The 72,089-nt window shown below is 42.5% G+C and overlaps 2 long non-coding RNA genes across 2 annotated transcripts; one reads left to right on the top strand and one right to left on the bottom strand.

Moving 5' to 3' along the window:
- Positions 1 to 31,408: 31,408 nt before the first annotated feature.
- On the top strand, positions 31,409 to 64,228 carry LOC307219011. Its single transcript, XR_013840254.1, has 3 exons — positions 31,409 to 31,465; positions 42,072 to 42,176; positions 64,137 to 64,228. It is a non-coding gene; the product is annotated as an uncharacterized lncRNA (long non-coding RNA).
- Positions 64,229 to 64,547: 319 nt separating this feature from the next.
- LOC307219201 lies at positions 64,548 to 66,675 on the bottom strand. Its single transcript, XR_013840322.1, has 2 exons — positions 66,447 to 66,675; positions 64,548 to 64,667 (listed from the first exon to the last, which is right to left on the bottom strand). It is a non-coding gene; the product is annotated as an uncharacterized lncRNA (long non-coding RNA).
- Positions 66,676 to 72,089: the final 5,414 nt, after the last annotated feature.

Raw genomic sequence — 72,089 nt, 5'->3', positions numbered from 1 at the left:
AAAACAAAAAAGACAGAAAAACAGATATGCATGACAAAAACCATTTCGAACATACAAGCTGACTTCCTTCCCTGCTGGATTCGGTTTTCTTAATTAAAAAACTCCGTTTTCTGCAGCTGGTATTGTTACTGGATTGTACATCGTAAGTTTTATAACAGACCTGCTATAGTTGTTAAGTTTCTATGATTTCCTTCTATATATGCCATAAATTTATTCCAGTCACCAATAAACTTTGTATTTTTTTGGTTTCTAATTTTTTGTGTCATTTTTGCTAATTCAACAAATTCAAATAATTTAGATTGCCACTCCCTCACCGTTGGAATATTTGTACTTTTCCAATTTTGTGCAATTAGTATTCTGGCCGCTGCTGTCGAATATTGAAACAAGGTTTTGTCTTCTTTTCTGATTTCATCCACAATAATTCCTAATAGAAAGGCTTCTGGTCTTTTAGGAAAGGTGTATTTAAATATTTTTTTTTAACTCATTATAAATTAAGTCCCAAAATTTCTTCACTTCCTCACACGTCCACCACATATGAAGGAAGTTACCCTCTTTTATTCTACATTTCCAGCAGGCCTTGTTTCCTGTTTTGTACATCTTTCCTAATTTTACTGGCGTTATATACCACCTATATATCATCTTTTCTAAATTTTCTCTAATTGCAACACTCGCCGTAAATTTTATCCCATTATTCCATCATTTTGACCATTTTTCATATTCTATATTATATCCCAGGTCCATCGCCCATTTTATCATAACATCCTTAACTTCCTCATCTTTAGTGTCCCATTCCAATATGTCATACATTTTAGATAGTAACTTAATTTTGCTTTCAATTATTTCTATTTGAAATTTGGATTACAAATTTAACACAAATTTAATTTCTTGAATTGTTTATACTCTCCCCTAGAGGGCGCACAATCTTAACCATTTCTGGTTATCAGAGGGTAAATACTTAAGTTTCCACTTAATCTATTAGATCGAGATTTTGCTAATTGAAACACTTTTACAAATTCAATCAGTCAGATTTCCCCTAATTTTTTAAATTTCTCTTAATATATACAAGTATTATTTACACTTTACAATTATTAAAAAAAAAAAAATATGTTAATTTTTAAGGTGCCAGAAGACTATTTATTGTATAGAGGTAGTATCATTTCAGTGGCAAGCTACATTAAAATGAGTATCAATTGTTGAGATAGTCTTTTCTTTCTTTTTTAAAAATATTTTTTATTAAAGATTTCTTAGTTTACAAAAATATGTACATTGTCTCTTTTTTCAAGCTTAGACTGTGGTAATAGTTGGAATAGCAATTTGAGAGTCTGCTTATGTAATGAGGAGAGGCAAATGACTCACAAATTATTGCATGACTTCAATCTGCATTAACAAGTGTTTTCTGTGGCCTCCAGCTAAGGAAGCACATATATTCCCTTCATTTTATTTCATATTTTGCTTATTAAATAAAAGACAAGTGGCAAATTAAAAAAAAACCAACCAAGCTAATACAAATAAGCAAACATGGACAATGCAAGCACAGGAAACACAGTGAATGGTGTCTTAAAATTTTCCATTAACCCACAGCATAGGAATATTTAAAAATCTGGAAATAAATATAATTAAACCAAATCCAACTGAGCTGTATTAGTCTGTTATTGGCAGTGAATTCGTTATACACATTATGTGATAATGAAATGAATAATGTGTGTGATAATGAAATGCTATCACTTTAGATAATATTCAGTGGCAACTGGCAAGGTCCCAGTGCTAGAGCAAATGCTCAATGCTAGAGCAATGCTTTGTTCAATGCACAGTCTCAACTTGAAAGACCTCAGGTAGCAGGAACTAACTGCTTCCTAGCACCTTGTGAAATGGCTGTTATTTGGAGTAGATGGCTTAGTTGTGATTCTGGAGTAGATAAATACTGGCTTCTGTGTGATACTGAATATGGTAGCTTCCTCTACATAGTGCTGGAATCTATATAGAATGACAACCCAGATTGTAAAATATTCTACTGCATCAATGCTATTTTCCATCTGGGCATCATCATGACATTATCATAGTAGTATAATTCAACTCCTCACTCCTATTGATTCACATATTTTACAGGCTAAACTGGGGAGAGGGAGAGCAAATGTCAGTTAGTCATGATCTAAACATGTCAGTGATTTTTGTTACCTAGCAGCTGCTTACATTGGCGTTCTCTAATGTATTTATTTCTTTGTGTGTGTCCTCTTCTGTTTGAAAAAGAAAGGATGAACATGACGCAAAAGAGGAAAAAATATAATAACAGTTGGTGGTAATACTAGAAGCATTTATCATGCTGTTTAGTGTTTTAAATAATTTGAAATAATAAAAAAAAAACTGCATAAAAGAGTGATTTCTTTCATGTTTATCATAGCCGAGTTCTTGGCAGTGAAATCCTCAGTCATCATTACAAAAGCTTTCTACTCTTTACACTAATTTCATGACTGCGCTGATAGAACATGACAGAGTGTTCAAAAGAATGCCAGAAATTGACAGCAAAAATTACCCTTCTTGATTCTAGTCTCATATGGAACTAGAAATCTGTTAGTCACAAAAGACTGGCTTGCACCTTCACAAAAGAGTCTGTAAGCCAGCCGACTTTTCTGCAGCTAATGCTTTGTAGATTAACTCATGAATCCTTTGGTGTGAAAGGTATCGCCTGTCTATTCATATGATTATAATAATTATTAATGCTGAAGAGTGGATGTGACATAAGAATCACAATGCTCTTAAACAGAAATTACAAATTAAAAAAGGTATATTTTTTTGGGAGGGGGGGGGACTAATAATAAAAAACCCCAAATATTCTTGCAGCATGGGAGCAGGAGCAGCTACACCACTCATCTGACCTCCCTGTGAGGTCCCTTGCATACCAGGATGGAGAAAGGGAAGGAAAAGGTGGAAGTGATGTCAGTGCAGTGTAATTGTATTATCAGGAACACTGGATTGGCTATGCTGATGTGTTTACACCACACCAACCTTGCTACCACCTCATCTGCTTCATCTCTGTCCTGGTATGCAGCAGCAACTCAGCCACAGGGACGTCAGTTGAGAAGTGCATCCCCTGTATACCAACCATTATTGCCAAAATTTAGAGTTGTGGAAGGGAACTCAATTGTGAACATCTAGAATGGGTGACCATTCCACTCATGCAATGACTTCTTTGGATTCAACACTTGCCATTTTATTTTATATTATAAGAATCGCCCTGAGAATTGTACATGCATTCTTCAAGAATTGTTCTTTTAAGTTAATTCTCCAGTCTCTTGTCTTGCAGATGCTGTCTGGGAAATAGAAATGGCCCCCCTTTCACACACTCCCAATTTGGAGCCAAGTGTTATCAGCTGGGAATTCTCTTCTCAGCTTTAACTTTTCTCATCAAGACTTATCTATCCTGTATTCCTTAAACTCCATCTTACAACCATCTTCCTCTCCTGTTAACACTTTGCGCTAGTGCACAGTTACAGTAGCCCCCATGCAAGTATCTTGATAGTGTATGGAAACCTCCCAAGTTTGTAGTCAAGTGCGAAATCATGTATATCTCCTCACATTGCAAAACTGGTTCTCAGAAACATCAGCATTGCCTAGGTTCTGCCTAGTTGGTCATCCCAACAAACTCACATGATGTCCATGTTGAGGTCCTTGTAGTTACAAAAAGCCTTGGTAGATATCATGTTTTCCCTCCATCCCTTGACTGCTTAGCATTCTCTTCTTTGATGGTCCGGGGCAGTGTCCAATGCCCTCATTCCATGAGAGCAAGGATATACTCTTTTGCAAAGTAACTTTCTCCTCCCCCTGTGTGTACCCAAAATTTGCTCTGGATGGTTGGAGAAAACCCCAGAACAGATACATGGTGGGCGGGCAGGGGAGAAGTGGGGATGAATCGAACTCCTGTCACACAAAGGTAAATCCTTATGCTAATGGAATACGGGACTTGGTGCTGTTTTGATTGCAAGGTCTTGTGACTGATAATACTCCTATTCCAAACTTTGTATCCTATTTCCTATAGATTTACTAGGGATAGGCAGATCAGTCAATTTTTGGTCAATACATAAGACCAAAAATAAGTTTTAAAAATAAAGTTTTTTTAAAAAAGGTTTAAATATTCATATTTTGATACATATTTTATCCCGACCTATGAATTTATAAATGTATTTTCTCCTAAAACACATGTCTTTTAACACGTAAATTTTTTTTTAAAACATTTTTTGAGCCGAGAACAGTATTGTAAAATTCAGAGAAGTGTGAAATCCCAATGGATTTTTGCATACCAGTCCAGGAGGTGCAAATTGCCTTGCTTAAAAAATGTGGACCAAATGAAAATCTCCTCCAAGTCTAGGATTTCTTCTCCTGGGTGTAGTCTTTGTGGGGAGGAATTCATTCCAACTTCAGCAATGTCATATTTCAGAACAAACATGCCTTGTGTTTATTTAAGGAACCAACATTTTGAGTGACTTGATTCTTGAGGACCATCTGGCCACCACACCTTCAGACGTTTGAAATGTACTCCCCACATTCCCGTTATCATGCAACTCACATTCTGCTTTTCATTTGCCTTCTTTATTTATATCGTAGGCTTTTGTGGCAGAATAAAGACACCATTTGCACAAGAGAAATTGAAAGAGATAGCAGAGGAATCCCCTGCATTCCTTCATCTGGGTCTGCAGATATGCTAAGGTAGGTGCAGTTGTTCTCAGAGGAAGCACTGAGGGGGCACAAGGCTGGTGTGAGGAGCCTTCTTGGTCCAGTAGGACAGATATTTATCTCTCCTCACCTCTTTGGACCAACCTAGACCGGCGGGCAGCACCACCCGCTGGTCAATCATCTGGTGTCCTAATGATGTTGGGTGCTTGGTCCCTGTTAAGGCACAGTATTTCCCCAATGCCTGATGATTAGTTAGTTGTCAGGCACTTGTGGAATGCTGTGCAAGGGGCTTTGGAAGCCCTATGCTTGTCGTTTGCTAAATGCTCAACCACAAGCTCGATAGCTGGGCATTTGGGAAGCACAGTGCAAGGGGCTTTGCAATTGTTGTGCTTGGTGCTTCCCAAGAACAAACCACAAGACCTGAAAGCACAGGTAAGGGACAAAAGGGATTTGTGGGAAGCCCTTGCACAGCTCTTCCCAAGCTGATTGCCAGGTGCTTAGGAAGTTCTGACAAAATCCCCTATAAGCCAAATTCTGCCCTTGCCGTTACCCCAACTGCTGTAGATTAGGGTTACTGCAATAGACACAAGATAATATCACCAACTATCTCTAAACAAACAATAAATGCCCATAAAATGGCAAAAGTAGTTTCTTTCCAAAATAGGATTTATCCATGTAATATATAAGTGGTTCAGTGCTGGGGGTTTTTCTTTCAAAAATAGGTTTTATCTTGAACGATTGCAAACACAGTAATAAAGAGTCCACTTGTGATATATCAATTGTTCAGTGCTCAGATGTTGCTCTGGTAATCAGACGCTTCATCCCCAAAGGACTTAGTCATCGAGCTTGGTAGGAAACAATATACAAATGAAGACAATATATAGACGACTTCAAGCAGGGGTATTTCTGTCTCCATCAGCATGTTTCCATTGGGAGGAACATAGAAAGAGGACGATGTCCTTCAGTTTGTTAACCTGTTTTGGAAAGACACTACTTTTGCCATTTATGGGTGTTTATAGTTCGTTTACAGATAGCTGCCTTGGTGATATTATCTTGTGCCTATTGCAGTAGCCATTGTAACACCACCCTGTTTATTGTTTTATTGTAGATTAGGGTTGCCATATTTCAAAAAGTGAAAATCTGGACACAAAGGTTGCTGAGCTTTATTTGGCAAAGTTGTTGAGCTTTTTCAAAACAAAATTTCCGTTTTTGAGCTATATGGAGCTATTTTTGCCATGTGTCTGGATTTCCCCAGACATTTTTGGAGAGAGGGGGCAGATTTCCATCTGGACACTGCTTTGGACTACAGTATTCCATGTATGTCTGGGAAATTCCAGGTGTATGGCAATCCTACCATAGAACAAGTGCATTTCAGGTAGGCATGTCCTGTCCAAACTAGGCTCATATGAGGAGATATAGTAGGCCAACTTTTACGCATGGGTCAGAGATTCCCTACTCCTGCACTAGGCACAAGGAGTTGGGGATGTGGGAAATAGTGGGGGGAAAGAAATTGAGAGTGCAGTTGGTAAGCAATGGCTTTGTCGTTTGAGAAAAATATATTTCCCTCTGGGTGCCCCCAGACTGTCAGTATTTTGCAGGTGACATTCCAGTGCATACAAAATATGTGGTTTTGCACAATCAAAGTGGATGAACATACTCTGTTGGGTAACAAGCACACTTAAATAAAAGTACTTTTTGTGGTTAGAACAGAGGCAGAGAAATGTGTTGAAAAATGTGAGTTGTAAATTAGTAACTATACAACCTTTTGAAGACATCTGAAGACAGCCCTGTACAGGAAAGTTTTCAATGTTTGATGTTTCATTATGTTTTTGGAAGCCGCTCAGGGTGGCTTGGGCAACCCAGTCAGATAGGCTACTACTACTACTACTACTACTACTACTACTAAGCAAGCAAATAAGGATGAATGCTTACTGTCATGTAATCTCCCTGCAAACAAATCAGAACAGATATTCAAAAAATAGGTTGTCTGGAAATTTCTACAGAATTTCTCCTGGTGTGACTCTGGCATTTCATGCTTAACCAAAGCACCCAAGAATATGTAAGGGTATTTTAAAATAATTTTTATTTGGCAATATTATTTGGGGGGACTTTTGCACATATATATTGAAGTGTTCCTAAGCAAAAAATCTAAAGCTTTATTGAGGCAAAACCTCTAAAAACTTTCAAGGACAACTTAAGGCTGTTTCCAATGGTAGTGAGGAGTTGTAGGAAAAGACCAGGAGGCAGCGGAAGGATTAAGGATTAAGGATTTGTCCCAAAGTAAGAAGACAAGAAGAGCCTGCTGGATCTGACCAATGGCCCATCTAGTCCAGCATCATGTTCTCACGGTGACCAACCCATTGCTTGTGGGGAAACTTGCAAGCAGGACCTCAGCAAGTGCTGTAAATTGTACCTTCCTAGTTCTGATTTGCACAGGAAAAGCAGTTCCTGGTCTTTAAAGACACAAGGCTGTGATTAAATATATATTTTCAATATGAATAATTCTGATGAGCTTAGTGGAATTCCTCAGCTGTCACCGAAGCTCTTAACATTCCTAGATAAAAGGACCTTTTATTAGGAATAAATAAGACCAATATGATCCCACATTGACCTGTTTGGTCACTCACTGCTTTCATTCCTACCAGGCATTAGAGGTGGCTACACTGAAAAAACAAAGGGTTGATCTAGGTGAAGTTAGTCATGCTTAATAGCTAGTCACGAGAAGCTTAAGCTCCACTGTTTTCAACTGGCCTAAAGCATGACTTACTTACATCTGGATCCAGCCCCAAAACTTAGTGTTACACCAGGGTTTCCCAAATTTGGGTCTCCAGCTGTTTTTGGACTACAACTCCCATCATCTGTAGCTAGCAGGACCAGTGGTCTGGGATGATGGGATTTGTAGTCCAAAAACCCTGTGCTACACTGTCATTGTGGTGACCAGAGGTGCCATTTTCTCAAGTTGATCGAGGGGGCCTGATAGGACATCCTGACATTGCTTGCGTGACACTGTGAGGAGCCGGGGGGGTGCTGCTGAATGCCCTCTGAACCTTGAGGGGGACTAGCCCCCTCAGAAAGAAATCAGGGGGATCGAAAATGCCTCAGCCCCTAGGAGCTGGCACTTATGGGTGCTGATACTACCATCAAATCATGAGCCCATATTGAAACACAGGATTGTATGCTCGTCAACACTTATCTTCATGCAAGTGACGTATATCCAATAGTCTACAACTATAATCATATCTAGGCATTGATATTATCCCACACAGTTATATTATCTCAGTGGGTCTAGGATACTCTGCACTGCAAAATTACAATGTCCCCAAGGAGGGGCTGATGGGGCACAACACTATATCTAGTCTTGGGGTATCACAGGTCAACTATGCAAAAAATGTATGTTTTAGTGTGCCACAGTTTTCAAAACAGTGGGACACTAATGAACAAACTTTGTCTTTTTTTTTTTTTGCTGGAAGCTTAGAGAGCATCATAACTCTTTAGTATGAAGTGGGGACCAAATAAAGCAAAGCGAGACCAAATGCAAGGCAGGCAAGTGTGGGAAGATGATTTAACCTGAACCTGACCTGCTGACATTTTTGGAGCACGAAAAATTAGTAGAGTGCTGACTTGTGCTCAAGGTGATCCTCTATGGGAGAAGCAAGGAATACAAATGGCAAAGTTGCAAGAAGAGGAAAACTAAAAAGGAAGGTTGATCAAAACAGGAATAAAAAGGTTTCTGACAGGGAGACAACTTTAACCTCAGTCTCGCAGACACGTAGATCATCTGTACCTACTTTGCCTTCAGAGGAAGAAGCTGCTTCTCTGCCAAGGGCAGGAGAGGGAGAAACTGAACAGTTACAATTGGAAGATATGGCCTCAGGAGCAACTGCTTCTATTCTAGAGAAAATCTATGAAAAATTGGAATCTCTGGACAAGAGAGTGGAATCTCTGGACAAGAAAGCCGATGAACAAACAGCCAAAATTGATCAAAACACAGAATGTCTAAATAGATTAACTGGACAAGTATCACAGAACGCACAGGCAATTGGGCAGTTGACGGAGGCCACAGTAGAAAATCAGAAATTGGCTGAGGACACTAGTCAAAAATTAGAAAATTTTGAACAAGAGGTAAGACCACTCTGCAAACAAGTAGGTGAACATCAGACCTATCTATCTATGATAGAACTGCGGAACCGGGAGAGTAACTTAAGGATAAGGTCGATACCAGAAGTGGAAGAAGGCAACTTAGCTGAGCTTCTGACTAAAGAATTTTCCAAGTTCTGGAATTTAGAGGAAAAGGACTTTAAAATTGTGTCTGCTTTCAGGCTTGGAAGACTTGTAAAGAAAGAAAAGCCCAGAGACTGTTTGATAACATTGAGATCAAAGGAGGAAAGGGATAAGATTTTGGGCTTACATTACGAAAAGTCACTGGACATTTTGGATAGAAGAATTGAAATTTATAAAGATATCCCTAAACAACTGTTGGACCTTAGATCCGCCTATCTTGAATTGGTTAAACTGCTTAGGAGCAATTCAATTATCTTTAGGTGGGAATTTCCCCAAAGACTATCTTTCACCTTCAGAGGGAAGAAGGTTAAAATTAGAACACTGGAAGATAGAGACAAATTTCTGACCACATACGGAGAGGACCTTCAAAAAGGAATTGAACTACCCTTTGGGCCTGGAGCACCGGCGGTACCGGCACCCTTGGAACCTGAAGATTCAGCGAATAAGATACCACCCCTGGAAAAATAACCAGATTATTTCAGGATGTCTCTGCAACTTCTGAGCTGGAATATAAATGGCTGTAACATCCCGGAAAAAAGGAGGAAAATATTTCATATACTAAAAAAAGAACAATTGGACATTATTTGCCTGCAAGAAACACATGTGACTAGGCTCCACAGAAAAGTGTTAATAAACAAAAGACTGGGCCAGGAATTTATATCTTCGGACAGAGTAAAGAAGAGAGGTGTGGTCATATATGCAAAAGAGAGCCTGTCACCCAAATTCCTATTTAAAGACAAACATGGAAGAATTTTGGCAATTGAGATACAACATTGTCAGGGAACTGCCATCGGAAGGACAGGTGGTGAGAAGGCTTCAGCAGAATAGGAGAGCCTCTTCTTCAGGAGAAGAGGGAACCAGTAGGGGGAGTGCGGGAGCTCCAAAGGAAAGGGAGTCGGAGGGGAGGCTCTGGGATACTTCCAGTGAGAACAGCGAGGAGGTATCAGAACAGCCCATAAGGACTCCCACCCCCCGCCGGAAGCTGTCACGCAGGGAATCCAGGAGGCGCATGTCTGTGAAACAGCTCTTATGTTGGAAACGTTTCCGCAAACGCCCACTGTCAGATTCTACCAGCGACTGAGGGAGCCATGCTCAAGGGCTCTTCTCAAGGCAGGGTTTCACTACACAGAGTGAGCTCTGAGGGATCCAGCTTTAACGCACAAGCTGCTCATTATCCCACCACAGCAATCTGACAGTCCCTGAAAGCAGCTTGTGCAAAGAGAGGCATCATGAGCAACCCAGCCGGAGGCGGAGATGGGGGAGCAGCTGCAGCCGGTCCTAGCCTGGAAGAAAGGTACAGGATGTTGGAGGTACAGTTAGCTCTGCAAACGGCGAGGCTGGAGGAGAGGAGGGCTCATGATGCAGAAAAGGGGAAAGCCGCCCAGCTCTCGAGGAAAGTGCCAGGACTGGTGCAGAAGTTTGGGGGTGATCCCAGGAATTATCAAGCCTTCAGGACAGAGATGCAATATGCCCTCAATCTGCAGTTTGATGATTTTCCTGATGAGGATTCGAGGGTTGGTTTTGTGATTGGGCATCTCGAAGGCACAGCCCGAGATTGGGTGAGGCCACTAATGGCAGCCAATAATGAAGCCCTAAGGGACACAAGGAAGTTTTTTCGCGCCATGGATCTGATGTTTTCCAGCGAGATTGAGCAGGGAGTGGCGCGCAGGCAGTTAATGGCGTGTAAACAAGGGAACCGATCTGTCCGTGAGTACTGGACTGAGTTCACCATGTTGATCCATAAATTAGGATGGGATTTGTCAGCGGAACCGATACAAATGCTGTTCGAAGAAGGACTATCTTCGGCAGTGAAAGACGAACTTTCCCGGGGGCCCAGGGCGGAGTCTATGGACCTTCTGACTAAATCAGCGCTGGCCATAGGCTCACGCCAGGAGGCCAGAGCCTTGGAGAAGCGGGAAGGGAAAGGGGAGCGTTGGAGGGATTTCCGCATTCCAGAGATGCCAGAGCAGCCTTCTCTGCCAGCAGAGCCGATGGAAATCGGAACAGCGCGCGCGCGCGCGCAATTTCAAACCCCAGTGAAGGGCGGAAGAAGGAGGGGAAAGGCGCCAAGAAATGTTTTCTCTGCCAACAGCCAGGTCATTTTGCCAGAGTTTGTCCGCAAAGAAAGGAATGGCAAGGAATGGCGGGAGCTGTTGGGGAGGAGGGAGAAGGAGCTAAGGAGCAAGTAAAAGCCAACGCCTGGCTGCCACCGACGGGGCACAGCAGCCAGGCCAAGGAACAGTAAATGTGCCCACGCCAGAACCCCCAAGACCAGCTCTTGTAATAGAGGTATTGCTGGAGCTGGCAAACGGACACCCACTAAAAGTGAAGGCGCTATTAGACTCAGGCAGCTCCTGCAACTTTATGAGTAAGGAGTTTGCAGCCGCCCATCAGATACAAACCATTCCTTTAAAAAATCCCCTGCAGGTGACCACGATTGATGGGAGGGCGCTGTTGGGGGGAGAAGTAGACCAGCAGACGGTCCCCATGACAATGAGGGTGGCAAGACACACGGAACGGATAGCGTTTAATATAGCCACGTTGGGAGGAGCGCCCATCATTTTGGGGATGAGCTGGCTAGCGCTGCATGATCCGCTTGTGGGATGGCATCAGAGAGTGGTTTCCTTTGGGTCAGCACATTGTATGGGACACTGCACAGAAAAAGGGGGCCAAGCAGGCACTCAGGCCACGTTAGCAAAGATAGAAGCAATGGAACAAGGTAGGGTACCACGACAATATGCAGATTTTGCCGACGTCTTCAGCGAAAGGGAAGCAGATAAACTACCCCCGCACAGAGCCTTTGACTGCCAAATCAACTTACTTCCAGGAGCGCAATTGCCAGTGGGCAAGGTGTATGCAATGTCTGACAGAGAGATGCAGGAGCTAAGGGAGTTTATTGACAAAAACCTCAAGCGTGGGTTCATCAGGGAGTCACGAGCGGTGGGGGGTAGCCCAGTGTTCTTTGTAGACAAAAAAAACTCGGACAAACCGAGATTAATTGTGGATTTCAGGGCCCTAAACGCAGTGTCCGAACCCGTGACCTTCCCTATGCCCAGAATCGATGACATTCTGACCCGGGTGAGAAAAGGGAAGATTTTTACCAAGCTGGACCTGAGGGGGGCGTATAACCTGATACGTATGAGAAAGGGAGATGAGTGGAAAACCACTATGTTCACCCCCTTGGGGGCATTTGAGTACTGCGTTATGCCTTTCGGCCTCCAGGCGGGTTCCGCAGTATTTCAATCATTTATTAATCACGTACTAGGACCATTGCTGTACAAGAACTGCGCTGCGTTCTTGGACGATGTGCTGGTGTACTCAGAGGATGAAGAGCAGCATGTGCGAGATGTAAGAGAAGTACTGAGCAAACTGCAAGAAAACCAGCTGTGGGTGAAACTGGAGAAGTGTCAGTTTCACGCCAGGGAGGTGGAATTCCTTGGGTACCGGTTGTCGGACAAGGGGCTGGCCATGGATCCTAGCAAGGTGCAAGCAGTGCTGGAATGGAGGCCACCGAAAACTAAGAAAGATGTGCAGAGGTTTTTGGGGTTCGGAAACTTCTATCGGAAGTTCATCAAGAACTTCGCCCATTTAACAGCCCCCATCACGGATTGTCTCAGCAGTAAGAAGAAATTTGTCTGGACGGAAGAAGCGCAGCGAGCTTTCGAAAGTTTAAAGAGGGCGTTTGCTTCGGAAGAACAACTTTTACACGTGGATCTGCAGCAGCCGATGAGGGTGGAAACCGACGCGTCTGACAGAGCGGTGGGGGCCGTGCTTCTGCAGCCAGGAGCGAATACGTCGGAATGGAAGCCGTGTGCCTTCTTCTCGAGGAAATTGAACAAATCCGAGAGGAATTATACAGTGTACGACAGAGAATTACTCGCTGTCCACGAAGCGTTCAAGAGATGGAGACACCTGTTGATTGGAGCGCAACACAAGGTTCAAGTACGGACAGACCACAAAAATCTAGAATACTGGAGAACAGCCCGAGTGTTGAACCAGAGACAAGTAAGATGGGCGCAAGAGTTCTCCAAGTTCAATTTTGAGATTCGCTACGTGCCAGGGGCTGAGAATGTCAGGGCGGACGCTCTCTCCAGAAAACCTGAGTACTTGGAGGGGGAAGGAGGGGCGGAAGAAAGACATATCATCTCAGAGGACCACTGGGTTTGTGGGGCGGCATTGGTGGGGCAAAGAGAACTGGTAGAGGGTATTGAAAACGATGAATATGCCCAAGAGAAACTTAGGGAACTCAGGGAGACAGGTGAAAACGCAGGGGGGTTTGAGGAAAAGAACGGAAAACTATATTACAAAGGGGCGCTCTACATACCAGGTGGGGAACTAAGAGGGCGAGTGCTTAAGCAGTTGCATGACAGCCCCACGGCCGGGCACTTCGGGCAGCACAAAACCATGTGGTTGGTTACCAGGGAGTTTTGGTGGCCCAAGGTGCGGGAGGACGTGCGGGAGTATGTCAGGGGATGCGACAGGTGCCAAAGAGCAAAGGGAGAGAGGTTGGCGCCAGCGGGGTTATTGGAACCCTTACCCACCCCAGAAAGGCCATGGGAGATGGTATCCATAGACTTCATGACCGATCTACCGAGATCCAAAGGGAAAACCGCGGTCATGGTGGTGGTAGATCTACTAACTAAGATGTACCACTTTATAGCTTGTTCACATGCAGTGACAGCGGAAGAAACCGCAAGGTTGTTTGTGGAGCACATTTTTAGGTTGCATGGCGCCCCCTTGAGGGTTTTGAGCGACAGAGGAAAACAATTTACTTCTAGGTTCTGGAGGAAACTAATGAGCATGTTGCATGTGGAGGTAAGTTTTTCCACCGCCAGGCACCCAGAAACAAATGGGCAAGCAGAAAGGGCAAACGGGGTTTTGCAACAATATCTGAGGTGTTATGTAAAGGACAGAGAAACTGATTGGGTGGACTGGTTACCTCTGGCAGAATTTGCCTACAACAACGCGGAGAACGCGTCCACAGGGATGAGTCCCTTTCTAGCCAATTATGGGTGTCATCCTCGGGCGTTTCCAGGAGAGGGCGGGGGAAGGTGGAGTGTACCTGCAGCGGAAAATTTTGTTGAAGAGATGGAAGCGATCCACCGTCAGCTCCAACTCAACTTAGAGAAAGCCAAAGAAGAATATAAGAAGCAAGCTGACAGAAATAGGAGGGAAGGCGAAACCATAAGGGTGGGTAACCGGGTGTGGCTATCCACCCAAGGACTGCCGTTCAAGGGAGGGTGTAAGAAATTGAGACCCAAACGGTTGGGACCCTTTGAGGTCATACAGCAGGTCAACCCAGTAGCATTCAAACTCCGATTGCCCAGTCACATGAAATTGCACCCAGTATTTCACAGGTCATTACTGTCGCCCTACAGAGAGGGGTGTGAGTGGGGGGAACGTGAGAGGGAGGTCACCCGGACACCCGTCATAGAAGAGAGAGAACGCAACATGGATGTGGCAGGGATCATTGATTCCAGGTGGAAGGGGAATCAGGTGGAATACTTGGTAGAATGGGAGGGGGAGGAAGAGTCAGAAAACGCATGGGTACCGGCAGAGGAAGTCAAGGACGAGATTTTAATAGAAACGTTTCATCGGCGTTTCCCAAGTAAACCACAACCAGTGGCAAGGTTTAGGAGGGAACACTTCGGGACTACAGATGAGGAAGGGGAATTTGAAGGGTTCCCAGAGTCGGAAGTGGAGGTGGAAACAGATTCCGACGAAGGAGAGGAAGAGGGGGAAAGAGGCGGTAGGCCGTGGTTAGAAGTGTTTGAATCCTCGGAGGATGAGGGGAGTTCCTTCCAGGGATTTCCGTCCTCGCCGCCAGTAAGAGAAGAGGCGGGAGGGGGTGAAGGGGGCCCTGGGGGGGAGGTGGATGTCAGGGAACTGCCATCGGAAGGACAGGTGGTGAGAAGGCTTCAGCAGAATAGGAGAGCCTCTTCTTCAGGAGAAGAGGGAACCAGTAGGGGGAGTGCGGGAGCTCCAAAGGAAAGGGAGTCGGAGGGGAGGCTCTGGGATACTTCCAGTGAGAACAGCGAGGAGGTATCAGAACAGCCCATAAGGACTCCCACCCCCCGCCGGAAGCTGTCACGCAGGGAATCCAGGAGGCGCATGTCTGTGAAACAGCTCTTATGTTGGAAACGTTTCCGCAAACGCCCACTGTCAGATTCTACCAGCGACTGAGGGAGCCATGCTCAAGGGCTCTTCTCAAGGCAGGGTTTCACTACACAGAGTGAGCTCTGAGGGATCCAGCTTTAACGCACAAGCTGCTCATTATCCCACCACAAACATCAAGGAGAGAAACTTTTGATATTAGGAATCTATGCGCCAAATGAGGGGAAATCGGAATTTTACAAGAAGTTGCGTGAGACCATGCTGGATTATCTGGACTACAACAACATCATTTTGATGGGAGATATGAACGGGGTCGTATCAACCAACATGGATAAGTCACAAAGCCAAAATGTTACAAAAGATGGCAGACTACCAAAGACCTTTTTTGAAATGACAGACAATATGGATTTGATTGATATTTGGAGGACAAAGAACCCCTTGGGAAGAGAGGGAACATTTTTCTCTGAAGCCCAACTGACCGGGACAAGAATCGACCAAATATGGATATCTAGAGGTCTGGCACCCAAGGTCAAAAAGGTGGAAATCTGCCCAAAGACCTGCTCCGACCATAATGCAGTAAAGATGGACATGACACTAATACCAACCGGCTCCTTTGTTTCTTCATATCATGTATGCATATTTGTGTCATAATTATTTCTTTCTTGGGTTAGGGTTTCTTGAATACCTTAACTGGAAGTGTCTGAGCAGTGACTAGATTGCCATTGCTCAAGTATGCCATAGTTACAAGATTCCTGCATGGGACTAGGTGTCCTCCAACATCTCTTTCAACTCTAAAATCTTATGATTCCACGAATGAAGTCACCCTGGACTTTTTTTAGTAGGCAAACAGCTTACGTACTTGGTTATATGAGAGATAGCATTGCTACTAAGGCCAGCATTGGCATTCTGTGTTCTTCCTTATAGCCACAGCTAGATACTAGTCTGAAAACCACTGGCTCTCCCTAACCAGATATTACTATGGACGTAGAATTAATGTGCTTTGGGGCGGGGCATTCATTAGAATGTCTGGACAAAATCCCATTACGTTTGGCTACACACACAAAGAATTTGTTCAGACATTATAATGAAGGTGTCCTAGGGGTCTTTGTGCTTTCATTGGGGTCTTTGTGTATGGGGGTCTTTGTGCATGGCAGATCTGCTGCCATGCCACCCCCCCAGCCCCAGTGCATTCATTCTTCAGGCACAGCAACATCTGGAAAGGAGCTTGTGCAACACACATTTTAGAACGCAAAAGGTATAGTCTCTTCATATAGCCTTACAGCAAAAGAAAGAACTCAGAAATAAATAGCAAGAACAAAGACAGAAAGAACAAAGCAGGAGACGATTATATACCTAAGCATGTCAGCAGTAACACATATCAAGGCTCAGACTTTCAAAAGAAAACATAGACTGGAGAGTTTTAACGTCCCCATTCCGTATGCTCACGGACACTCTCGTTCTGCCTGCCATAGAATATCCATAGTTATGCCAGGACAGTTGAAGACCCAGGCTTGGAACAAACTAGTTCGGCTGAAAAAAGTTTACTGAACTAGTTTAGGCAAATTCTGAACTATGCCTGAAAGTAGGTTCCATAATTGCTAGGTGAACTAAAGGTGAATTAGGTTCATTTTGTGGTAGATTTCTAGTTCATCTTCATGTTCATTCCCAGCAGACAGCTTGGACTCTTCACTTTTATTTTCATTTTTTTAATATACTGTAACGTTCGTTATTTATTTATTTATTTATTTATTATTATTATTATTATTATTATTATTATTATTATTATTATTAAACTGTTGATACTGCCCTTCATCCAAGGATTACAGGGAAGCTTACAATATGAAAACACAAAAGTGCAAAACACAGTAACAAACAAAAACAATGTCCCTCCACAGTTTAAAAGGCCATAGATTGTTTAATCAGCCAAGCCTGGAAGAACAGGAATGTTCTTGCCTGGTGCCTAAAGATATGTAATGAAGGCGCCAGGCAAGCCTCTCTGGGGAGAACATTCCATAAGAGGGGAGCCACCACAGCAAAGGCCCGCTCTTATGTTGCTGCCCTCTTGAACTCTTGCAGAGAAGGCACACGAAGAAGAACCTCAGATGATGCTTGCAGGGTCCAGACTGCTTCAAATGGGGAGAGGCAGTCCTTGAGGTATGGCAGTCCTTGAGGTCCTGAGCCATTTAAGGCTTTATAGGTCAAAACCAGCACTTTGAATTGGTCCCAGAAACTAATTGGCAGCCAGTACAGTCAGCCCGTGATTGCCATTATATGCTCACACTGTCTTGCCCCAGTGAGTAACCTCATGTAGAGATATCCTAGCTTCCATATCATAAAATACTAAACTTATTTTTACTCCTAAGTAGAATGCAAGCTGTAGAAGACTTACTCAGTCTAAAATGTAGCCACCCTAACTTGGAATTTATGAGATCATTTCCTAAAGCACCAGCCTCTCACTTTTTTAATGCAGAAAAGCACTATAGGAGTGAATCCTGTTGTAACTTAAATAGATAATGAGTAAAATAATGAGAGTTATTCACTATTATATAAATGCCCATATTACTGTTTATAATGCAATGTGGAAACTGCTTCCTGTTTTACCTTTATGCCTAACAATGACAGCACCCCAAAATTCAGAACTCTTAATGGCTGGAAGGACTCCATTGTACAAGAAACTTGAAACGCTGGTCTAACACAGACTGATGATCAAAATTGCTCTGTGCATGTCCTTATCCTGAAAAAAGGCATGTAATCTATATTCTCATTGAACCCTTAGGAACTATTGAACGAAGCCTCAGAATCCATTCTGCTTCTTTCCTAAGGAGTTTTAAATAGCTCTTAGCCTTTTATTAGAAGAGGCTTCTCCACAGCCCAATCCCAACTGAGCGGAAGGGGCCCATAGCAATGGTTCAGGGTAGAGGGAAACATGCTGTGGAAGGTGGGGCAGGCCAGGTAAGGGGAATTTGGCACAGGTGGGTAGTGACTGTGCCAAGTGCCAGCCCCTCCTCTAACCTGGGGAATTGGGGTTGTCTGTGGCTGCTGTTGCTGAATGCCAGGTTGGCTCAGCGTAAGACTTCCCTCATCCATGATCTGATTATGGATGGTCTTTCAAACACACTGTTGCTGACCTCAAAGTGGCAACTGCTGACCAAGAGTGACCCCACTGTGAAACCTCTGAGTTATCAAGAATTTCAGGTATACCACCTGAATCCTGAATTGAGACAGGAGATTTCATTTTTACCTGCTACAGTTCTGCTTTGTTTTTTATGTGTTGTGGTGTGTGTGTGTGTGTACACACACACACACACACACACACACACACACACAAACACACTCTGTGAACTGCCCTGATATCTTTGGGCTGTATACATTTTAATAAATTATAATAAAAGAATAATTACAGGTGTGCTTCACCACACACACCTTGACCATGTTCAAGTAGAATCTCTGTCCAAGCCTTTGGGACATGGTTGGGCATAAGGCCTTTGCAAGTCACCTGAATACCTCTGGGTAACAAGCCAAGTAAATAAATAATCCATTGGCTGTATTAGCTACAGTCATTCTAGTGATGTTTTGATTCATGCTGTGGTGGGATAATGAGCTGCTTGTGCGTTAAAGCTTGATCCCTCAGAGCTCACTCAGTGTAGTGAAGCCCTGCCTTGAGCGGAGCCCTTTGGGGTGGCTCCGTCAGTTGCTGGTAGAATCTGACAGTGGGCGTTTGCGGAAACGTTTCCAACATAAAAGCTGTTTCACGGACATGCGCCTCCTGGATTCTCTGCGTGACAGTTTCCGGCGAGGGGTGGGGGTCCTTAAAGGGTGTCCTGATACCTCCTCACTGTTCTCACTGGAAGTATCCCAGAGCCTCCCCTCCGACTCCCTTTCCTTTGGAGCTCCCGCACTCCCCCTACTGGTTCCCTCTTCTGCTGAACTGTCTCTCTTATTCTCCTGGAGCCTTCTCACCACCTGTCCTTCCGATGGCAGTTCCCTGACATCCACCTCCCCCCCCAGGGCCCCCTTCACCCCCTCCCGCCTCTTCTCTTACTGGCGGCGAGGACGGAAATCCCTGGAAGGAACTCCCCTCATCCTCCGAGGATTCAAACACTTCTAACCACGGCCTTCCGTCTCTTTCCCCATCTTCCTCTCCTTCGTCGGAATCTGTTTCCACCTCCACCCCTGACTCTGGGAACCCTTCAAACTCCCCTTCCTCATCTGTAGTCCCGAAGTGTTCCCTCCTAAATCTTGCCACTGGTTGTGGTTTTCTTTGGGAAACGCCGATGAAACGTTTCTATTAAAATCTCGTCTTTGACTTCCTCTGCCGGTACCCATGTGTTTTCTGACTCTTCCTCCCCCTCCCATTCTACCAAGTATTCCACCTGATTTCCCTTCCACCTGGAATCAATGATCCCTGCCACATCCATGTTGCGTTCTCTCTCTTCTATGACGGGTGTCCGGGTGACCTCCCTCTCATGTTCCCCCCACTCACGTCCCTCTCTGTACGGCGACAGTAATGACCTGTGAAATACTGGGTGCAATTTCATGTGACTGGGCAATCGGAGTTTGAATGCTACTGGGTTGACCTGCTGTATGACCTCAAAGGGTCCCAACCGTTTGGGTCTCAATTTCTTACACCCCCCCTTGAACGGCAGTCCTTGGGTGGATAGCCACACCCGGTTACCCACCCTGATGGTTTCGCCTTCCCTCCTATTTCTGTCTGCTTGCTTCTTATATTCTTCTTTGGCTTTCTCTAAGTTGAGTTGGAGCTGACGGTGGATCGCTTCCATCTCTTCAACAAAATTTTCCGCTGCAGGTACACTCCACCTCCCCCCTCCTTCTCCTGGAAATGCCCGAGGATGACACCCATAATTGGCTAGAAAGGGACTCATCCCTGTGGACACGTTCTCCGCGTTGTTGTAGGCAAATTCTGCCAGAGGTAACCTGTCTACCCAATCAGTTTCTCTGTCCTTTACATAACACCTCAGATATTGTTGCAAAACCCCGTTTGCCCTTTCTGCTTGCCCATTTGTTTCTGGGTGCCTGGCGGTGGAAAAACTTACCTCCACATGCAACATGCTCATTAGTTTCCTCCAGAACCTGGAAGTAAATTGTTTTCCTCTGTCGCTCAAAACCCTCAAGGGGGCGCCATGCAACCTAAAAATGTGCTTCACAAACAACCTTGCGGTTTCTTCCGCTGTCACTGCATGTGAACAAGCTATAAAGTGGTACATCTTAGTTAGTAGATCTACCACCACCATGACCGCGGTTTTCCCTTTGGATCTCGGTAGATCGGTCATGAAGTCTATGGATACCATCTCCCATGGCCTTTCTGGGGTGGGTAAGGGTTCTAATAACCCTGCTGGCGCCAACCTCTCTCCCTTTGCTCTTTGGCACCTGTCGCATCCCCTGACATACTCCCGCACGTCTTCCCTCACCTTGGGCCACCAAAACTCCCTGGTAACCAACCACATGGTCTTGTGCTGCCCGAAGTGCCCCGCCGTGGGGCTGTCATGCAACTGTTTGAGCACCCGCCCTCTTAGTTCCCCATCTGGTATGTAGAGTGCCCCTTTGTAATATAGTTTTCCGTTCTTTTCCTCAAAACCCCCTGCGTTCTCACCTGTCTCCCTGAGTTCCCTAAGTTTTTCTTGGGCATATTCATCGTTCTCAATACCCTCTACCAGTTCTCTTTGCCCCACCAATGCCGCCCCACAAACCCAGCGGTCCTCCGAGATGATATGTCTTTCTTCCGCCCCTCCTTCCCCCTCCTAGTACTCAGGTTTTCTGGAGAGAGCGTCCGCCCTGACATTCTCAGCCCCTGGCACGTAGCGAATTTCAAAATTGAACTTGGAGAACTCTTGCGCCCATCTTACTTGTCTCTGGTTCAATACTCGGGCTGTCCTCCAGTATTCTAGATTTTTGTGGTCTGTCCGCACTTGAACCTTGTGTTGCGCCCCAATCAACAGGTGTCTCCATCTCTTGAACGCTTCGTGGACGGCGAGTAATTCTCTGTCGTACACTGTATAATTCCTCTCGGATTTGTTCAATTTCCTCGAGAAGAAGGCACACGGTCTCCATTCTGACGTATTCGGTCCTGGCTGCAGGAGCACGGCGCCCACCGCTCTGTCAGACGCGTCGGTTTCCACCCTCATCGGCTGCTGCAGATCCACGTGTAAGAGTTGTTCTTCCGAAGCAAACGCCCTCTTTAAACTTTCGAAAGCTCGCTGCGCTTCTTCCGTCCAGACAAATTTCTTCTTACTGCTGAGACAATCCGTGATGGGGGCTGTTAAGTGGGCGAAGTTCTTGATGAACTTCCGATAGAAGTTTCCGAACCCCAAAAACCTCTGCACATCTTTCTTAGTTTTCGGTGGCCTCCATTCCAGCACCGCTTGCACCTTGCTAGGATCCATGGCCAGCCCCTTGTCCGACAACCGGTACCCTAGGAATTCCACCTCCCTGGTGTGAAACTGACACTTCTCCAGTTTCACCCACAGCTGGTTTTCTTGCAGTTTCCTCAGTACCTCTCGTACATCTCGCACATGCTGCTCTTCATCCTCTGAGTACACCAGTACATCATCCAAGAACGCAGCGCAGTTCTTGTAAAGCAATGGTCCTAGTACGTGATTCATGAATGATTGAAATACTGCCGATCCCGCCTGGAGGCCGAAAGGCATAACGCAGTACTCAAATGCTCCCAAGGGGGTGAACATAGTGGTTTTCCACTCATCTCCCTTTCTCATACGTATCAGGTTATACGCCCCCCTCAGGTCCAGCTTGGTAAAAATCTTCCCTTTTCTCACCCAGGTCAGAATGTCATCGATTCTGGGCATAGGGAAAGTCACGGGTTCGGACACTGCGTTTAGGGCCTGGAAGTCCACAATTAATCTTGGTTTGTCTGAATTTTTTTTGTCCACAAAGAACACTGGGCTACCCCCCACCGCTCGTGACTCTCTGATGAACCCACGCTTGAGGTTTTTGTCAATAAACTCCCTAAGCTCCTGCATCTCCCTGTCAGACATTGCATACACCTTGCCCACTGGCAATTGTGCTCCTGGGAGTAAGTTGATTTGGCAGTCAAAGGGTCTGTGCGGGGGTAGTTTATCTGCTTCCCTTTCGCTGAAGACGTCGGCAAAATCTGCATATTGTCGTGGTACCCCACCTTGATCCGTTGCTTCTATCTTTGCTAACGTGGCCTGAGTGCCTACTTGGTCCCCTTTTTCCGTGCAGTGTCCCATACAATGTGCTGACCCAAAGGAAACCACTCTCTGATGCCATCCAACAAGCGGATCATGCAGCGCTAGCCAGCTCATCCCCAAAATGATGGGCGCTCCTCCCAAAGTGGCTATATTAAACGCTATCAGTTCCGTGTGTCTTGCCACCCTCATTGTCATGGGGACAGTCTGCTGGTTTACTTCTCCCCCCAACAGTGCCCTCCCATCAATCGTGGTCACCTGCAGGGGATTTTTTAAAGGGATGGTCTGTATCTGATGTGCGGCTGCAAACTCCTTACTCATAAAGTTGCAGGAGCTGCCTGAGTCTAATAGCGCCTTCACCTTTAGTGGGTGTCCGTTTGCCAGCTCCAGCAATACCTCTATTACAAGAGCTGGTCTTGGGGGTTCTGGCGTGGGCACATTTACTGTTCCTTGGCCTGGCTGCTGTGCCCCGACGGTGGCAGCCAGGCGTTGGCTTTTACTTGCTCCTTAGCTCCTTCTCCCTCCTCCCCAACAGCTCCCGCCATTCCTTGCCATTCCTTTCTTTGCGGACAAACTCTGGCAAAGTGACCTGGCTGTTGGCAGAGAAAACATTTCTTGGCGCCTTTTCCCTCCTTCTTCCGCCCTTCACTGGGGTTTGAAATTGCGCGCGCGCGCGCTGTTCCGATTTCCATCGGCTCTGCTGGCAGAGAAGGCTGCTCTGGAATCTCTGGAATGCGGAAATCCCTCCAACGCTCCCCTTTCCCTTCCCGCTTCTCCAAGGCTCTGGCCTCCTGGCGTGATCCTATGGCCAGCGCTGATTTAGTCAGATGGTCCATAGACTCCGCCCTGGGCCCCCGGGAAAGTTCGTCTTTCACTGCCGAAGATAGTCCTTCTTCGAACAGCATTTGTATCGGTTCCGCTGACAAATCCCAACCTAATTTATGGATCAACATGGTGAACTCAGTCCAGTACTCACGGACAGATCGGTTCCCTTGTTTACACGCCATTAACTGCCTGCGCGCCACTCCCTGCTCAATCTCGCTGGAAAACATCAGATCCATGGCGCGAAAAAACTTCCTTGTGTCCCTTAGGGCTTCATTATTGGCTGCCATTAGTGGCCTCACCCAATCTTTTGCCCCGCCTTCGAGATGCCCAATCACATAAGCAACCCTCGAATCCTCATCAGGAAAATCATCAAACTGCAGATTGAGGGCATATTGCATCTCTGTCCTGAAGGCTTGATAATTCCTGGGATCACCCCCAAACTTCTGCACCAGTCCAGGCACTTTCCTCGAGAGCTGGGCGGCTTTCCCCTTTTCTGCATCATGAGCCCTCCTCTCCTCAAGCCTCGCCGTTTGCAGAGCTAACTGTACCTCCAACATCCTGTACCTTTCTTCCAGGCTAGGACCGGCTGCAGCTGCTCCCCCATCTCCGGCTCCGGCTGGGTTGCTCATGATGCCTCTCTTTGCACAAGCTGCTTTCAGGGACTGTCAGATTGCTGTGGTGGGATAATGAGCTGCTTGTGCGTTAAAGCTTGATCCCTCAGAGCTCACTCAGTGTAGTGAAGCCCTGCCTTGAGCGGAGCCCTTTGGGGTGGCTCCGTCAGTCGCTGGTAGAATCTGACAGTGGGCGTTTGCGGAAACGTTTCCAACATAAAAGCTGTTTCACGGACATGCGCCTCCTGGATTCTCTGCGTGACAGTTTCCGGCGAGGGGTGGGGTCCTTAAAGGGTATCCTGATACCTCCTCACTGTTCTCACTGGAAGTATCCCAGAGCCTCCCCTCCGACTCCCTTTCCTTTGGAGCTCCCGCACTCCCCCTACTGGTTCCCTCTTCTGCTGAACTGTCTCTCTTATTCTCCTGGAGCCTTCTCACCACCTGTCCTTCCGATGGCAGTTCCCTGACACATGCTTTAATTGTTTCATGGTGTGTTGCTTTCGTTTGAGGCTGTTAACAACCCTGGGCTCCCTTTTATGGGCTGGATATCAACTTGCCAAATTAAAATCTCACTAGGTTGTAGGAAGGAAACTACTCTATACATACCACAATCCCTCCCTCCCCCCCGCCAGCCACTCAGAATAGCCCATCCAGGGCTGGCTGGCCCATAAGGCAGTACCCCCACTGATGTCTCACCCACCGCAATTGTCATTGATGGGGTTGCACAATGATGGTGGCTTCTGGTGAGATGTTGCTGGAAGCCATCGCTGTGTGACCCTGGTAATTGAGGCTTTGGTGTGGTAGCAGAGATGCAGCATCTTTCCGTTTTAGCTCAGGTGACCTTTAGATGGCGTTCCCTCAGCCCTTAGCTCTGACATATCTCAGTGGTGATATTGCAAAGAAGCCAAGTTATGCTACCCCAGTTCACAGAAATTGCCAGGGTGGATTGGCAGCTCATATTTAGGTTTAGGTGTTCCCCCCAACATGTACGAACTTTTAAAAATGAAAGCTAAGAGCCTAAGCACCCTGCTGGTCTTACAAACACTGCCTCCTCAAATTCTCTGCCCTGGGCAATTGTCCTATTTGCACTCCCATAAATAGTACATTTCTGATGTGTGAACATTCTAGAAAGCAGCCAGTCTAGAATAGTAATTAATAGGCAGTATTAAATTTTATCTAAATGAGGAATGGGAAAAAAAAAATCTCAGTCATTAGCCTGGATTTAATCTTCTAAGGAAGACAGCCTTCACACCTGAGCCACTGTCACAGCTTGATATTCTTTCAATTAAATCCATGCTTGTCTAAAGCAATGAGGGTTTGGAGGACAAGATCAGGGTGCACCCTAATGAAAGTCCCAACAGAACAAGGACATTTGGCAGGAGCTGTTACAAGAAAGGAGCCACATAATCCGTCTTTCAGAATTCACTCTTAAGCAGCCATTAGACAAGATGCAAGGCACAGTTTGGGTCATGTAAATGAGAAAAGTGTTTAGATCATTTGGTCTGTACACAAAAGAAAATTACCAGCTGTGACTGGGATGACGGCTATGACTCTTCTTGTACAGGGAAAGCTTGGCCATGGTACTTTGGGCAATGGTTACCTCAGGACTGGATTACAGTCATACCTCGGGTTGAAGTAGCTTCATGTTAAGTATTTTCCGGTTGCGCTCTGCGGTGACCTGGAAGTAACGGAGCACGTTACTTCTGGGTTTTGCTGCTTGCGCATGCACAGACGGTCAAAATGACATCACACGCAGGCGCGGTAGCGGCAAATCGCGACCCGCGCACGCGCAGATGTGCAGACGCGGGTTGCGTTCGCTTCAGGATGCGAACGGGGCTCTGGAACGGATCCCGTGTGCATCCAGATGTACCACTGTACTGCAATGGACTCTTCTTTGTGCTTGATCTGGAAGCTGCACTGAGTGCAGAATGCTGCAGCGCAATTGCTGATAGCATGCAACACCTCTGCTCAGGGACCTGCACTGGTTGATGATTTGCTATGGGGCCCAGTTCAGGGTGTTACTATTAGTATGTAAAGGAATTTATATAGGAATGTGCTGAAAATGGTCCCCCTTCCTCTTTTTCAAGGCACTGGAGAACCTTTTCTGCTTGTGGAGGGGCTGGCCAAGAGGCAGCATGTTCATTAAAAAGGAGCCCATCCATTGTCAAAGTAAACAGTGGGAGAGGAATGAGTAGTATTGGGGCTGAGCAGGGAGCTCCCTCCAAACATGAAGCCTGTAATCTTGATTTCAGCTTCCAAACTGGTATTGCACATTTATGACAACATGAATTACACAGGTGTGTTAGCATCTATAACTTCTGAAAAATAGACCTAGTTCTTAAACATGCTTATTTTTTATTGCATTATAGAAAAAGACTGGCATGGTCAGTAACCAGGTCGGCTGGTACTCAGTTATTGTTCTTTAAACACACAAGAGAGAGATTGCGAGTGAGTATACGAGCAAGTGAAATCTTCTGATTTGGTCCAAGTCCAATGTAATTTATTATGTGGATATTACAATCTCAGCTAATCCCAGATAATATTTTATGGAGAGATTACTATATACCTGCTAAATTAATCTCCACGAAGATTGCTATTTGAGTGAACAGGGAGGGCACCTGTAGGAAGGAAGCATGAGAGGAACATATGGTCGAGCCTTGACCTTGAATTAAGCATAGCATTGAAAACAAATTATATAAGGGGCTGACAGACAGCTAAAACCCTGTCAGTAAATTTAGCTTCGGAAAATATTCTTTGATATGTACTGGACAGGTATAAAAATAATACCCACAGTTGCGGCCAACCGTGGGCGAGGTTGGTGGACACGGTTTAAGGATAGCAATTATAAAGTTATGCCTGAGAGAATGATGCTATTGGATTATCATTATTATTATGCCATTTTCAAATTAAAACAAAACAAATTTATTCCTTAAATACTAAACAAATCATCAACAACATTAATGAAACATCTTCTTGAAGATGGTGACAAGTCCTCTAGACTTGAACATCTGATCGAGTTATCTTCATATAGGCATCTTCCATTACCAGTCTATGTTTGCATATACATAAAAAATACCCAAGTTCATCTTCTTCAGCATCCAGTTCTCACAGCGCCTAACCAGATGCCTATAAGGAGCCTACAAGCAAGATCCAAAGGCAACAATGGCACTCTCTCTGCTTGTGATTCCCAACAACTAGTATGCATTAAACAATGGAAGTAGAACGTATCCTTTATGGCTAGTAGCCATTGATAGCCTTATATTTCATGAAATGTCTAATCCTCTTTTAAAGTAACCCAAGTTGATCCCAGTGCTCTGGATTTGTGTCCCAAGTTGTTCATGTGTGAGAAGATTCTCTCCTTATAATATATCCTTTTTCATTCCCATTCCTTGAACTGAGAAAAATTATCTTCATCTCTAAATACAGGCTGAATTTATTTTTTTTAAAATGTATTAATGAAGAATGGGTGGGGCCAGTTTTATCTCTCCATGTTTTCCATATCATGCACATATTCAAAACAAAGGGGTTTATAACAGTCTGTATTATTTACCTTCATGGGTTAAAAAATTAGCCCCCTTACACGAACCATAATTTTATCCTCTCACTCCATTGAAGTCTGTTCTTATTCCTTTTTGCTATTTAGCAGTGTGTTAATCATCTGACTTAATTGGTGTAATTCATAATATCACTGAAGGTGTGGCATTCATTTCATCTTTGACCTTTCAAGTAAATGAAGTGGACATTGCAAATCATCTAAGTGTTTCTCTGGGGAAGAATGGGATTGGTAATGGAAGGGTTCAATTTCTTTTGAACATGCATGAAAAAATGTGTGATATTCCAAATCAAGGATGGGGGAAAAGGGAAATAATTCATTTTTTTTTTTGTCTGCAACAGAATTTCATTTCAGCAGCCTTGATATGTGCTCAATCATTAATAATGGCACCTGGATATGTGTGTGTGTGAGTGTGTGTGTGAGAGAGAAATTCATCCTGTTTTGTCAGATTTTGCCTTAGACAGTTCTGACACATCAAACACAGACCAGCTTTGAAGGGATTCCAGATGACCGGAGTCTGTTCACAAATGCGAAGCACATCATATCAGTAATATGAACATCAAGCAAGGGGGAGGAATTTACACCCAGAAAAGGACTGAATGCCACTGAGAAGTCATTGTGCATTTACCAATCTATCGTTCATACAGTATTTTTATTTTATACTTGGATGGGGAAAGTTAATTGATCTCTTAACTCCTCCCATTGAATTTTGCAATTTTCTGTTTTGATTATTTGTATAAAGTGATGTTTTCCGCTTACTCACCTAAGGGCTACTGTACTAGAGTGGCTGAGTGATTGACCTACAAACTAGGAACCCATTTCAAATCTCATATTTTCTATGAAGTGACTAGTTGGCAATAGCCAACAGCAGGGTGAGGGTGCTCACTTGACCTTTGCCCACGCCACTTTAATGGTATCCCTTGTATCATCTACATAGAGGAGACCACTATCTTCGGAAATATAGAGTAAGTTAAGGAAAACCAAAACATCGCCTTCACTGGACTACAGCAGTTCAACCGGTGCTATGACAGTTTCATACTCAGAGTAATGATTTGCCTTCCATTTTCAATAGAAATCAGATATACTTCTGTGCACCACACAATTTTCATGCTACTCACATTTTTCTTCTATTGATTTCCAGTGCCAGGATCCTGTTTTATTGGAAGCATCTTCCCCACCAATTGCAAAATGTCAGCTCAGTTTACAAAATATCGCATCCTCTCCATCACTAGATTCTATTCAATTAAGTGCCTCACCCCAGCCAGTGTTAAAAGTGCAGAGCTTGCCAGAGAAAAATAATACAGTACAGGACACAACGTTTGTTGATGCCTTGTGTTTCATCCAAATCAGATAGATTAAGGCAACTGTCACTGTTTGTAACAGCTGACATGCTGGCAGAGTATAGCATTCGTGGTTTGCTTGATGCCACACTTACACAGCTGAAATATATCTACATCCCAAAGCTTAAACAAGTTTACTTAGAAATCCCATTGATTTCATTGACACTTATGCCTAATAAATATGCTGGAGTTTCCAGTGTTGCATAGAAAGAAGTTCTATTGATTTCAGTGCAAGGATAGGGGAAAGCATTTAGTTCAGTGCACACCTTAATGCAACCCTATGCAATTTGTACTAGATGAGATGAAACACAGAAAATGTACACTTTCAAAAAAGCTGTAAAGCTTTGCACAAAAAAATGTGTATCTCTATTATTTGTTTCATTCCATTCATGAATTACTTACATAACAATCCAAGGTAACTTAACAATAAAAACGTCAACATTTAATTTCATATATAAGAAACAACTTTATTAGTCAGAAATGTTCATAAATGCATATGTGAAAATGGCATGCAAAAATGCACTTTTAAAGGCAAAGTTGTGTATATAAAAAAGGTAAAGGACCCCTGACAGTTAAGTCCAGTCGCAGATGACTCTGGGGTTCCAGCGCTCAAATCGCTTTACAGGCCGAGGGAGCCGGCGTTTGTCCGCAGACAGTTTTTCCAGGTCATGTGGCCAGCATGACTAAGCCGCTTCTGGTGCAATGGAACACTGAAATCAGAGCAGTGCACGGAAACGCCATTTACCTTCCCGCTGGAGCGGTACCTATTTATCTACTTTCACTTTTTGGGGTGCTTTCGAACTGCTAGGTTGGCAGGAGCTGGGCCTGAGCAACGGTAGCTCACCCCGTCATGGGGATTTGAACCACCAACCTTCGGATCAGCAAGCCCAAGAGGCTCAGTGGTTTAAACCACAGCGCCACCCATGTCCCAAGTTGTGTATAAGAATGTGTTTATTCAGAAACATTTGGGCTGAAATTCTGATGAATTTTCAGGAGGACTTTGATTTTTTGTTTTGATTGCAAACTGATGTAGCAAAGTGGCAAACTAAACTGAGGATTGGAAAATAAGACATTGAGATAAACTGAAACTGACAGGTTCATCTACCCCTCTTTCAGTGGCACTTACTTCCAAGTGAACTTTATGGGTTCCTGGGGCAGTAGTTTCTGGCAGGAAATCTCCAGATGCCTTCTTTGAATTTTTAGCTTGTTTTCGCTTAGTTATTTACAATCATTCTTAACTCCCATTCGCAAAAAAGTCTCTATGGAAGTGTAAAAATGCGAGAATACAACTATACATACAATACAGTACTAAAACCCACCAAATTATCCTGACAATATGAAGCAAGTTATGAAGCAGGCTAATGCACAGAGCCTAAAGAGTGTAGAGTAATACAAAATTCCACCTAAAATGTGATCTAAGTTGCTTGGGCAAACAGGAAGGTCTTAGAAAATAGTGGTTCTGGTACATGATGAACCTCTATGGCAGGGCTAGCCAATGTGGTACCGTCCAGATGTTTTGGACTACAGTTTCCATTAACAGCTTTGTCATTGTCATATGGACTGGGACTGATGGGAGCTGTAGTCCACAACATCTGGTTCTCCCTTCTCTACATGGAAGGAAATGAAGAAAACTATAAGAAGTTCCTCCTGCATTTTCTGCATTCAGTGCCAAATTGGGAAATGAAGTTATCACCACAACTTCTCTCAACCTTCAGTTCCCCTTATCCATTTAATTCCTCCTCCCCTCACTTGCAGCCTTACATACTACAGATGATGATGGAAGAGGATGGGTTAAAAGACCAGGTGAAAATGGTTGAGAAATAAGAAGATAGAGACAATGCAGTCCTATGCATGTTCACTCAGAACTAAGTTTCACTGGGTTCAATGTGGCCTACACTATAGTAAGTATACTTAGGGTTGCATGCTCAGGCTAAACTTATGACCTTCAGTATACTGTCCACAATGTAATTTCTCAACACAATGCTAAATGCTAAAGTTAGAGTTCTGCCTGACCCTCAGGTCTGCAGTAACAGAAGATGGTTTTGTAAATGGCAATGTGAATTTCTGCCTACCACCAAAGTCTGTTTCATCAGCCATTGCTTAAATCCAGTGGTGCCTGACATTTCAAGGGAAATATTTTGTTACTGTTTTCAACAGCAGAATTTTATAGAACCTTCAAAATGCTACCACTGTTCTGACATTTGTGATAGTGGGATATTGCCATTATGTCGTATTGTCACAGATTTTCTTTAATGTTCACATGAGGCCACAATGAGGCATAAGAGAAACTCTGGAACAAGGATACAGCACCCCTAGGTACTTAGATCTCCATCTCATTTTGATCAGAGTGGATTTGGAATGACAATATGCTCCTCTAAATTCTTTCACGTTGGCAGATTTGAAAGCTTGGATATCAAGCCTCCATCTGAGGATCAGTCTTTAATAGATGGCCACAGTTCTGGTTTGCAGAGAATGCTGTAACATCAATCTAATTTCACTTTCTGAAGGTTGCATTTCTGAAGCCATACCTAATGAATTGTATGATTGGTGTCTTGTCAATTTGGCCCAGGGTAATGGTTTCTGTGGGCTAGTAAACCCACAGCCTTTTTTGCAAGGCTGAATTTAATTAAACACGACTCTTAATTATCCTGCTTTGCTCTGTACTCTCCATGTCTCTGCAGCTCTAGTCAAATAGCACTCTCATTTAGTTGAGAGTCTGATTAAGAGGAACACTGTAGCTTGCAAAACAGCTGTTCCTACAGAATAATCACATGATGTGAAACACTGGGGTCATTGGCTGGGAGAGAGTTGCTTAGCCACTGAGTTGTCTAAGTAGCTTGCAGGACCCCCACCAACATTATGCCTCTGTCCTTCAGGTGGAAGAAGAAGGTAAGTATTATGTAAATCTACTCCCTAACATTGTGTGATAGATAGATAATTTATTACGGTCGGAGACCAGCTTATAAAACACACTTGGTGGTACAATCCAAGAAGGAAAACAAACATTTAAAACAATGTACAACAATAAATTTAAAATTTATAAATGTGATAACCGTATAGACACTTAAAACTTTAAGATAAGCTACTGCAGAGAGATGACCCAGAGTCACCCATGGATCCGAGTTTGGGGATTTTCTTAATGAACTAGTTTGGGTCGGGGGATGGTCTGCGCCTACAGATCTGCATACAGAATCTGGCGACCATCCGGGTCATCTTATGATCTTTGCCTAACAGGAAAAGGTCAAATTTTTGCTTTTCCAGGAGGTCAGCGAGTCTCACAAGCAGGGGATCAATGGTCTCACTATGCGCCTCTTCATAAAAGGGACATCTAAAGAACAAGTGCTCTGGGCTTCCTATCTCCCCCAATGAACAGGCGCAAATGGGACTTTTTTAAAGGATCCTTCCAGGACCGGCGAGGGCAGACCCGAGCTTCTGGTGAGTGTAAAAGCTCTTCTTGCATTTCTGGATATGAGAAAGAAGAGATATGTTGCCGGTGTGGCTAGCTCTGTCTCGCTCGCTCCAATTTTATAGTCAGGGCACCTTGAGTAGTCCTGTTGTCTCTCGGTGTCTATGATTCTTTGCCTGACAGTAGCTTTTGTGTGAAATTTGGGTGGTGGGGGGGAGAGACCTCAGTGTACTATTATCAAACTTATGGGCATGCATATACATACACATGACAGTTTAACTGTCAAGCCCTCTTCCTGGGAATTGTGGATCTGTGAGGGGAAGGATTTAGCATTCTTGCCAAACTACAGATCCCTCTTTGGAGGGATCCACAGATGTTTAAAGTGGTATAATACTGCTTTAAATATATAGTGGTATATTCAGCCACAGTCTTTCAGAAAAGTTTAAAACCAAACTCTTCCTGCAGTTTTATTCCTACCAACAGCTTAAAGCCATTGACAAATTCCGGTTTGGACCCTGTTCTTCAGTCGACTGTCAAAATCCCGGACGTCCCTTTTGGACTTAAATTATTGTGTTATCAGGGGAATTAATTCACTTGGCTAGATTTTTATGGCCATCTTAGATAAACAGCATGTAGTCATTTTGTTTTATTAGCATTGTGATCCATTTTTATAGCCCTGTGCTAGATAATGATGATAGGAAATGAGGGCACCTGAATAATTTTTTTTAAGGGTTGCAGTCTCTCGGAGAACTTGCCCTTTTGAGAATGGCTTTATAACTAGTTTGTCATGGCTTGATAGCTTTGCACATGCATTTCCATGGCTCAGAGACTGGAGAGGAACTGTAAATATCTTACTACGAGCTTCTTGACATGTGGTATAGTTAAATAAAACAATATTAATCATGTTAATGTTTTCATTCCGCTGCCCTCTTTAATGCTTATCATGCCTCCGATATCAGTTGTTTCAACAAGTAACTGAATCATCCTTTCTCTGAAGAAAGGATGCATAAATTTCAGTCTGTCTAGGTTGATGGTGGTGGTGATGGCCCTTAGCTTAGATATCTTTTTGGAAAGATTGAACAAATTCATGAACAATGAGTATCTCAACTGCTATTAGCCATAATTGTGAAACAGGGCTATACCTCTGCATGCTTGATGTTTTGGGTCATCCAAAGAAGATGGGCAATGGTGCTTGTCCTTTCTTTGAGCTTCCAAAGTACATGGTTGATCACCAGTAGAAAGACAATGTGGACTAAATGGGTCCAAGACAACACTGTATGCTGGTCATGGAGAAGGGGCTCTTCTGAACATCCATGTTTGTGGTCATTTCTGAATTTCTAAACGGCAGTAGGCTATAGGCTTCAGAGGTTAACAGAAATGCTTTCCTCAAGAAGAAGAAGAGAAGAAGAGTTTGGATTTGATACCCCACCTTTCACTCCCCTTCAGGAGTCTCAAAGCGGCTAACATTCTCCTTTCCCTTCCTCCCCCACAACAAACACTCTGTGAGGTGAGTGGGACTGAGAGACTTCAAAGAAGTGTGACTGGCCCAAGATCACCCAGCAGCTGCATGTGGAGGAGCGGAGACTCGAACCCGGTTCCCCATATTATGAGGCTACCGCTCTTAACCACTACACCACACTGGCTCTCAAGACTTAGCTGGTGCAGAATGCAGCCACTGGGGTATTGATTTATAGATATGACATCAATTTTGAAAAAATCCCACTAGTCTGTTCACCTCCAACCCCAGTTCACATTGCTGGTACTTACCTTTAAAGCCTCAAAGAAGCTTAGGACTCAGCTGTTGAGATTGGGATAGATTAGGAAGGATGGGAAAGAACTGAGAGAAAACAAACAAGTATAAAGTCTGGGTTAAGGACACACACAAGAGACAAGCTGAAACAAACTCTTTGTATGGTTCAGAGAACAAGCCAAAGAGCGACAAAAAAGGCACTGGGAAAAAGGTTTTATAAAATCAACATCTCTCCTCCAAAGCATTGTGAGTGGAAAGTGTTGGGTGAGATTCTAGCCAGGAATTGGAAGGCAGACCTATCATTGAACTGTCAACTTCCCTCCTCCATTCCCCTATCCCCACCCTGGCATTTTCTTTATATGATATTACCTCATAGTTCTAAAATTTTCAGAGTACTTTAACCATCACTTCCTCTTCCTGGGAACAGGAGCATTCCTAGCAACTCTCAGCACCCTTTGTAAACTACAGTGCCATATTTCAAAAAGTAAGAACCAGGTTTTTAGGAAAACTCCAAAGTTGTGGAGCTGATTTGTTGGTTTTTTTAAAAAAATAGGTCCAAAACCCCCCATGATTTTTCGATTGACTTGCCTAAGATCCAGGACAAAGTGCCACATTTCAGAAATTCCCCCCGAATGTCAATTCCACCTTTGAAATCCCAGTAATGTCTGGGAAAATTTGTACATATGGAAGCCCTAGTTACCATTTTCCAACAACTGGTATTCAGAAGCATACTGCATCTTGTACTGGGAGTAGATATACCACTATATCAATTTTGCTGAAATGGCAGCTTTTTCCTCTTCCAGAACTCCACTAATTTTAGTGGCAGTCTCTTAGCACTGAGAACCTTTGGCTAGCTTCCTTAGAAAAGAAAATCTCATTTGAAAATAATGCATCATAAACTCTTCTTTTTGACAAGAAGATTCGCCCTATCATTTCCAGATGCATCGAAATAAGATCAGATATTAGCTTCCCATCTTTGTAGCCATAAAGGTTTTGAGGGAGAGGAAATCACAATCTTTCCCTCTGATCAGAGGGAAACATAATTCTTTGCAAAGGACACAAGAATCAATTACTGCAATTTTGCTTCCTGACCAGATGGAAATAGCTGGCAGGATAAAGGGGGTAGAACTAAGGGCAAGAAAGAAATACAGTAAACTACGGAAAGAAGATTGTGTTATACATGATTTCCCAATTAAAATGTAACGTGGATGTTTAATAAAGTTAAGCACTTTAAAATTTTGTATTCAAATGTCAACAACAGGTTAAATTTTCCTTTGCACTCACACACACAGCAGGTGGAATCCAGCAAAAAAATAGTGATGAAAAAATGAATTGTAATGATATAGTTGAATGTGTCTGGATTTCAGTGGAGTTTAGTTATATGAATAACAGGACAATCCTTCTTATCTCTTATTCAGCAATACTTCCCATTGAGTTCAGTGGGTTATAAGATTGCAGTCTTAGGCTTACCATTTACCTAGAAGTTAACTCCACTGAACACAGTGGGTCTTACTTCGAGCAGACAGGTGCAGGTTTGTACTGTAGCAGAGCTTGTCTTAAAGAGACAGATTTATATTGATCAACAGATTTTGGCAGGGTGATGAAGCAGTACAATACCTGGTTATGGGAGATGATAGTAGAATACCGGTAAATATTACTTTAAACTCTCTGAAAAGACTGAATCTAGCCAGTGATCACCACAGAATTCAACATAATCATAATAATAATATTCAACTGGCTTAGCACAGATGAGTTTTGTCACTGTATGACTATAATAAATCGAGAGAACAGTCTACCAATAACGCTCTTGTCTTATTTGAAAGTTGAATGGAAGAACATCTGAGATAGTAAAGTCACGTAAGCCATAACATGCTGGCCCTTTGGTTCATATGTGCATAAAAGTCATTTGATTGCTTACAAAACACCAGGGGTGGTAGTCAACCAAGTTTTACTCAGACGAGATCCATTGATTCAAGTAGGTTTACTCTAAGTATAACTTACCTGACAACACCCTAGATGATTCACAACTGAATGTGTGAATAAACTCTTTTTAAAAGTACCATATTTGAGAGGTAAAAATTTATCTTGGCAGAGATGAGCAGGTGGCTGAACTGTGACAGTTCATACATACATACCTGACACCACCTGATGTTTCATGTGAACCAATCCTTAGAAATGGCATTCAGAAATCATTTCAAAAAGTCAGCATTCAGACCTTTTAATTGTGGTCTTAGCTCTTCTTAGTGAACATTTTCTTTTTTCTTTTGGTATCCACCTAAATTGCAATAATGTACAAAATAACCTACTGGGGATTGCACTTCTTTTTTTTAGCCTAAAATGTCAATAACACTTGTTTGCATTATGCATTTTAGATGGATATTTCCTCACGAAGTGTATATATCTTACAGGTATAATGAGCATCTTATTGTTTTGTCAGCCGTCAAATACAAAGCTAAAATGGAAATGCAGCTGACAAAAATGATATATTTGCATTATTAGCAATTCTGTTCTTGTTTCTTAGTGCATGTTCATCTGGCAAGGATGCTGCTGCTTACTTTATTTGATTTCAACCAGGAAGGTCCTAATAGATGTATATACGTGTGTGTGTGTGTGTATGTGTGTGTGTGTGTGTGTGTGTGAGAGAGAGAGAGAGAGAACACACATGGCCCAATTGTGTTAATTTATGGCTCAGGATCATGACATTCTCTGGAAAAAATATAGAAGAAAACTTTGCTCTGAATTCAAAAACAAACACAGTCTACCTCATCACATTCTTCCATTTCTCTGGAATGGTCCCAGTCAAACTGAACCTGCAGAAACCCCCAGAAAATTCAGGATTCAGAGAATATTCTATTTCCCCTGATTAAATAATAATAAAAAGTCATACAGCTGCCAAAGTAATAAAATCAGTACACTGTACATTATATCCTTTGAACTGGAAACTCATTTGTGTGACTGGTAATCACCAACAGAGACAGTGCAGACATTTATTGACCCAACATTTATTGACTCAACATTCATTGTTGAGACAGGTGTTAAAATTTATGCACAGGAATCCCAATTCCAGACCAGCAGCAGATGGTGTGGTGGGAATGTGCCACTCACTTGTTCTCCCTCCAGTTGTGTTGCCACTGTGTTCTGGGAAGGAGAGGAAAGGGGAGAGGTGGCAGTGAGAATTGCATGGTGCATCTGTGGAGCCAATTTGGCATTCCTGCCAGAGTGCTTGCACTGTGCCTACCTCACCACAATGCTAACTAAAAGCTGGTGCTCAAGTCACGGTGGGCTTTACCGTGGATATTTTAATTATGTTTTCATAGAATCATAGAATTGTGGAATTGGAAGGGATCCTGAGCACCATCTAGTCCAGGGGTCAGCAGCCTAAAGCCCATGGGCCACAAGTGGGCCACCATGGGCCACCAGCCCACGAGCCGCTCCCGAACCGAGCCACCCACTCGATGAGTCCCTGCGTGCTGCACTAAACCACCACAGCGCGGCGTGGGGACTCACTTCCATAGCACTGGAAATTGCATCTGGGCATGCGCAGACGCAAAAAATCACATCTGCGCCGATGCTGGAACTTGTGTCTGTGCAGATGCCGGAAATCTTGGGTGCGCGCTCGCGCTCCGGCCCATGGAGGGATCTCTGCTGGAGTGAACCAGCCCAGGCGAGGTAAACCTTGCCAACTCCTGATCTAGTCCAACCACCTGCAAGGCAGGAATATGCAATTGTCTCAGACAGCGATCATACCTGCAACCTTGTCATTATCAGTGCCACGCTCTAACCAGCTGAGCTGTAAGGAAAGTTCCACCAGTAAAGTTGAAATAATATTTCTATGGGACTGGACAATGTTTCATTTCCATGGGAGCCAGTTCTTATGCTTCCAGACACTGCAAACTGCACAATATTTAATATCTGCAACACAGTGGGAGGTGGGGCCATAGGCAAAAAAATGTGAATGTGTCTCTTACTTTGGTATGCTAGGCTACATTCCAGCTATGCAAAATCCAGGGGCTTCTGTACACCTATGTACACCCTCTCTATCCCCACCCAGGCAAACGAGATGCATTATCACAGATCAAGGGTGCAAGCCAGCCAGGCAAAAAACATATGAGGTGGATGTGGGGCAAGGCCAGTGAGGAACGTGACTTGGGGAAAGTATGAGGTCCTGAGGGCCCGGAAGCCACAGGCCTGAGGCTCCTTGACCCTGATAGACACCCATCTAATCATTTTAAATAGCATTAATCAGTATTTCTGTAAACATTATCAAATATAAAAAGTCACAGTTGCGTTGACCGCTTGGATAAATTGGGCTGCGATTCATTTGTGAGTGTAAAAGTCATTCCCCTCCTATTACACATTATGCTCTTGTGTTCACATCCTTTTATGTGTTAAATGAAAAGGTCGCCTTCCCCATTATCTGGCAATTACTCTTTTCAGTGTGAAAATTCATTACCTGCTTAAGAACTCCTTTGACTGTCACATATTTCAGTTGAAATGCAAGCTCTTTCACTGTGGAACAGCACTCTGACTGTGACATGCTAGCCAGCTTAAAGGGTGAAACAAAGAGGCGAAACATGGAGTATAAATAGTGCGGCTTTGATCTCTCGTGGATGCAGATATTGTGCTGAAATCACCAAGGGTCACTTTGAAACAGCATGACTTCTTAGGCAGAAGCTCAGCTGTTCTCGGGGAATACTGAGAAGACTGCAACTTTTATGTGATCCTTAAATATACTGAAGACAATCTACAATATCAGCCTGGAGAGGGCATAAGGTATACCGGGTATCATTCAGAAGATGAGCTAGGGAGGCATGAAGGTCCTGTCTCAACAATAATGGTTGTTCAAAGTTATAACGCTTCCAAAATCCTCATAAAGGCATGATGACATCACATAGTCTTTCCACACACATATATAGTTATGTTTATATTTATTGATTTGGGGTTTTCTTTTTCCCTCAGGATTTTCTAAATGCAATACATAAATTCAAAGATTTCTGTGCTTATTGGAAGTGGCGCATTGGAAGATGGCTGACAATAACATCTCTCCGACCCACACGAGGTAATTTGGAGGCTATGATGGGGGTAATTAGCCTCCTTAACCCCCCCAGGATTGTGGGGGGGACGGCCCTTGCCTGCTGTGCCCTATACCACCCCCGAATTTGTGGGGGTGGGGGCACTAGGCACAAAGCCCTCCTGTGGGATTCCGGCACTCCTCGATGCCGTCTCTGATCCGCGCCTCTGGTTGCAACAATCTTCAAAAGAAACAATTTGGACGAGATAAATTGCACATACTTCAAGGAAAAAGGGGGAGTAAAGACTGCTGACAGAAGAGATCTCTGATAAAAAGACAAGAATAAAATATGAGAAGATGCGTCAAGATACGGTACGACAAATGACTGAGGGGGGAGGGGGAAAAAAACCTGCCTTTCCTTTTCTTATGTGATTAAACAAGAATCCCCTCCCCTAATGAGTCAGAAATTAAGGACTTAAGCTGTGGATTTAAGACTGTGTGGAGATAAACTTTCGAACCAAAGCAATGTTTCAAGACGTAGCTGGAAAGCTAAGAGTTTTGGAATGACGCAGTTAAAAATGCCGTCGCCATTTTGGGAGGCATTGATGGAGCTCTTGGGTCTGGGAGGAGAAAGAGAGAAATCAACTTCTCGGTGGGACTTAAGAGTGACAATGCCTAATTTATGATGGAAAGAGCGATGTTATCTACGAAGGAGATATATGGAAACCATCTGGACCTAGTTTGGAGAAACGGGAAATCCACACAGGATCATTATACTTGCTTACTGGCTTAAGGAGACTAACAGAAGAGATCGTAAAGGAAAAAGAGAAATTATACGAACAAGATATGATGTGGAAACACCAAGATAAGACTGGATAGAATTATGAACTTTGTGGACTGATTGGGACTGATTTGGACATTAACGCAGTAATAAGAAGATGATCTGAATCCCCCTTTGGATCTTGAAGTATGGGTTCCCCCAACAAAATTTAAAAATTTGGCTTTGTAATTTGGAATTTATGCAGTGTGATTTAATTTGATGTGATTGGCCAGTTAATAAAAATTATTATTTTTTTTTTTTAAAAAAAGATTTCTGTGCTTAAAATACTGCAGTTTTGTGTGTTTCCTCCAATATGTTGACCAGGAGGAAACACTCAAGCAATGATATTGATGTAGCATAGACTGTCCCTATTTTCATCTGAGGAATGTTGGAGGGTATGCAATACTCAGAGATGAAACAGTCCAGAAACCTTGGGAGAGCCATTGCTCTATGCCTTTTATCCCTTGTATGAGTTAAAATATCCCTACTTTCTGAAGTGAGGTTGCCGAGTTGCAAGAAAAAAATAGTGTCTTTTTGGTGGTTACCATTGCTCCCCTAAAAAATTGGTAGTTCTCTGCCACTTATTTAATAATAGAAAACACACATTTGCTTGCGGCAAATTTGGTGAAGCGACCTGTGTATACAATTCAATCAGTCTCAGCCTTCAAGAAGAACTTACCCTGCCAGTTACTTTTAGCAATTGTGCCAAACTATTGATCCCCACCCACCCTTGAAGCAGTAATGATACAAAAAAAGGTGTCAAAAATCACCGCCCAATAAATCATGCTTCAAAACATTATAACACGTTGCGTTACCGATTACTCACCAAGTGACAATATTGCTCCTTTACAGAGACAAATGGATTGCAACAAACTTGGCCTTGTGTCAGGAAACAGTTTATTCATGTTTGCACATTGTCAACACAATTCAGAAATTGCAACTCTGCAGGACGCACAGTATTCAAGATTTCTCACAGTACTTTCTCTTTTATTTTCATTTAGCAGGGCTAATGTTCCAGATGACACCTTTTGAGCCTGGGTAGCTGTGGCCAAATAACTGTTAATGCAGGGATTATTGCCGTGCCATTGACTTGCATTGTTAGCCCCTTTTATGTGTCCAGGAGAGCAAATCTGGGCACAAAGGGTGGTAGGGATGGGTGTAGGCATGCCAGACCTACTTTCAAAGTCCCCATTCCTACATTCTCAACCCTTTAGCTTTCCCTGTTTGTCTGGACATGTTTAGAAGCCTGCCTGCAACTGTGAATCATGCATTATCATGGTTCCTGATCACAAAGAAAGCTTCCGACTGCATGCTTAGAAGACCCGTCCTGACCTTTCTGCTCAGTGTGGGAACCTATGGGATGGATCAGGAACACCTTGCATACCAGGGACACTGGTTGCAGGGCCACTACACATGCGCCTTCTCCCTCCGAACACTTTATGCCCATGTGCTTTCTTGTACAGAACTCTTGGAAATGTGGAAACTGTCAGGAGCTTAGCCTACACTCGAGTAGGACCCTGGTAGAGACACATGCCCAACTGGCATGTTCTCTCCCTCCTGGTCGATCGTTCGGGAGCTTCAAAAGCTTTCTTCTGCCCAAACATCGCAGCGACCGATGCCAACCAATACCGGCACACTTAGGGATCCGCAGAGTTTGCACATCGTACGTAACAGACCTCAGCAACTCAGCATTTTGGCTAATCTACTTTATTTACATATAAACACACACGGAGCACTGCAGCATGGTTCCCTCTCTCTCTAACACCAAACAGCAAAGAGGAAAAACAAACAAAGGACAATAGTCCCACTTCATGGAACACAGTAACACAAACATCCTGTCTCCTTCACTTCCCACTCTGTGGAGTCAAAACACATACCATCATGTGAAAGACAAAAATCCTATGACTGCAATCACGCAGCAGGGATTCTAACAAGTCATCACTGTGTATGGATCATGTCTCCGTCACTTCCCACTCTGTGGAGTCAAAACATATACCGTCATGTGATAGACAAAAATCCCATGACTGCAATCATGGAGCAGGAATTCTAACAGAAACTAGGGAAGTCCAAGTATTGATGGTTGAATCATAAGTAAAAAAGGGGCTGGCCAGCTCATGATTTCTTTGCATTTGAGAACCTTCTATGAATTTTTGTTGAGTTGAGCCCTGACCTCTTTGTAGTTTGGGCCTGGTTTGACATGGGGTCGTTCTGATGCCTTGCCATGAGCCCTAATCTCCAGTACTACCACATAGCTCAGATGTACAGCTTTCTTAAGAGTAATTGGTGAGGGGAGGTATGGAAAGATGATTTATCTCTCCCTAACTGAAAATGTTCTACTGCTGGTAGCAGCAGTTCCAAGGGCTGACAGTACACCCATGCAAGTCTGTTGTGACTTTTGTCACTGTGGGTGTAATGGGACCCAACCTTCCAGAAGAGGTGAAGCTAAAAAGATTTATTTCTGATTCATTTTGAAACAATGCAAACTCCTTGTTCTTCACTAACCCTTAGAAATGCTGCCTCCAGGATGGATCCCAGGAAGATGCTCCTCCCATTCAAGGAGAACCACAACTTTCAAGGAACCCCAAATGTCTGAGATTGAGGATAACATTTTAAGTAAGGTACTAGCTGGTGGTTTTCAAATTGTGACCGTTTCCAAAAAAGAGTAAGGTGGGAATTAGAAAAATAATACAAGAACAAACTGACAGTGAGATATTTAGGAATTTGACATACCACTATCTTTGCTGGCATCCAAAAATTAGTTATGAATCATTGTATAAAAAATACCCCTCCTTAATAGAACAGTGTAAATGCCTATATAAATATCATTTTCTCTTTGTGTGGTATACCAGCAGTCAGAATTCCTTTAATGCTAAAGCTACATTTACTTTTTTGATCCTTTTCCTATAATGTTGACAGAAGAGCAAATTAAAAACGGCAAAATTATTGTCAAACCTTATTTAGAAAGATAGAAGCTCACAAATTAAGTTGATATAAGTTCAGGATGGATAAAAAAGGGGAAAGATAACTTCCCCTTCTGTCAAAATATACTTCTATGCATATTACATTAATTGGAGTTTGGGTTGGATTAATTAAGTGGATTAATTAATTAGATGATTGATTGGATTCCAGTTCCACAATCACAACTATGCCATTCTGAAGAGGCACCTATTGACATTGCAGTGCAAGCAATACTCTGGTTCAACAACAGTTTATGTTTAAAACAAAGGTTGGGTTTTTTTAAAGTCCTAAAAGCAAATATTCTTTGAAAACTGGACAGTATAAGATACAACTAACACATATAGATACATATATATATGAATGATGAGATCATATTTTTGAAGAACAACTGATAATTTTCTTTTTTCTTTTGAAATGTCACTAAGTGGGTGTAGCAATGTGTGAAAGAGGTTTCGGACCAATTATTTACTTCATTTATTTTTTTAAACACTATTTATTAAATTTTCCACTTGAACAATCCAATCAAACCATATTAAATATTCCAAATTATACATATATTTCAATAATCAAACAGTCCAAATATTATGCCAAATTATATAAAAATTGGGAGGTATCTTCCCTTGTTCTGAGATCGAGGGGCTCTGATCATCTCATACTTCTACTGCTTTCATAATTTTCATGATAGTTCCCATAAATCATTCCGATGTTAATCCTCATTATTTTTCACAGCCTCTGAGTTTATCAAACAAGTGAGATAAAACAAAACAATATATTCTGTGTGGAATTTACATCCAGAGTTCCCTCTGTATGTTCACAATATCTCTTCACAAAATGATGTTTCTGCCAAGCCAGTCCAAAAATCTTCTCACCTCGGGCAGCAGCCAAGTCAGTCCAGATAAAATCAAATCAAGGCATCTGCCCAATGCTTTTAAGACCAGCTGTCCTTCAAATGGTTGACCTGTCCAGGGAAGGTTTTGCCATATAAAACTGGGAATGCAAATATTAAATAAGATATTAAAAGGCACCTATCCCCCCAAGGCCCCACATTTAATTCTACAAGCTGATCTACTTCCGGTCATTGCCGCTCGGTTAATTGGAGCTGTGTCATTCCGATTCTAATTCCAGGCAAACTTCCAAAGTTTTTTTTGGCGTCTCTCCAGTCATTCTCCAAATCAAGGTTGGGAAACTCTTTATCCTCTTTCAAATATATCTGCAGACAAATACTTTGAACTTGGTTTTCCACTTTTGAATAATTGTTATTTCCACACAGTGAATGATTATTAGAGTCATATTATATCACCAAATACACCACCTCTCCAGTTTCGCTTGCTATAAATAATCAGGCAGTTGGTTCTTTCATAGGAGGATTTTGCCATATAACATAGCAAAATGAAAAATAATGACAAAGGAGGCTCACCCCCCCTTCCAGTTCCAACATACAAAGTCTACGTAGATGTTAATCCTTCTACCATTCAAATCCTTTTTAGCACCTCAGTGGCTGAATTAATTAGCAAAGTAGTTTCTCCCCCTTTGCTCAGATCATGTCCAAAACTTAAATCCAATTTTTCATCTTAAGAATTGGAAGCTTGCTGCTAAATGGAGGTGACTTTGGAGAGTTGCCAAGAAACGTTCCGGGCTTTCCATCCAGTGCCCCCAGCCCCTCCTTCCTTCTGAATGTGGGGCCAAGTGTTGGGCGATCTGTGGATGAGCTGCCACTCCCCAGAGTGTAGGGAGGCTGATTACTCCCATCTCAGCCTCTGATTCCGGAACGTACGGCAGTGATGGAATTCAGCCACCCTCCATCGCAGCTCGCTGGAAGCTCCTTGTAATTATTTCCTTCATTTTGAATGGACCATTCCTGAACAGGCAGTTGGAGAACTGAAGGCACATTCTGACTGTGACATTGTTTCTGTAGTTATGAGCTGAGATTCAACAAATTTCAAGCACCACCCAGGGGGCATATTTTCTTCCTAGAAAATACACACCTTACTGACCTAGGCTACCGACCTAACACCACTCGACTGTGAATAAACCCCACTGTACTTCTAAGTAGATATTGTTAGGCTTGCTTGGCAAGAGAAGAGATGGTTACAGCCCAGGTGTGTTGATACTGCCTGTGTCACCTGACATTTCATTTATTTGTTGTTTCTCAGATATTCTTTCATTATTTGCTCCGACTAATCTTTATCCAGTTAAGAAATAAATCATTGTAGAATAATAAATCTGCAACTGAATCTGAAAGCTTGGCAATGAAAACTCCCCCCCCCCCTTTTTGCACAACCAAGCAATATTAAATGGGCACCTGCTAGGTCTGCTGTGACGGCTGTGATGGATTCCCTGCTCCGTGGAACACCAAATCCACACTTTGATTGAAGGATTACTTCATAAAAAGCAGCTGGTTTTGATCTTTAGGACATTTGGTTCCAAAATGCTTTTCAAATCATCATATTAATTTCTGGTTTGATGAATGTATGGCACCTTTCCTTTCTTTGCGGCAGTCGATGTACCTCTGTACTTTCACAGATAAAAGTGTGTTCAGCACAAGCAATCCATTATTATATATCGGGTTCATTGGGTTGTACTGACAAAGCTGGATCAGTGGTGATTCATTTACACACATAAGGGAATTTTTCTCCACTGTTTGCCCTTTCCTCAGCCACATGAGAACAGAAGAAGAGCCTGCTGGATCAGGCCAATGGCCCGTCTAATCCAGCATCCTGTTGTCACAATGGACAACCAGATGCCTGTGGGAAACCAGCAAGCAGTATTCACTCGTCTAGTTTCCAGCAACTGGCATTAAGAAGCATTACTGCTTCCAACTTTCCTTTGGGAAGCTGTGTTTGTTGTTTGTTGTGAGGATTGTAGCAGAGAGAAAAAGAGTGAAGCTCCCCTTTCTTGTGCCAGGCATGGGTTTAGGGCTGTGCAAGAGGTGTGCATGCACTGGGTGTAAACCGAGGGGGTGCCATCTCAAAGCCTGGTAAGCCAGGTCTGGGCTTAGGGAAGGAGGTGTGAGGCTTTGGCAGGGTCCCAGAGTCCTCCCTCCTCCTTCCCAAAGCCTAGTTGGCACTTTCCAAGCTTAGGGAAGGAAGTGTGACGGCCTCCTCCCCCAAACCAGGTAGTGGGAGGGTAGTGTGGAGGCTGGGGGAAGGGCACCAAATTTTGGCCTTGCACAGGGCATCATAATACCCAAGTTCACCACTGCTTGTGCCCCATAGGCCTCAGAGGAGAAGGAGGGTTGTGGCAGAAATGACCGGCAGAATCCGCGACCAAGAGAAAGAGACTGTGGAAGAAGATTGGAAGAAGTTTAAAATATATCTTAAGAGCTATTATAAAATTGAGGAGTGCTAAAATGCTGAGGGAGAGGAAGACGTAGAATTGCAGCGGTAAATTGTGTTTAGTTCAGGGTGAAATTGAAAAGGAGAATGAATTTATATTTAATTGGCTAAAAAGGGTTGTTGAACAATTGTTAAAATAAAGGATGCAAAAAGGGGAAGGTATGGGGAAGTCCGAGAAAAGAGGTTTATGGAAATAAGGTAAAGAAATTATGATTTTTTGTGTTTGTTTTTATGTTGTTTTTGTGTTTGTTAAAAATTGGAAATTAATAAAAATTTTATTAAAAAAAAAAAAAAAAGAAGGAGGGTTGAAGCAACCTCCAGTGGTGCCAAGAGACGGTGGAGAAGGAGCTGCCGGCCCTTGAGCCACATGGCCGTTGTGTATAGCTCTGCCCCAGGCTCCTCCCAACGTCCTGACATCACACACACAGTGTTGTATCTTCGCAAGCACCTCTGTTTTGCTGTGAATCCTCACCTTACAGTGAAATCTGGGAATCTTCCTCATGCCATACATGATGGTCACAAATATCAGATGGGTCAGTATTTATTTGTTTGTTTCAAGCATTTGTAACCCACTTTCCAGCAGAAAAGATTCCAAAGAAGGAAATCAACCAGGAAACGTAAATAATGCAATCTATAAAGCAATAAAACAGGCAAACTATCAAAAAACCCCAAAATAGGATGCTGCAGTGGCCTCACTAATATCTACAGATATCTTTAGAGATTGTTCACAGCAAGGTATTAAAACTTAACACAGCACAAAGTTTATTGAGAAGTTATCCTGAGCTCTTTAATCTTTTGTCATTACAAAATGTCATGTTTGAAAGCTTTGTGGTAGCACAACATTGTAGCTTATATTTTTGTCATTTCGTATGGGGATAATATTTCTAAACTAGTGACTGCTTGAGGAGAGAAACAGCTCCAACAATGAAGCAATTCTTTCTGCTGTGAGATTCAAGACATTTACCCTGACATGGATTACCAGGGACTTGGGGGGAAACTAGATTCCCCGCCTCTATGTCTATCAAGAAAATAAACTGCTACGTAGCACAGATCCAGTTCAAAATATACATTAGTCCCATTTAGCTGTTATTTGCAGGGCACTAGTGTGTTGAGCAAGGATGGGGGACCAGCCCCAGCCAGCATGGCCAGTGATCGAGGATGCAAAGAGTTGTAGCTCAGGAATTGTAGTTGCAAGCAGGAATTTGTGTGTTGGGTGTTCCTGTGCAGCTGATGTTGGGGCTAGGGATCAAGGTACATGCTGAAACCAAGCAGGTCTGGGTTTGGCCAGTACTTGGATGGGAAACCGCCAATCCATGCTTTTAGTCCCCCATTGAAAGGGTTTATACTATATAAACATTGGAAGGGAAAATACTAGATGGGGTAGAATTCAACACCACACTATTACAAATGTTCCATCTGAGCAAACATATCGGATTACCAGATAGAACTCCCCTAATCCTATGCACTGTTCCAGGGGTTCTTCTTACCCTGCCCCTGAGCCAATTTGGGGGGGCCCATGGGGGAGGATAGCAGCAAAATCTAAATTGCAAAAGGTGAAGCCCTTGTGCAGGGCTTCTGCTGATGGCTCTCCTTATGTGAATCCTGCACAAATCCACTTAGCCAGGGCTGGAGGTGGCTTTTGATTCTTCCTCTCCTTTCTTTTCCCATCTCTCTCCCCCCCCCCCCGCTTCCATTGACAGCGATTAATTGGGCCAGCTCCAGGACATATGTAGTTTTAATCCATGGGGAAAATAAGGGGATTTGGATCCTGCAGACCCAAGGCCACTGCCAGTCTGCCTCTGGCACACCCACAGAATGCTCCATTTTGGTCCTTACCATTGGCTGAACACTGCTGACAGTGCATCTCTACTACTACTTTTATTATTATATATATGCTACCCATGTGACTGGGTTGCCCCAGCCACTGTGGGTGGCGTCCAGCAAAATATAAACACAGCATAAAACATCATATATTAATAACTTCCCTATACAGGGCTGCCTTCAGATGTCTTCTAAAAGTTGTATAGTTATTTATCAACTAGAGTAGAGCTTTCTGTTGGTGCACTAGGGGGAGTAGCCTTGCTGATGCAAATGCCATCCTTCTGGATCCTTTTCACTGGCAGAGCAGCAGAAAATCACTTTCAACAATCCTTCAGCTAGCCTTTGGCTAACTTTTAAGTGACACTGCCTATGCACTACATGACTGCAAAGGTATTTCATTTTGGGTCTCTCTGACTCAAGGTCACCAATCTCTCTGCCTATACTATACCCATTACTGCAATGCATTAGATATTGTTTTCTGTGTTTTATATTATTGTTTCCAGAAGGTCTAGCCAAGTATTGCACTTAGAATTTGTGGTGTGTTTTCAATTTGATTTGAGTAATTAAGGAGAAAATTCAGGCAGGCCCATCCATTTCCTTTTGAAAGAAAGCAAATTTCCATTGGATGTGAATTGCTAATGAAAGCCACTGGCTGGATGATTGCTGTCCTTCTGTTAAATACAAACATGGCCATATGTATTGTGTTGAAAACAAACATCCCCAAATCCACATGCTCCGAGTGTGGTTGACTTTGTGGCTTGGCCCCAGTCTCTTTCCACAAAAAATGTTGGTTTTTATTTGAGTGTCTTCAAATTGTCATTGATTTTTCTAATCTAATTTAATTCCTGATGTAGTTAAGATCAAATCTGCTGAGCCATCTATCTACAAATCAACTTGACTTTACAAGGCAGTTTTGCTGTCCACCTATAAATCATTTTGACTTGAGTCTGGAAATTACAGACAGGTTTCATTTTTTGTGGGGGAGGGGAAGAAAAGGGATTCTTAAGGATACAGCCCTTTGCACACTTACTTGAACACATTGGAACTTACATGTATAAAAATTTGCATGGGTAAACATGTATATAAATCACCTTGCTCAACCTACCTTATGATGTTGGTTATGGTCGTCCTTAAGACACTGGACTTGACTCAAAGCCTGACAAATTGGATCAATTTTATTCCACCCAGAAGCATCATCATTTCCTGATATTCTAGAATACTTCAAGGGGAATTTAGATGATGTATATCTCCATATAGACGGTACGGCATATAAAAATGAGCTCACCAGCAGCATCTGCCCTCCTACAATGACTTCACTGCAGCTTACCTGGATGGAGATGGGGTTGAACAGGACAGTGGTGTTCCTGCTAGTTCACCTGTATAGCCCTTACTCTACCCTGCCCCATATAGGTAAGCTGCAGAGACACAGCTGTTGAGAGGACAGCTTTGCCCCACCACATGGGCAGCTACTGGAGCCCAACCAGATGTCCACCCGGTTCCACCTTATAAGGTGTACTGAAATGCATACCTCAGTGTACACTGTGTTGTATGAAATTGAGAAGGGTGGATGGAGAAATTAGTGGATGTTTCAAGCTTCTGTCTGAAAGTCTGAGTGCTGCAAAGAAATCCACGCAGAACCCCCACCTGCATCTCTCTCTTGGTGGATTCGGATGAATAATATTAGTGACAAATTCCAGAGAAGTAGTCATAGAGGAATGATGTGGTTCTACCACACATTTTGTATGGAAATGGTCCCTTTATATCTCCAAGAAGGGCTAGAAAAGTCTCCTGTTTGAAACCCTAGAGAGCCACTGCCAGTCAAATGATACTGAGCTAGATAGGCCAATATTCTAACTTTCCAAACCTAATATGCTAACTTCCCCCCTCTCTCAGATAGAATAGGTGAAGCTGGAAAGACAACAGGGTTAAATACCAGTTCAGTGTCTGACACAGTCCCTTCTAGCTGATGCTATTTAAGGAGCATAATGCTTTCAATGGTTACTTGCCATGATGAATGTGCTCTACTCTCAATGGTGGAGATAGTATGCTGCTTAATACCAGTTGCTGGGAATCACGTATCGGGGAGAGTGTTGTTGCATTTAGGTCTTACCTGCTGATGGTCTTGCCGTAGGCTTCTGGTGGGCTGCTGTGAGAACAGAGAAAAGAATTCAGCATTGTACTCTTCTGATCTTTCTGTAAATACAAGCATTTCTGTTTGCCAGGTGGAATGATTCCCCCCTCTTCTCCCCTTCCCCAGAGTGGCTGGGGAAACTCAGCCAGATGGGCGGGGTATAAATAATAAATTATTATTATTATTATTCATGCTCTGTTCTGGGGGTTCTCCAAACCCACCAGAGAAAATTGAGGGAGGATCAGGAGGAACACAGAGGGAGGAGAAGGGTGAAAGCCCCCTTGTGCCAGTGGGAGCTCTTCTGTTGCCTTCTGCAAGTGCCCTGGTTTAGTTGGATCAAGTCCAAAATGGGCAACTAGATGGGCATTTGGACTGATCTAACCAGCATGTTAAATGCAGTGGTGCATGTAACATCATGCCTAGCATGGCTCTTGAGTCTTAGAACTTAGTTTTCCGAGCATCCACGCATAGGTTAGTATCAAATAATTTTTCAGCTGCTCAGTACTGTCTCACGCATCTATCTTGTCATTCGCCATCTGCATCCAGTGTACCACATCAGTGGAGTAACCCTGATACTAGTGATAATAATGGGATTCTACCTCAATAATTGTCAGCCATGGGAATGGTTCCAGGAACAAATATAAAAGCAGAATCCCCACCCCCTTTTAATCTTGGTGGAGATAAGGGGCATGTCCATCTTGTATTGGACCTGTGAATGAAAAAAGCTGAAGTGGTTTCCAAATTGTGCAGAAACATTCAATCAATACCCCTAAAGTGCCTCCCCCCTTATTTATCATTTTATTGGGTGAAGAGCATCTATGTCAAGAAATTCTAGAAAGACATCACAACGAAGAACTGACAATTTCTGAACAAACTATAGAGCTAGCCGCCTGGAACACCTTCACATCAACACTGGGGACGGCATCATAATCTTGCACGGTGATAGAAATGAGCTCTGACAGGATAGGTTTTTCCTTCAGGCTCTTGCCCTGTCACTGCTTTTCTTGAGCCAATAAATACCTTTTCCTTTTCAAAAATACCACCACTAATGTAAAACGGGTGGTTTGCATTTTGGACTATATATAATTTTATATTTTATGTATTGTGTACTCTCTCTCTCTCTCTCTGTGTGTGTGTAGTATATTCAGTATGGTGTGTACTTATCTATCATATTTAAATTCAACATGAAAGAAGAACACAAGCACAGCCTGCTTCACCAGGCCTATTATTATTATTATTATTTTATAAAAAATATTACAAGTAACATTTTTCTTTTATAGGGAATCAAGGTAGCTTACAGCTACAACAGCTGAAACATAAGGAAAAAACTAATGTAAAACAATTAAACATTAATATAATTAAAAATAGATACATCAAAGTTATATTAAAGCAAACAGATCTTTACAATCAAACTATCACAGCACCAACCCTTTCCTTAAAAAACAGTCAGTTGCCAAACATCTGTTGGAACAAGACTTTACAAGCTAGCAGAAGGACAACAAAGAGGTAGCAGTCTAATTTATCTAGGAAGGGAGTTCCAAAGTCTGCGATCAGTCACTGGAGAAGGTCAATGGCTGATCTAGTTCAGCATCCTATTCTCAACAGTGGCCAACCGGATGCTTGTGGGAACCCGCAAGCAGGACCCAAGCACATGAGCACTCTCCCTACCTGTGCTTTCCAGCAACTGGTACTCAGAAGCATTGCAGCTTCTAACTGTAGAGGCAAAGCATAGGCAGCATGGCTAGCAGCTCTCTCCTCCATGAGTTTGTCCAATCTTCTTTTAATGCCATCCAGATTGGTGGCTATCACTGCCTGCTGTGGGATTGAGCTCCATCGTTTAACTATACATGCTATTAGATGTGTCTGGCTATGCCAGCCTAAGGATCGTAATAGAGGCAATAAAACTGGCTTGTTCTGCAGGACTGTTGCAGATACCAGACTAATAATGGACCACTGTGGAGAGCTAAAATGTGTTGTTTAAGTGTGAGGCATTATTATAGATAAGATGTGGTAGAGGTTGCCTCCTTGCCCCAAACCTCAAGCATCAGGATTGACTCAGTGTCTGGCAGCAAATCAGTGTTGATAAAAATTCCCAGCATACAAATTGATAGATAATACATTCCTCCAATTTCTCCATGAGCTTCTGGAAAGAATATGAAGACCAGCTGAGCAATGGAACTCAAGAAGGATGTTGATGGAGTTTGCAATTCCATATAGGAAGAGATGCAGAAGCAGATTTATCACACACGCACACAAAATTTCTGACTTCTTTTGTGCTGACAGTCTCCGAGACTCTGGAAGGCATGTTGAAAAATGCATCAAGTGCAGATTTAAAATGTTATTACAAAGCATAACACAGAAATAATAGAAGCATTTGCTGCAATAGCTCACGATTTACAAAGGAGAACTATTTAAATTTTAAGCAAGCTACAAGCTAAGATATATAAGTGGTTTCTTTCCCCAGGATCATTTGGATCAAACCAGAAAGGTTAAAGATTTTAAATATTTAGCTAGATGTACCTTTTAACCTTCACACCTCCTGGGAAGAAATCTAAACTCTACCCAAATCATTAAATTAATCCTTGGTGGCCTCTGTAAAATCAAAATTTCTTTTCTTCAGCATGCAAATGATAGCATTAATGTTTGAAAATATACAGCAACAGAAGCCCTTCCATCTGTCAAACTGGTGTTCCAGGCTGAAATCCTTACTATAATCACCATATAGATGCAAAACACAGAAGTTAAAAAAACCTGAAATCTTTCTGTTAGAATTAGATTTCAAGTGGTTGACAGCAGTTCATACATTGGTTACTTCTAGACGGGATTACTGAAAGTGCTCTATGTGGAAGCTGAAGTTAGTGTAGAATGCTGCAGCTGGATTGGTGCAAGGAGTAAGACCCTGTCAGCATGTACCGTATTGGCCTGAATATAAGCCTCTCTTTCCCCCCAAATTCCGACCGTGAAAAGTTAAAGTGCAGCTTGTATTTGTGACCTTACGGTATGCAGCCAGGAGCAAACAGCTCCAGGAGTGTGGCAAAGTGGCGCCCACCCTGTGCGTAGTCCCCCGTCCTCTTCCCCAAGACCGGGACGGGAGAGAGTAAGGAAGGGGAAAGGCCACTGGCAACTCAGCGCCTCCCCCTGCCCAGTATGCAGCCAGGAGCAGAGAGGAATGGAGTGGCTTATATTCGGGTATTCCCCCCCTCCAATTTTAAAGGTGCGGCTTATATTCAGGTGTGGCTTATATTCGGGCCAATATGGTAGTACTGCTGCTCAGGGACCTGCACTGGTTTCTGATCTGCTGCCCGGCCAAGTTCAAGGTGTTATTATTAGTATATAAACCCCTGAACAGCTTGGGACCACTTAACTTGAAAGATCACCTTACTCCATATATGCCCACTTGACTGTTTCAATCTGTGAACAGGCTTGGTCATAATAGAAGATTAGAATTTTATTATTACGGTCACAGACCAGTTCCAGGTCACTTACAATATCAGGAAAATCATAAAACACAACCCAAATACATTGAATTGCAATTGGGTATAACAGAGACAATTCAGATATAGAGGCAGTTAAAAATATATATTAAATCATGATCACTAAAATATAACCTAAAATTATCATTTAAAACCTTAATCATTTTGGTAGTACAGCTTGTTCCCTAAATTTTATGGCAGTCACACAGAATTTGGCCACCCTTAGCGTCCCCTACCAGGAATTTTAGACATTGAAATTTGGAAACATTTGGAGATTTATTGGTCATAATATAGGCATGGAAGCATGGGAAGGATTGTGGAATATAGATATAAAATGTACAGCATGTTATGATCTAAGAGAAAATGATATGAAAATGATATATCGATGGTATCTAACACCAAGAAAACTGGCAAAAATGTATAAATCTAAATCAAATAAGTGTTGGAAATGTAAAGCGAAAGGTTCTTTTTATCATATGTGGTGGTCTTGTAGTAAGGTTAAAGCTTACTGGGAAATGATATATAATGAATTGTAAAGGATGTTTAAAATAACCTTTGTAAAAAAAAACACCCAGAAGCTTTTCTTTTGGGAATTATAGTGACACAACTACCTAAACTGTATAGGAACTTATTCATGTATGCTACTACAGCAGCAAGAATGTTACTTGCCCCAAATTGGAAAGAAACAGAAGTCCCAGCAAAGGAAGAATGGATACAAAAACTTATGGAATATGCAGAAATGGTGAAACTTACTGGAAGAATAAGAAATCAAGACAACAAACTTTTTATAAAAGAATGGAAATGGTTTATTGAATATTTGCAGATAAATTGTAAACAGATAAGAACATTGGTAGGATTATTGTAATAACCTGCAGTTTTATAAGAGTAATATATTTAAAGTAGATAAATAAATGAGCAAATTAAGTCAATTTGGATATGTAGAAGATATTAAAAGTACATTTAAGGAATCGCAGAAAGAGGGGGAAGGAAGTCAAATTTTGAAACTATAAAATGATTGTAAACTTAATTAAATGTATTAAACTGAAAAGCATACCAAAAATTTAAAAAATAAATAAATTGGTGAACAGGCACTTTTACAGGTGCCCCATAATATTTATATCACACTTTCAAGATATCAGTGTTTTAGTGTGGCAGCACTGACACTTTGGAAACCCTGGCCTATTAACTTCAGCTAGGTGCCAACAAAGGTCCGTATATTTAAAGCTATGGTTTTCCCAGTAGTGATGTATGGAAGTGAGAGCTGGAGCATAAAGAAGGCTGATTGCCGAAGAATTGATGCTTTTGAATTATGGTGTTGGAGGAGACTCTTGAGAGTCCTATGGACTGCAAGAAGATCAAACCTATCCTTTCTTAAGGAAATCAGCTCTGAGTGCTCACTGGAAGGACAGATCCTGAAGCTGAGGCTCCAATACTTTGGCCACCTCATGAGAAGAGAAGACTCCCTGGAAAAGACCATGATGTTGGGAAAGATGGAGGGCACAAGGAGAAGGGGATGACAGAGGACGAGATGGTTGGACAGTGTTCTTGAAGCTACCAGCATGAGTCTGACCAAACTGCGGGAGGCAGTGGAAGACAGGAGTGCCTGGTGTGCTCTGGTCCATGGGGTAATAATAATAATAATAATAATAATAATAATAATAATAATATCTTTATTGTCATTGCCCCCTCTCAGGGACAACAAAATTTACTTGGCTGCTCCATCCACCCAGGTAGGGCACTCCACACAAAATCAGAACAACTATAAAAACACTAATTAAAACAATACAGTATAATACAGCAAGGAAGATTAGATAACTTTCAAAGTCAAGTTTTCCCATTCAGGGCCGAGATCGCTCTGGAGAAGAAGCTGTTCTTGAGACGGCTCGTTCTTGTCTTCATCGTCCTGTATCTCCGTCCCGACGGCAGGAGCTTGAAGAGACAGTGACCAGGATGTGATGGATCTTTTACTATGTCCAATGCCTTCCTATGGCACCTTGTGGCATAAATCTGCTCTAAGGTGGAGAGTGGGCAGCCAACAATGCTCTCTGCTGCCTTAACAACTCTGTACAACCCCATCCTGTCCTGGGTAGTACAGCTTCCGTACCACACACATAAGCCATAAGTGAGCACGCTCTCAATGGCACAGTGATAGAAGGCAAGCAGCAGTTTCTGCGGAAGATGAAGAGTAGGACATGACTAAATGACTAAACAACAACAACAGGTGCCGTCACTGTACTCCTTTCAGCACTTGCTAAAAAAACACATCCCCCCCCCTCCTCTCAGGTGGGTCCCATTGCTATTATAAGAGAACAAGGGAGGCGTTCATGGTGAGTTCCGGCACCTCTTCTTCTAGAAAAATAGCACTGGGCAAGCCTATGCAGACATATGGAAGCTGGCATGTGTTTTTTTCTGGCTTTAGCTTCTCACTGATTTTCATTATTTTCTGAATGTTTTAAATGCTTGTTTTTAAATGGGGGGGGGGGTTACTGATAATTTTATTGTTTTATTTTTTACAAACTGCTTTTGGGTTTGATTTCAACCAGGTGCTCTATCTCTGTGTGTGACGCAATCATTTGTATCTTTTTAAAGATTCTTAGACCTAAATTTTGTTTACTTGACAATACATGAGATTTAAAAAATGCAGTAATTCAGTAATAACCTTGTCCCCACACCCTGAAAGAAGACCCTAACCAACTTACTAAATATTTATTAAAATATAATGAAAACAAAGGATCTGCCAGTTAAGCAATTATGTAAGTGTGGGCAGGTGAAATTAATGTATGCATATGAGGAAGCATCCCTCTGACCCAGGCATAGGCAAACTCAGCCTGCCAGATGTTTTGGGACTACAACTCCCATCATCCCTAGCTAACAGGTCAGGGATGATGGGAGTTGTAGTCCCAAAACTTCTGGAGGGTCGAGTTTGCCTATGCCTGTTCTAACCTCTGGTCATGTAAGCTATCACAGTATTAGCTCCCCTGCCAAGGTTTGGAGGAAGACTCTCCTTCCTTTCTACATGAGCCTTGCGTAAGGAGAGCCCAACCTGTGCAGCTGAGCCCTACTGACCAGCATTCACTGCTCAAGCCAGGTCCTAAACTCACCTTTTTGTGCCCCCAAGCCTCAGGCTATGGGTGATTACTGCCCCTTACCCACATAATGCCTCAAGGTGGCAGTGATGTAAGGTCTTGCATTTCCTTACTTACCCAACTGAATGCAGAGCAGCAAAACTAAATTAAGGCAAGATGTCCTACAGTGTGAAGCAAGCAAAAAGAGGGAATCCTGAGAGCCAATCAGGGGCTTCCTCCAAATTCCTAATCAGCCCCATAAAAGCTGGCTACTCAAAGCTTACACCAGGCATGGCCAAACTTGGCCCTCCAGCTGTTTTGGGACTGCAATTCCCATCATCCCTGACCACTGGTCCTGTTAGCTAGGGATAATGGGAGTTGTAGTCCCAAAATAGCTGGAGGGCCAAGTTTGGCCATGCCTGGCTTACACTATAGAGGAAGGGTGCTGCAAGGCAAAAGTAGGGAGAAGAGGGGGTGGTACAACCCTAAATACTAGGCTGGACTGTCCACTCTCATTGGGCACTCTTGCCCCCCCTGGGAGAGACCAGCTTGCGTGTCTTTTAAGTTCAAGGGCGTGGGTAGAGCAAATTCACCTCTGCTGAGAGCAGGAACATTATTGGGTAAGAACAACAGCCCTTCAAGCCTAGATTCCTGTCTCTGACACTGGTCAGTATAGTAGCCTCACAGGTAGAGATGGACAAGTATATTAGTTTCAGTTTCTCTTAGTTTCTTATCTTTCTAAGCTTAAGATCATTTCTCCACATTTTTGTGATAAAGTGTGCACCCTAACATACAAATTGTCATAGGCATTTTGTCTATTACACAGATTTCTGTGAAGCAATTCCCCCTAATAAAATGCATTTTTGTATGTTAGTTTCACTAATATATGCATTTTAACACACACTTTACCCTAGTTCCTGCATTTTTGAACGCATTACCTGGCTGGAGAACTGCATTGCAAAATTCGGAGAAGTGCAAATTTCAAAGGAAGGTTTCATTTCAGGTGCACTGTTTCAGAAATTTGAGGATTTCAATTAATCATGAATCTGAATTGAATTCCACTGCCCACATCCCTTCAGTCACAGACAGGATATTTAGCCAAAGTGGTTAATGAAGAGCTCAGTTTACTCTGATCATACTGCTTGTTAAAAGTAGGGCAAACTCTTCCACTAATAGAGGTCAGGTGGGCCTTCACAGAATATAAAGTCTGATGACCCATAGCAGCAGCACCACTGAGAAGCCTGAGACCATGAAAAGCTTCTCAAAGAGTCCCTCCAAATACACTGATACACATAAGCAAATGAGATTCAATGTAAACAGATGAAAAGCCATGTTGGGAGCGGTGGGGGCGTGTGGACCATATGGGAAGTAATTTGCCCTCTCTTTTTCTCCAGTATAGTGATTTTAGGGTCATGTTGGATAGCTAATGAAAATATCAGATCGGTTTGCAACAGTGGTGAAAAGGGTAAGCTCTGTGTTAGGATTATTAAGAAAGACACCAAGAATTTTAAAAGGCCAGTATTACCATGTCTTTTTATAAATGTATGATACAGTCACATTTGGAACACTGTGTATAGTTCTGATCAAAAAGGGCAGTCTTAATCAAGGGGAAGGGGGGGCACAGAAAAAGGTAAGCGACATGATCAGGGAGTCGGAATATGGCTACCCACCTGAAAATAGTGAATCCCACCTGAAAATAGTGACAGTCTGGGAGCTCCCCTGGATCCGAGCCCAACATCAAAGGTCCAGGCATTTCCTGGCTTTAGATGTCCAGACTAATTGATTCATTAATTAGTGGTAGTTTGTTTTAATATATCTTTATCATTTTTTAAAAAAAAAACTGTGAACCACCTTAGAATTATTTTTTAATTAGAGAAAGTATAAAAATAATTAAAGAGAAAGTATAAAAATAGCAAAATAAATCCTCAGACTGATCTGTTTGGGCTCTTCTTCTTATATTCTCCTATGCATTAGATTATTCTGGACTTGCTTTCAGCTATATATTTTGCCTGTATATCTCTGTTGAAGTAGCAAGAACAACAACCCTAGGTATATATATAAAAAAGAAGTTAGTGGGAGCGAAGGCTGTTTGAAGGAAGACATTTCTCATTAATGTAGATGATTGAAATTGCTTGACTGGTCTATTGAGGAATTACAAAGCACATATTCATTCACTCCGTCTTTTTAAGACACCTTGCCATTATTAGTAGACACAGATCAATGAGTGTTACAGCAAAATAACATCTACTGTACTTATTGCACCTATGGAGAAGATTTTGCTTAACCTAATTGTTTCTATGGTGAAAAGGAGTACTGCTCAATAGGTTTCCACCGGTGGCTGGGAAAGGAAAATGTGGGAAAAGAAAAGAATGACACATCCAAGTGCTTTTGTATGAAGAGGTTTTATTTTTGGAAGGGAAGATTACAAACATCTCTTTAATAACAAGATTTTGTCCACCAGATTGGAAGAGCATACTCTATGTACATTCATACATTCATGCCTCTACATATTTCTTAGAACATCTAAAGAAAATGTCTAATTTTCCTAGTGGTACCTCTACTGACAGGGCTTTGCGGTGGTTAGGAAATCAGGAAGAGACAGTGGATGCATGACAAAATGTGGAATATTAATGATGTGGAAAACTAAAAATATATACTGTGGTACATCTGGTTGTGAACAGGATCTGTTCCGGAGGCCCGTTTGCAACCTGAACAGAACGCAACCCGTGTCTGCATGTCTACATGTGTGTGGGTCGTGATTCACTGCAAAATGACCTCATTTTGCGTGTCTGCGCTTGCACGAGTGGCAAAAACTGGAAGCAACACGTTTCGTTACTTCCAGGTCACTGCGGGACACAACCTGAAAACACTCAACATGAAGCAAACGTAACATGAAGCAAATGAACATGAGAGGGGGTTAATTTTCTTCATGTGTCTAAATCATCCCTTGGATGAGCTAATCGCAGGCACATGGTCAGCCAAGCCAGTTGCTATAGTAACAGCCGAGTGCAACAACTATATCTGTGATTAATTCATGTCAGTTCAGTAGCTGTCAGTCTGAGTCTGTTAGTTGTCTGGTGTTATGCCTTGAATTGAACTTATTTAGAGCAATGTAGATATTTTTACTTATATGTATCTGTACAGTATATACCTGTATAAACAAGTTGTATGCATCTACATCCAGAACTGTTTTACTGAGCCTTATCTTCCGCAGCAGTAAGCTATATGAATCTTTCTCTGTTTGCATGTGGTGAACTGGTACTGGGAGAAACTTCCACTGTGTGGGTATCTCACCTGAGATTCCGATCAAGTATCTCTTTTTCAGTCCTTCAAAGGAAGTTGAACTTTTTTTGGGGGGGGGGTTGTAATGACCTATGTGTTCAGCTGTAGGTTGGAACAGAGTCAATGCCCGCACAAGTTTGGAAAATAACTGCAGGAGAAACCCTTAAGTTAGTACACATAGGCTCTATGCAGATCTCCCCAGGAATATATGTAGGTCAGCAGCAGGGACAATTTAAGCAGTCTCTGTCCCTATCTGTTCTGCAAGTTAGTTGAAAAGGGCTGGTGAAATCTTACATTAAAGAGTGTTTAATTTAGAACCATTTCCCCATACGATTTTCTCTCTGTGGATATTTGTCACCCTTGGGACACCATCATCCCTAGTATGCATGGAAATTTAGTCTGCATCTAAGAACCCACTGTGAAAATGGTGTCTGAAGCACCTGCTTGGTGCACATTGGAACATTGTGTTGATGTACATCATAGTTGAATTTTAAGTGCATTGTTTTCTTTTACCAGTGAGCTTGAATTTAACATTGCAAGACAAGTTTCACAACCTGTCAAACAACCAGACAAAAATTCTTCAGGGCATTATTCAGCTCGCACTGGCCTCTGGCTATAGAGGCTGCAAGAACATCTGAGAAGAGATTGCTTTTTTGTTTGCTTATTTATTTAGGCTGGAACACTCCCCACATATTGCTTGCACAGTGAGATCAGTGGAACCCATTGTGGAAGCTCCCTGTGGCTGAAATTTTAGCCCACCACATCCCAAGCCCCAGGGCAAATAGCAATGCCTTAGATCTGAAAATTATTGCGGTGGGGAATATGGTATCAAAGAATCTGTTCATTTAAGGCAGCCACTGGAAGCCAGCATAATTGACAAGTCCAGAGATTTAGGATGAGCCTATCAATGGCTTCTAGCCATGTTGGCTATGTTTTTCCTCCACTGTCAGAGCCAGCAGGTATCTAAGGCCCAGTTGCTGTGAATCATAAATGGGGAGAGTGCTGTTGCACGTTTGTTCTGCTTGCAGGTTTCACATGGGCATGTGGCTGGCCAATGTGAGAAAAGGATGCTAGACTAGATGGACCTTTGGCAGGATCCAGTAGGGTTCTTCGTATGCTTTTATGAGAGCTCTACATTGCAATGAGTCTTGTAGCAAAGGGAGTTTCATAATAACAAAGCAGATAGTGAGATAATCTATGTGTAGCTGTGCTCTCGTCATATATAATTGTAATGCACATTACCCTAGTCTGAATGAATGAATGAATCAATTTATTTCGGCCACTGACTAAACATATACAAGAACAGAGAGCATACAAACATAAATAGATTAAAATTAAGCTCTATGAGATAATGCATAATAAATAAATCTGATATAAAACAGCTAAAATATGTAAGTTAAAACCTTAATTGCTAATTTAAAACATGTTAAGACATTGGTCTTTAGATTCATTGAAAGCTTGTCTCCTTAATTTTATAGCAGCAGCACAGAATTTAGCCACTTGTAAGGTAATCTCTGGTTCCCTGTCCTCTATTAAGTATTTTAAGAAGTAATAATCATCTGTTCTGCTTGGGGTTTGCTGCATGATAGAAGTGATAAATTTAGAGTGTATAACCTTGTAGTACTGACAATGTAGTATGGCATGAGTAGCAGTTTCAACTTCTTTCAAACCACATATGGTTTACCTTCAGGTCTGCCCTGCAATAATGCTGATGGAAGGCCATTAAATCTGGCAAAGGCAAAAGCTCTTCTAAATTTGGGTATTTCTATTTTGGATAAATACCTCGCTGGAGTAAACCCTTTCCCATTATCTTTAATTTCTGGATACCTTGTCATTTCACTCATGTGGCATTGAAGCTCAACATCCCATATTTGTTGCTTAATTGTGGATCTGGCTATCTCATATCCTCCACAGGTGATCAGAGCCTGCAGTGTGAACCTTAGGCTTTTCAGTTTCTCTTGCAGTGAGGAGTTCCATTTTGTTTGACATATGTCTATTAAAGTTAAGGGTGCCAGACCTACCTGGAAGAAAATTAGTTTTAGCCAATAATGGATTTTCAGAATCCATATCTGGGACCTAACTGGGATTTGTCTGACCGCCAGGTGAACGGCAATGTTGGGCACATAGGAAGGAATCCCCAGCAGACAACTAAATAATTTTGTTTGTAGAATTTCAAAAGGCGAAGTGTTTTGATAATTGCACACCTGGGAGCCAGTTGTGATATAACTTTTGCTATGAAATACCTGGGTAGCTGTGGGAATATACTGACCTCCTTTCCCATAAAAGAAACTTGTGATTGCTTTGATGGTTCTTTGGGTATTTGCAATTGCATATATAATCTGATCATTCCACGAACCATTTCCATGAAAAATTATGCACAGATATTTTAAAAATGTTACCTGTTCAATGGGCTGGTTGTCAATCTGCCGTTAATCTCTCTCTTTTCTTAAAAAAAAATCATTACTTTGAATTTCGTATAGTTAATTATTACTTGTTCAATTTTGCAATAGGCTGCTAAGGTTCTTAATAATTGTCTTAGTCCCACACAGGAGAGAGAAATTAAAACTTCATCATCAGCATATAAAAGGACCGGAAGGGACATATTTGCCAATTTTGGTGAATGGGCACATTCTTTCTCCATATTTTCAAGTAGGGAGTTAATATAAAAGTTAAATAAAATGGGTGCAAGGATGCTTTACTCCATTTGTGGGTGTGGATTTGCTTAGTTAAATGTCCCTGCCGATCATATCCTAAGCTTGATATAAAAGTAAATTCTCCATCTTTATCACCTTTGGCACATCCGTTCATTATCACCAGGTCTAACCTACTGGTCATTTGTAAAAGACATAGGCCTGCATAATTGCACCCCCTTTTTTAGAGTGCCTGGTAGGTATATAGTGAGCAGCATCCAGTTCAGGAGGAGATTCATGAAAGTGAGTGTATCTTTTTGACCAGTTGTAGCTTTTAGGTGTCCAGCCACTATTACTGAAGTTTCAGGGGACCTATTTGTCAAACTTCCAACTTAACCCAACCATTTTTGACCATCAGTTTTTTTTTTCTTTGAGGGGGAATGTATAGATTGATTAATAGATTATATATTTAGCAATTTACTAGTCCAAACAAAATACGATAACTACTACCAGCCATCTCCTTTGGAAGTTCTTATAAACCAGGAAGGGCAAGGATCGGTAGCCTCACTTCTCCAAGATCCTTACCACATCCTTGGACTACGCTAGTACAAAAAGAGCAACCAAACAAGCAAGAACCAATGTTACATCTACTGGACCTGTACTAATGATGGCAACCAAGTTAGCAAAGATAAAAGCAACTTTATCTGCAAAGTGGCCCCAACGGGCTATCACTTTTATCCTATGGGTCAAGATGCAGCAGATCTTTGCCCCCCACGAAGTGCTGTTGGATGAGCATGGGCTGGTTCAATAGTGGTGAATAAGTTCCATTTCTTTTACCATCATCTCTGCAACAGAATAGGCCTTCTAATGGGTTCTAGCCCATGTTCAGTCAGATTCATTTTGTGTTCTTTGCCAAAATTGCTTTAGCCATTGTCCCACCAGTCTCATCACTTCAACTCCCCCCAAAGAAGGGAGCTCATTTGGTTCTACCAAGTGGGAAATGGAATGTAGGAATGATTGTGTCCACCATCTGGGCCATTTCTCCATTCCAGAGGTCAACTAGGACTTCAACAGAATTGCCTTCTGAGATGACAGGAATATCCCTGGAAGCCATCAGAAAATAATTTTAATCCATCAGCTCCCTGGGTTATAATTTGTCATCCACCAACCCAAAGGCTCAGAGTTCTAACAAATAAAAGTCAATCCTATCAGGTAGAGACGCCAGAGATTGTGATACTTGCTCACATTCACCAAAGGATTACTGGAATTGTTAAAATTTCAAATGATATCCAGATGACCTTGCCACATAAGCTGGAATTTCTCTTCCCATGTGAGGAAAATATCATTGACAGGATGTGAAGCAGACACAGAACAAAATGAGAATTTATATTTACAACTCCTATCATCACTGACCGTACTGGCTGGAGAGGAATCTGACAATATCTGGAGGATAGTAGGTTCTCCAACCCTTATGTATATCTTATCCCCTGCCTGTAATGATACTTTGCTGTAGTGTTTGTGGATTTATTATAAGTTGAATGCAATAACTTCATTTCAAGTAGCCTGATGACAGTGATACCAGTTCAAATGTTAAGTATGAGTAAGCGTAAGACTCATCAGCTGAATCCCATTAGCTATCAGGGTGGAATACTCAGTGTTGCTCAACTTACTATTTCCCCTTTATTTCTGCCATAAAGTACTGTTAATTTTAATGACAGCTGCATACACTTTGCCAAAGCCTTCTTTCTAAGCATCTAATAGTACTTTCATAAACATTAATCAGTAAAACGGTTTAAGAAATCTGGGTGAGAGTATTAGCAAGATAAAAGAACATGCAGAAATGTTGATAAAGGTTTGCCACTTTCATGTCATTTTCAGTCCCAAGTCCTGTGCTCAGACAACTCTGGAAACCCATGTCTCTAGACAAAGACCAACACTCAGCTGACCTGATCATGATGCACACTTCAATGCTAAGTTGATATATATGTAGAAATCAGACATCATATTGTCCAGCCTCTCCTGTCTTGTAAAAGGAGTTCTCACCAACATGTATCAAGGGTAAGCTGAGGGCCACTTGACATAATAAGTTAGAAGATGAGTGGGAGTGAATACCTGTGCTGAATGAATCGCTTCACTTTTAATGGCCAACATAATCTTCACAAATTGGTGGGATTTTTTTTCTTCCTGCAAGCTTATTCCTACTTCTTCAGGCTCAAGTGACTGTTCTGAGAATTGTAGGTTGTTGAACTTAAGCACCATGGAATACACAGAACCTAAATTACTCATGACTTAGTTTTCACATTTATTTCAATGGAACCTAAACATGACTAATTTGCTCTTGATGCAGTCTTCAGCTGGGTCTTGCTAGTGGTACTGCCACCAACATGTTGGTTTTTTGTTTTTTGTTTTCTTTTTGCAGAGAAGGATCAAGGAGGAGGAGAATGAGAAAGATAAATATTAAAATAGCCAGGTGCAATATTTTAAAATACTTCCCCCTCCTATAAACTTCTTGAGACTTCTCCCCACCACCATCCTTATCCCAACAGTGGAGGTATAGCAGTCATGAATATTTATTTCTGCACAATGAGATGAAGAACCCCTCCTGTTGGATCTCCTTTAAATTACTGGGACGTGGTGTCAAATTGTATTTAACATAATGTTCTATAGCTCAGCGACTGTAGCCTCCCACATTCCCTGCCTTTAGATTTGAAAACCCTTCGTTGTATTTTTTTTTTTTTTTTAAGAAGAACTAGGGTTTTGTTCAGGATGAGTCTGTACTATTAATATTATCGCACAATGCGTGGCTCTGAATTACAACAAGCCATTTCATTAATCTTTTGGGACATCTACCAGCAAACTTGTTTAGCTTAATGAGAGAGTGGAAATGTCAGCTTCTTGTCTGGAAGTGTGCAGGAATGAAATCTATTTAATGGAACCAAATGTGGCCACTTGTAAATGATCATATAGTGTTTAAGCAGGTGTCAAGTAGGCAGGCAAAACTACATCCAGAGCGGTTTCATATTAGAAGTAGTGCAAAGAAAGACGAGGGCAGAAACTAGTTTTGCCAGTGAACCATTAAGTTTGAGAAATGAAGTAGACAACCAAACTTATTATTACGTGAGGTTCACTTTCGCTTAACTACTAAAGGGCAGGGGGAGTTGCACAACTCTGAGATCTTGAAGGGATAAGGAGATGAGTGTCTGTCCAAAGGAAGCTTAGATAGAGATATTAGGCATAACCAACATTTACATGTGAATGCTGGCAATCCCATATGAATTTCATGGATGACATCCAAAAAACATGTATCAATCTTCCCAGTCATCAGACACAAACAAGTTAATACTAACGATCACGTTTTAGTGACTGCCAACTTTTGCCAGGATATTTCTGCATTGTGGAACATTCCCAAAAATTTGTCTGGGACTGCCAGCACTCTCCCATGGGAATGGCAAGAGTCACCAAATACCAGACTTTCACTATTTTATGCATATAGGAAGGTGTGTGGAAATGATTTATTTTTGTAGAGTTGGCATTCCAACGTGCTTTTCTGAATAGCTATGGAAAGTCCCTGAAGTGTATAAGAAATCCTTGCTTCTCTAAACAACTTCTGTGCAAGTGGGGGATTACCCATGCCATCCACACCCCAAAAGCAGTTACACAAACTGATGTGCATTATAATGGCAGTTCAATGCGTAACCGCTGATGAGCAGAATTAATTATGGCTGGGAATGTGCATTGGAATGTGCTTCTCATTACAAGTAATGCTGTAAACACACACATAATCAGAAGAGTATTCTAATACACACTCTGATTTGCATTCAGCCTCTGTTTTCCCTCTCTCCACCTCCTTTGGGCAAGAGGTTTCATATCCAGCTGCAAATTATCCCTCCCACAACTGGACAGAATGGAACACAAGGAAGGTTTGGGATAACTATCTGCACTAGCAGATGGAGGCAGTAACACTTCTGAATACCAGTTGCTGGGAACCACAGGAGGGGAGAGTGCTCTTGTGCTTGAATCCTGCTTGCAAGTCTCCCACAGGCATCTAGTTGGCCCCCTGTGAGAACAGAATGCTGGACTAGATGGGCCATTGGCTTGATGCAGTAGGTTCTTCTCATGTTCTTATGATCAGAAGAGCAGCAATGGCCTTGGCAATGAAACCTGGTGGATTACCACAGCATCCTTAACATACCTTGCAGGACTGAGTGGACCAAGATGATCCAGAAGCCGGGAGTTGCATTCTTTTTGAAGACTGAAGCCATTTAGGTTGCAGTTCTATAATTCCAGTTTACCAGGGAGGCAGCTCCATTTAACTCACTCTGCCATACCTCTTAGCAGACAAGTATAGGATTGCACTGGTAACTAGTAATAGGTCAAAATACTATCTTGTACTCTGCCTGGAAGACAGCTGCATGGAAACATAGATGGTGGATGACTGGTGGAGTGTGCTTCCAGGGCTGCCCTTCCATGGTTACCAGGAAGTGTGATGTCACATTCTGCATCATTCAAAGAGACTGGGCAGTCATCAAAGAAAATCCTACGATGCAGCTGCAACTGAGCCTCAAAGTCCTCAATTCTGAGAGTCCTTTCATACATCACAAAGAGGAAAATCCAGTTTTGTCATCAAATATGCATTCTACAGCACACCAGTTATAGTTTGGAAAAAGATGAGTGTATAGGGACATGATAGAAGTGTGCAAAATTATGCATAATTTGGAGAAAGGGGACCAAGAGAAGCTTTCCTCTCTCTCTTAGAATATTAGAACTTGGGGTCATCCAATGAAGCTGAGTGTTTGAAGATTCAGGACAGACAAAACGAAGTACTTCTTCAGGTAGCACATTGTTAAAAATGATGGGATACATTACCATGGTCTGAAGACATATGTGGCAGCTGTCTTGCTGAAGCAGATCTGGGTCTGGTTCATGCCTGGATGTCCTAGTAAGGTTACATGGCAGCAGCATGGGATGTGTGTGCCAAAATGTCTTGGACTGACACTGCCATTTATAGTGGAATAGGTGCTGGGTGCCACCCCACCCCCTTTATTGGCATGCTGCCACATGATGTCAGCATTGTTCAGCTGGTATTCTGGAACAATGTGCTTTTTCTTATATCACAAGAGTCCAGCTTTTGTTAAGGATGCACAATGGCTTTCAGATAGGTTTATCAAGAACTGACACTGGCTGTTCACCAAATTTCCTAAACTGGCTCCAAACCAGAATGCCAACACGTATCTCTCAGGCTGCTGCGAAACTGCTACATAGCACAGATTCAGTTCATAAGATTCATTAGTCCTACTTAGGTGTTATTTGCAGGGCACAATTGTGTTGCGCCAGCATGGCCAATGATCAGGGATGCAAAGAGTTATAGTCCAGGAGCTGTAGTTGCAAGCAGGAGTTTGTGTGTTGGTGATGTCGGGGCCAGGGATCAAGGTACATGCCGAAACTAAGCAGGTCTGGGTCTGGCCGGTACTTGAATGGGAAACTGCCAATCCGTGCTTTCAGTCCCCCATTATTGAAAACTGCTCACATGAGCAGGCTACATGCACATGAACAGTTATTTAATAATCATAATATGTTTATTATTTATACCCCATCCATCTGGCTGGGTTTCCACAGCCAATCTATTTGGCAGGTGAGCCTCCATTGCCTTAAGGATTGCTTCTCTCCACACGAACAGACCCTGCGCTTGTCACTTGAGGCCATTCTCTGTGTCCCCTATCCCAGAGAGGTTCAGAGGGTGGTAACAAGAGAGCGTTCCTTTTCTCTGGTGGCTCCCCAATTGTGGAATGCTCTCCCCAGAGAAGTTTGCCTGATGCCATCACTACATGTCTTTAGGTGCCAGGCAAAAACATTCCTCTTTACCCAGGCCTTGTCAGGAGCTGTCCTACTCTTGAGTAGGACCCTGGTAGAGACACATGCCCGACTGGCATGTTCCCTCCCTCCTAGTCGATCGTTTGGGAGCTTCAAAAACTTTCCTCTGCTGGAACGTCACAGCGACTGATGCCTTGGAGACATCAGCACACTTAGGGATCCACAGAGTCTCCACAGCTTGCGTAACAGACCTCAGCAACTCAGCATTTTGGCTAATCTACTTTATTTACATATAAAACACTTAGTCTGACTTAGCTCCTTCTTCTTTCTCATCAGACAGTAAAAAGAAAGAACAAAGGACAATAGTCTCACTTCACGGAACATAGTAACACAAACACCCTGTCTACGTCACTTCTCACTCTGTGGAATGAAAACATACATCGTCATGTGATAGACAACAATCCCATGACTGCAGACATGGGGAATGAATCGCCAATAGTCCTATGGCTATTAAATAATCTATGGCCTGTGAAAGTGTGTGGGAGAGGACTGTTATTTTGATAACTATTTTATTGTTAGGCTGTCTATCAGTATGCTTTTTGTTATGTTTTTATCATTGATGTTCTGAAATGTGTTTTTAATGTTGTACACCATCCTGGGATCTTTTGATAAAGGGCGGTATAAAAATTGAATAAAACAACAACAACTGAAATCTGTTACTGTGGTTAGAAAATATGATGTTACTTTAAGAGATTTATGGATCCCCTGACCATACAAATAGGGATCATCAATTCCAGGATAACAGCTTTTGGCAGTCTCACAATAAATATACATACAGATGAAACAGAATCACTGAAGAGTCTGGTAGGCAAATTCAACTGAAATTTTCACTCTGTCCGAGATACTGTCTCAAAGGCTGAGTAAGCTTGAGCATATGATATTCTGGAAGGACCTTTATCTTATATTTAGTCTATGGTCTTTATTTTACAGAACACTTTCCTTCTTTCCCTCAACATGGTTCATTCCCCCTTCCATGTTTACGTTTCTTTGCCAAACCATAGGTTCTCCAAGCAAGCAAATATTATTTATGCCATTGGCAGGCATGCTGTGATGTATCCAGAGAAATGAATTTGAAACAGTAAAAAAGAAAGTGTTGCAAGGAATCTATTTTAATTCCATGAGTACAGGAATCTTAAATGTACATCCTTCACAGTTTCATCATCCCCAAGGTATAATTCAAAATCTAGGAAAAATATCATTTCACCTCATTACTTTGTTTAAATATTGACACTTTACATTTCATCTCTTACAAATACCCTAGGCGCCTTCCTAGCAGACAAATCCTTCTTTATTTCAGTATTAACACAGCACCCCCCATGGCCCTTTATTCTATATTGAGTTGGTTTGTTTTACATACTTTTCATGTCAATCAATTTAAACCTCCTTGAACTCAAATGCAAAGGAATGTGAAGTACAGCATGTCATTACTCTAAAAAGTTTTCTCCCCAAACTAGGGTAACTGGTGTCATTGACAACAGTCTTTCTGACAAGAGTTTACCCCAGTTTGACATGGAGATCAAGAGTCTGAACCTGAGACCTTTTGAGTACAAAGTATGTACTCTACCACCAAGCACACATATAACCCTTCCTTCCTTCCTTCCTTCCTTCCTTCCTTCCTTCCTTCCTTCCTTCCTTCCTTCCTTCCCCCCTCCCTCCCTCCCTCCCTCCCTCCCTCCCTCCTTCCTCCCACCCTTCCCTTCCCTTCCCTTCCCTTCCCTTCCCTTCCCTTCCCCTCCCCTCCCCTCCCCTCCCCTCCCCTCCCTTCCCTTCCCTTCCCTTCCCTTCCCTTCCCTTCCCTTCCCTTCCCTTCCCTTCCCTTCCCTTCCCTTCCCTTCCCTTCTTTCAAGGTAGCACTAAGCAGATCACTCTGTCAGTGTAAACATTTCTGCTTGACTAATGGAACAAGCTGCCCTCTCTTCCCCTATGCACTGTTCTAGAAGTCCTCCCGACTTCCAAAGAGCTATTTTTTTTTTTTAGGTGGGAGTCCCACTGGGATAAGTTGCTATTCCAAACTCCCCTGATTCAAACTTTGCCACAATCACTGCACATTCCTTGAATTGCATCCAGCTCAATCATTGCATGAGTGGAGAGGCTTCCATACAAACAACGGAACATCCCATTTTCCTCCCACTGTGCACCTCCTGCGCACCTTCCCCCAATAATATGTTTGGTGTCTTCTCCTAAGTATCCAAGACATATTGTATGTTTGTGTGGGGGTTGCTGGTAGAAGAGATGGAGGGGAAGTTCCATTGCATGAACAGAAATTGTTATACTCAATGACTTAGTTGGATTCCACCTCTTAAATCCAAGGGCTTCTGTGTAATTCTGTTGTAGAAGTTTTTATAAATAATAAAATTATTATCATCATTATGACATCTGAGGATAGCCCTATACAGTGGACGCTCGGGTTGCGAACGTGATCCGTGCGGGAGGCACGTTCACAACCCGCAACACTTGCAAGCGCCGCTTCTGCACAAGTGAGGGTCACAATTCGGCGCTTCTGCTCATGTGCAAAGCGTGATTTAGTGCTTCTGTGCATGCACGAGCACCGAAACCCAGAAGTAACCTGTTCCGGTACTTCTGGGTTTCGGTGCATCCATAACCTGAAAACATGTAACCCGAAGCATCTTAACTTGAGGGATGACTGTATAGGGAAGCTTTTAAATTTGTAATGTTTTATTATGTTTTTATATACGTTGGAAGCTGTCCAGATGGGCGGGGTACAACAAAAATCATCATCAGTGCTTTTTTCTGGGGGGATGCAGGGGTATGCACACTCCTAAACATTTTGTGAATCTTTGTACTTTTGTCCATTTGCTGTATTTATTTTCCCTGATTTGAACTATAAAATAGTGATTTTCTTGATTCAAAATGAGAGTACCCCTAAACATTTTTTAAAGAAAAAAACACTGATTATAATTATTATTTCCATGGAGACAACATAACGGAGCCAGCTATCTCTTCATGTAATTGGGGTAAAATAAGTTACTATTACATCAAATACCAATTTATCCCATATATATATAATCACCATACTTTGTATGTTGTTGCAAGCAGAAAGGAAGGCCTGCGGATGTTTTTGATTCATATAACTCTTGGTCTTAGGATATTTGATGTCTCTTTTTCAATGAAATGTTTTGCCACAGGTGAACTTTCATCTTCTCCGTTGGTATTCTTTTGTATCCTGATGTTCTGACCTTCAGTAAGCATCTAAGCAACATACATTAGACCGCAAGGGCACTTCATCATGTAAATGACAAATTCCATGTCACAGGTAATCTTTTATTTAATAGCAAATTTCTTACCAGTGCACATTTTGATGGCAGTGATGAAAGAATCTGATCTCCTTCCCCCTGTTGTTCTATCTTTCATGTTTATAGTGGCAAAAAGCCAACCTCCATGAACTGTAATTATAATAGAAAAAATATTTTTATGAGATTTTAGGTGCATTAAAGTCAAATTGGATTATAATACCTTCTTGATTTGCCCTTTATTTATATGCATTACAGAAGGTGGAAGGCCACATACTTCCAATAATATTTCTACAGGCAAGGAAATGTACTGCTCGTTCCTCATTAGTTTAATAATCCAAAGAGATAGTGGAGTGTGGACACAAATGAATTGCATCCAAAAGCCTTTAATCCAAACTCAGTTAATAGCTGTTTCAGAAGAGATTGGTGGTTTACAGAAGGTATCAAAATGTCCTGACTCGGAGTTTTTACAGTATGGAACAGGGCGGTCACTTGACAGTAAAGATATAACACTTCGCTAAATGGTGCTTTCCTTTAGCAGCATTCATCATTATTTTTGAGTGAAACTGATCTTGTCAAGAGAATAGACAGAACGACGTGCAGCTAGATTTAGGGGAAGATATGGCAGGCTGTTTCTTCAATAGCTAGATGGCTGGGGCATGGCATTCGGTTAGAAGACTTATTATAGCTTATCCCATTGTGATTTCTG

This window comes from Podarcis cretensis, assembly GCF_951804945.1.
Source record: "Podarcis cretensis genome assembly, chromosome: 6".
NCBI lineage: Eukaryota > Metazoa > Chordata > Lepidosauria > Squamata > Lacertidae > Podarcis > Podarcis cretensis.
Note: the sequence above shows the minus strand (reverse complement) of the source record. Positions and strands in the feature narration are given on the sequence as shown.